Source organism: Oncorhynchus mykiss, chromosome 13 (assembly GCF_057628025.1).
Source record: "Oncorhynchus mykiss isolate SJ-2025 chromosome 13, ASM5762802v1, whole genome shotgun sequence".
NCBI lineage: Eukaryota > Metazoa > Chordata > Actinopteri > Salmoniformes > Salmonidae > Oncorhynchus > Oncorhynchus mykiss.
The window spans coordinates 79643353-79715441 of record NC_143034.1 but is presented as its reverse complement, the minus strand read 5'-3'; the positions used below and the strand labels follow the sequence as shown (position 1 = coordinate 79715441).

At 41.3% G+C, this 72089-nt stretch overlaps 1 protein-coding gene across 2 annotated transcripts; it reads left to right on the top strand.

Moving 5' to 3' along the window:
• Positions 1 to 20921: 20921 nt before the first annotated feature.
• LOC149979030 (NLR family CARD domain-containing protein 3-like) lies at positions 20922 to 63959 on the top strand. Of its 2 annotated transcripts, XM_090197919.1 has the most exons (12): positions 20922 to 21059; positions 22032 to 22130; positions 29923 to 30039; positions 30688 to 30777; positions 42412 to 42528; positions 42806 to 42890; positions 43020 to 43248; positions 47196 to 48954; positions 49961 to 50134; positions 53035 to 53208; positions 62842 to 62888; positions 63249 to 63959. In XM_090197919.1, exons 2-12 carry the CDS (start codon positions 22048 to 22050, stop codon positions 63776 to 63778), a joined length of 3405 nt encoding a protein of 1134 aa, XP_090054045.1. In that variant the 5' UTR covers positions 20922 to 21059; positions 22032 to 22047; the 3' UTR covers positions 63779 to 63959. The 2 variants fall into 2 exon arrangements, with proteins under 2 accessions (XP_090054045.1, XP_090054046.1); XM_090197920.1 differs by lacking the exons at positions 20922 to 21059; positions 22032 to 22130; positions 29923 to 30039; positions 30688 to 30777 and adding an exon at positions 39895 to 40079 and having other exon boundaries at positions 43020 to 43247; positions 47189 to 48954.
• The last annotated feature ends 8130 nt before the right edge of the window (positions 63960 to 72089 follow it).

Sequence of the window (72089 nt, the reverse complement as noted above, 5' to 3'; positions counted from 1 at the left end):
ATTTTGAGACTGGTTTCTGTCCATTTCATGCAAATAAGAGTCTTACAAATTCTTAGGAATTGACCGTGTTTAATTTTAATTGGGTATTAAAACATAGAGGAATATAATTCCTGTAACAATTGGTCCTTCGAGCCGGATCTAAATACCCGTCTCTGCCATCTGAAGGTCGTACGTCGAAAATCGTGCACGAGCGGGCCGGGTCCCGTTATTTAAGACCTGGCCTCTGAATTGAGGGCAAAGACCAGGCCGGTGTACACCCCAGACCGACAGGGACGGTGACAAGATCCAACCTACAGTGCTTTTCCCAGTCGGCGGCAATGTCAGTAGCCTTTATTCTCGATTCTGGGGGGAATGATTTAAGTTCTTTGATTTGATGTTCTAAAATTTTTAGAATTGTTCAATAATGGGAGCTTTACTATTCCCACAGGGTTTTATATGACCAACATGCCCTGGGTTTTGTATAACCGATATACACTGGGCAAGTTTAAAAAAACTCTGGTAATGTGCACTACCGTAAATAAACTAAACTTAATCATGAGAGGCATGTTTTCGCCCGAGATTAAGAAGGGATATTAAATAGGTGCTGGGGGACAGGACGGTGATCTTGTACAAATATCATATTAACTAAGCGTGGGGAGACAGGAAGGGAATTCTATGCGGACAGGATAACTTGAATGGTCAATTGAATTGTGGGAGTATTGACCATCGTTCCGATTCAACAAATAGTGCTGAAATGAAGTCCAAATGAGGAGGAGAGGGAAACCAAAATCTAGAGGAATGGGATAAAAGCCAAATCTATAGACAAGAGGTTCCAGGCGAGAGGGAAGCCTAAAATAGTGGCGTGAGATTAACGATATTATTGTCTTTAAAAGCCCTCTGACACAACCGGAAAATAAGATGTTATCTAGGGATTTACGACCCCTGGGCTTATAGTTGTAAGGTAAGACCTAATATCTGATTCAAAAATCAAAGCTATTGACAATGTTTACACAAAGGAGAAAACAAAGGAGAGAATACACACCATAAAAAAAACTAGCTTGATAGATCCGGGTGCCTTGGAAGCCAAAGGGGTTATTAACTTCTTGATTCTACTTGAGACGCATATGTCTCAACTAGGCACCTGGAAATGCAAATGCGCTACGCTAAATGCTAAATGTACTCGTTAAAACTCAAACCTTGATCAAAATTCACAAGCAGGGTATTGAATTAAAGCTACACTCGAACCTAGCCAACAAGTCAGATTTTTAAAATGCTTTTCGGCGAAAGCATGAGAAGCTATTATCTGATAGCATGCAACACCTCAAAATGCCTGAATGCGACGTAAACAAAGACTTTGCTTATCCGGCGCTGTACAAAACGCAGAAATAAAATATAAAACATTCATTACCTTTGACGAGCTTCTTTCTTGGCACTCCTATATGCCCCATAAACATCACTATTGGGTCTTTTTTTCGTTTAAATCGGTCCATATATACCCAAAATAGCTTTCTATGGAAGCTGTGTCATTCAGAAAAAAACATCGTTTTTAAACGCTGCGTCATTTTTTAAAATTAAAAAAGTTGACGATAAACTTTCACAAAACACTTCGAAATCCTTTTGTAATCCAACTTTAGGTATTAGTAAACGTTTATAATCTATCAAAATGATTACAGGGCGATGTATATTCAATAGCTCCTCGTCTGCAAATCAATGGCTGCCAATGTCCACATTGAAAAGATCCTAGTGGAGACCGGAAGAAACGGAATCCAGATAGTTGGATTTTCCAACAAAAAATTCAATTGAAAATGACGACAATGGCGACATCGTGTGGAATTTGTATGAATTGCATGCAGGTCGATATTAAATTCTGTCCCCTTTTAACAACCCATGAAAGTGACTTATGGAAATTATTTTTAGCTTTCAGAGAGCAGTTTTTCTTGCGTTTTTCAATGAAACACACGATCTGTTATAGTCACAGCCGTGATTTAACCAGTTTTAGAGACTTCAGAGTGTTTTCTATCCACACATACTAATCATATGCATATACTATATTCCTGGCATGAGTAGCAGGACGCTGAAAAGTTGCGCGATTTTTAACAGAATTTTCGAAAAAGGAGGGGGTAGAAGTAAGAGGATTTATTAATCAATGATTAAACAAATAAATAGGGTTAGTGGAGAAAAGACAGATAAACAACGGGCAGAGGGGCTAAATACAGCTAGGATATGGTTAGCCGAGGCGAGGAAGGGAGCTGAGAACAAAGGGAATGGAAGGGAGGCGTCCAAAATCTGACCCAGATAAAGACCCTGAATAGAAGCTGATACTACTAAAATAGTCCGGAAGGGTTTAAATTAAGAATATTTTCTGGGAATTCTCGGTGCCGGAGTTTGCGACTACAGACAATTATAATCATTTAATTATTGGCGGGGAAACTCAATCATTTCAATAGCGGGACACTAAGGTTCGTATCTCAGCTTTGAAACCGATAGACTAAAAATTGATTTTAGATTGTAATTCATCTATTTGTATGTTTTGCCTGAAAAAATACGGTCGCTAGTGTTTGTATAAGATATGAACTGAACGTTTAATATGTTGTTTAGGTTGAATTGAAAGAAGAATTCATTCAAAATAATGGCGAGACAATTTCGATGTAATACGCTATTTTGCCCAAAATTATCTGCTAGAATAATGTATTGAGAGTCATATTTAAATAAAAGTATCATAGAAGAGAAAGTCACCTAAACCTGATTAATTTTAGGGAATAACGGAGAGATATGATACAGTTTTGTGCCACCAGGATGATATATTTTTTTATGTATCGACTGACATACGATAAATTTAGCACAGAACATGGTACGTTTAAATGTTAGGGTATAGAAAGTTGAGAAGTTTGGTTGGTTTTACTTTGTCGATAGAATTTAAAGCAGAACTCAATCTGAATAGGGAATATATATTTTACAGAGGCAGGCTGACTTGAAGGTAAAACTGCGTCATTTTACGTTGACTACACAACAACGTTCCTCAAATAATGACAGAGAAAATGGGTTGTGGCATTTAGAGGGAAAATGCATGCATTATAGCTTGAGTTACTTTTCAAAAGTGGCTAAAAGTTCTATTTTTTTTATTTTAAAGGAGCTGAATATCGTCTGAAAAGATGGTACAGCTAGCAACAGAATTGCTAGGCCTTCCATTGAGCTATATTTGGCTATTTTTCTACTTTTTTTATTTATTTTACTTTACTTTATTTAACTAGGCAAGTCAGTTAAGAACAAATTCTTATTTTCAATTATGGCCTAGGAACAGAGGGTTTAACTGCCTGTTCAGGTGCAGAACGACAGACTTGTACCATGTCAGCTCAGGGATTTGAACTTGCAACTAGTCCAACGCTCTAACCACTAGGCTTCCCTGCCTCCCCTATAATATAGGTAGGTAAGAATAGTTTAATCGTAAAAAGTTGTGGTTATTTCCCGAGTATTGATTTTTGGTTAGGTAACGCCAGTGAAATCGAACAAGAAGTTAACGTGTTCTAAACATTACGGGGAACAATGAAATGTCTACAATAGGGTATGGCTGGCTAGGAATGTCTTATTTAAAGGGACAGTGCACGTTTATCACAGTGGTTTGAGTGTATTGCTGGGTATATGTTACGGATACAGGTATCCTGTGTCTGTGTGTATATGTATCCAGGGTATAAAATATTTTGGGGCGACAATTTGGAGATAGACTGAATGAGTTACATGAAACATCGAGGGAATTTAAAACGTATGGTTTGAGGGTATTATCATAATTATTGTTGTTGTAGTAAACATTTGGGTTAAGGGGATTTCCCTGTTCCCAGAGATAAGATACCTTAAAGGGGTACACTCACATATGGAACATTAGGAGTTTTATTTTCTGAGTTTTAATTAGACAAGTAAATAAAAATGGTTAAAGATAAAGGGTTCTTTAATATCTCTAATATGGTGATGAACACGAATGTAAAGGGGTGGTGTGACCTTTGACTTTACCTATCTCTTGGGGTCTGATCAGCCTCAGGGGAGAGCCATTTGTATAATGAATTTGTGGTCATTTGGGTTACTAGTTATAAGGTAAATTAATTATAATGAAGTTATAGTTTTGGGTTAGAATTTAAGTTTGAACTGCAGATGAGAATGTGGTTCAGGATATTTTACAATATTAGCTGTAAAGTTTTTGAATGGGCTATTATTGATTTGTTATTACAACAGAAAAAATATCCTATTTATCATTGAGAATAAATAGGGGGAGATGAGATTAATTGAGGTTTGGATAGGATATATATTAAGCCAATAGGGCAGGAAATTACTTAGAAAAATAACTTTCAGTTCTTAGGGGTGATTAATTAAGGTAGATAAGGTATCTCAAACTATGAAACATACAGTGCCTTGCGAAAGTATTTGGCCCCCTTGAACTTTGCGACCTTTTGCCACATTTCAGGCTTCAAACATAAAGATATAAAACTGTATTTTTTTGTGAAGAATCAACAACAAGTGGGACACAATCATGAAGTGGAACGACATTTATTGGATATTTCAAACTTTTTTAACAAATAAAAAACAGAAAAATTGGGCGTGCAAAATTATTCAGCCCCCTTAAATAAGTTAATACTTTGTAGCGCCACCTTTTGCTTTGATTACAGCTGTAAGTCGCTTGGGGTATGTCTCTATCAGTTTTGCACATCGAGAGACTGAATTTTTTTCCCATTCCTCCTTGCAAAACAGCTCGAGCTCAGTGAGGTTGGATGGAGAGCATTTGTGAACAGCAGTTTTCAGTTCTTTCCCCAGATTCTCGACTGGATTCAGGTCTGGACTTTGACTTGGCCATTCTAACACCTAGATATGTTTATTTTTGAACCATTCCATTGTATATTTTGCTTTATGTTTTGGATCATTGTCTTGTTGGAAGACAAATCTCCGTCCCAGTCTCAGGTCTTTTGCAGACTCCATCAGGTTTTCTTCCAGAATGGTCCTGTATTTGGCTACATCCATCTTCCCATCAATTTTAACCATCTTCCCTGTCCCTGCTGAAGAAAAGCAGGCCCAAACCATGATGCTGCCACCACCATGTTTGACAGTGGAGATGGTGTGTTCAGGGTGATGAGCTGTGTTGCTTTTACGCCAAACATAACGTTTTGCATTGTTGCCAAAAAGTTCAATATTGGTTTCATCTGACCAGAGCACCTTCTTCCACATGTTTGGTGTGTCTCCCAGGTGGCTTGTGGCAAACTTTAAACAACACTTTTTATGGATATCTTTAAGAAATGGCTTTCTTCTTGCCACTCTTCCATAAAGGCCAGATTTGTGCAATATACGACTGATTGTTGTCCTATGGACAGAGTCTCCCACCTCAGCTGTAGATCTCTGCAGTTCATCCAGAGTGATCATGGGTGTCACGTTCTGACCTCTATTTCTGTTGTTTTGTATTTATTTAGTATGGTCAGGGCGTGAGTTGGGTGGGCAGTCTATGTTTGTTTTTCTGTGTTTTGGGGCATTTCTATGTTTTCGGCCTAGTATGGTTCTCAATCAGAGGCAGGTGTCATTAGTTGTCTCTGATTGAGAATCATACTTAGGTAGCCTGGGTTTCACTGTGTGTTTGTGGGTGATTGTTCCTGTCACTGTGTTTGTTGTCACAGGATAGGACTGTTTTGCGTTTTCACATTTCTTGTTAGTTTGTTCATGTGTAGTGATTTATTAAAACATGAATAACCACCACGCTGCGCTTTGGTCCGCTTCTCTTCCTCCTACAGACGAACGCCCTTACAGAATCACCCACCACAACAGGACCAAGCAGCGTGTCAACAGGCAGGAGCAGCAGGAGAAGCAACAGCGGCAGCAGGAGATACGTAGTAAGGAATTCTGGACATGGGAGGAAATCCTCGACGGGAGAGGACCCTGGGCTAAGCCAGGAGAATATTGCCGCCCCAAGGCCGAGCTGGAGGCAGCAAAAGCAGAGAGGCGGCATTCTGAGAAGCAAGCACGGCGGCGCGGACGGAAGCCCGAGAGTCAGCCCCAAAAATTTCTTGGGGGGGGGCAACAGGGGGAGTGTGGCAGAGTCAGGAGTCAGACCTGAGCCAACTCCCCCCGTTTATCGTGAGGAGCCAAGGAGGAGCTCAGAACCAGAGCTGGTGTTGGAGGTGAGCGAAGCAGAGACTGTGAAGGAGTTAATGGGGAAATTGGAGGAGAGTGATATGAGGGACTTGCTGGTTTGGTGCATGAGGCACGACATTCGCCCGACGGAGCGTGTCAGGGATTTAATGGCACCGGGGTCAGCTCTCCATACTCATCCTGAGGTACGAGCGAGGGGTCTGGTGAAGACTGTGCCAGCCTCACGCACCAGGCCTCCTGTGCATCTCCCTAGCCTTGCACGTCCTGTGCCATCTCAGCACTACAGTGCTCCTAGCAGTGCTAACTGTGGCGGGCGTGGTGCTGGTCAGGCACCGTGTTATGCAGTTGTGCGCACGGTGTCCCCAGTACGCGTGCTTAGCCCGGTGCGCTACATCCCAGCTCCCCACATCTGCCGGGCTAGGGTGAAGATCCAGCCAGGGCGGTTGGTGCCAGCCCTGCTCTCAAGATCTCCAGTACGCCTTCACGGTCCGGTCTATCCGTCACCACCTCCACGCACAGGCCCTCCGGTGGCAGCCCCCCGTACCAGGCTGTCTCTCCGGCCCATCCTTACAGGGGCTTCCTCCTGTCCAGCGCTGCCGGAGTCTCCCGCCTGTCCGGCGCCCCTGCCGGAGTCTCCCGCCTGTCCGGCGCCCCTGCCGGAGTCTCCCGCCTGTCCGGCGCCCCTGCCGGAGTCTCCCGCCTGTCCGGCGCCCCTGCCGGAGTCTCCTGCCTGTCCGGCGCCCCTGCCGGAGCCTCCCGCCTGTCCGGCGCCCCTGCCGGAGCCTCCCGCCTGTCCGGCGCCCCTGCCGGAGCCTCCCGCCTGTCCGGCGCCTCTGCCGGAGCCTCCCGCCTGTCCGGCGCCTCTGCCGGAGCCTCCCGCCTGTCCGGCGCCTCTGCCGGAGCCTCCCGCCTGTCCGGCGCCGCTGCCGGAGCCTCCCGCCTGTCCGGCGCCTCTGCCGGAGCCTCCCGCCTGTCCGGCGCCTCTGCCGGAGCCTCCCGCCTGTCCGGCGCCGCTGCCGGAGCCTCCCGCCTGTCCGGCGCCGCTGCCGGAGCCTCCCGCCTGTCCGGCGCCGCTGCCGGAGCCTCCCGCCTGTCCGGCGCCGCTGCCGGAGTCTCCCGCCTGTCCGGCGCTACCAGGGCCTTCCTCTTCTCCAGTGTTGCCGGAGCTTCCCGTCTGCCCAGCGCCAGCTGAGCTTCCCGTCTGCCCAGCGCCAGCTGAGCTTCCCGTCTGCCCAGCACCAGCTGAGCCTCCCGTCTGCCCAGCGCCGCCAACGCCGCCCGTCTGCCCAGCGGCGCCAGCGCCGTCCGTCTGCCCAGCGGCGCCAGCGCCGTCCGTCTGCCCAGCGCCGCCAGCGCCGTCCGTCTGCCCAGCGCCGTCCGTCTGCCCAGCGCCGCCAGCGCCGCCCGTCTGACCAGCGCCGCCAGTGCCGCCCGTCTGCCCAGCGCCGCCCGTCTGCCAGGAGCCGCCAGTGCCGCCCGTCTGCCAGGAGCCGCCAGTGCCGCCCGTCAGCCAGGGGCCGCCAGTGCCGCCAGTCAGCCAGGGGCCGCCAGTGCCGCCCGTCAGCCAGGGGCCGCCAGTGCCGCCAGTCAGCCAGGGGCCGCCAGTGCCGCCAGTCAGCCAGGGGCCGCCAGTGCCGCCAGTCAGCCAGGTGCCGCCAGTCAGCCAGGGGCCGCCAGTGCCGCCAGTCAGCCAGGGGCCGCCAGTGCCGCCAGTCAGCCAGGGGCCGCCAGTGCCGCCAGTCAGCCAGGGGCCGCCAGTGCCGCCAGTAAGCCAGGGGCCGCCAGTAAGCCAGGGGCCGCCAGTGCCGCCAGTCAGCCAGGGGCCGCCAGTAAGCCAGGGGCCGCCAGTGCCGTCAGTCAGCCAGGGGCCGCCCGAGCAGCTGCCCCTCTGTCCAGAGCAGCTGTCACCCCTCTGTCCCAAGCTACTGCCGCCCCTCTGTCCCGAGCAGCTATCGCCCCTCTGTCCCGAGCTGCTATCGCCCCTCTGTCCCGAGCTGCTATCGCCCCTCTGTCCCGAGCAGCTGCCCCTCTGTCCCGAGCAGTTGTCCCTCTGTCCCGAGCAGCTGCTTCACCTCTGTCCCGAGCTGCCCCTCTGTCCCGAGCAGCCCCTCTGGCCAGTGGGGTCATTGAGAGGGGTGGCCATGGTGAGTAAGCCAGGGAGGCGGACAATAAGGCGGACTAAGACAATGGTGAAGTGGGGTCCGCGTCCCGCGCCAGAGCCGCCACCGCGGACAGACGCCCACCCAGACCCTCCCCTATAGGTCAAGGTTTTGCGGCCGGAGTCCGCACCTTTGGGGGGGGGGTACTGTCACGTTCTGACCTCTATTTCTGTTGTTTTGTATTTATTTAGTATGGTCAGGGCGTGAGTTGGGTGGGCAGTCTATGTTTGTTTTTCTGTGTTTTGGGGCATTTCTATGTTTTCGGCCTAGTATGGTTCTCAATCAGAGGCAGGTGTCATTAGTTGTCTCTGATTGAGAATCATACTTAGGTAGCCTGGGTTTCACTGTGTGTTTGTGGGTGATTGTTCCTGTCACTGTGTTTGTTGTCACAGGATAGGACTGTTTTGCGTTTTCACATTTCTTGTTTTTGTTAGTTTGTTCATGTGTAGTGATTTATTAAAACATGAATAACCACCACGCTGCGCTTTGGTCCGCTTCTCTTCCTCCTACAGACGAACGCCCTTACAATGGGCCTCTTGGCTGCATCTCTGATCAGTCTTCTCCTTGTATGAGCTGAAAGTTTAGAGGGACGGCCAGGTCTTGGTAGATTTGCAGTGGTCTGATACTCCTTCCATTTCAATATTATCGCTTGCACAGTGCTCCTTGGGATGTTTAAAGCTTGGGAAATCTTTTTGTATCCAAATCCGGCTTTAAACTTCTTCACAACAGTATCTCGGACCTGCCTGGTGTGTTCCTTGTTCTTCATGATGCTCTCTGCGCTTTTAACGGACCTCTGAGACTATCACAGTGCAAGTGCATTTATACGGAGACTTGATTACACACAGGTGGATTGTATTTATCATCATTAGTCATTTAGGTCAACATTGGATCATTCAGAGATCCTCACTGAACTTCTGGAGAGAGTTTGCTGCACTGAAAGTAAAGGGGCTGAATAATTTTGCACAGTCCCTGAGGCTTGTTGGGGGACCATACCAAGGACTCCTGGTGACAGCTAGCTGAAAGAGCTACCCGGATTCTTATCACACGGCGGGAGGGTAAGACACAATGACACTGTCGAACAATAACAGTGTTTGAGAGGAGAACTGGAATTAACAGAATTCCGGGGGGCCATCTCTCGAATGAGGATCTCTCCTCCGTCATTTCATCCCTGTTTTTGTTCATAGAAGTGAAAGTGTGTCTGGCTCTTGCTAATGATGTGTTCTCGGGGAGAGGGTGGGGCTTCACATGTGCGCTGACCGCCCTGAGCTGTTTAATTGTAGGGGCCATAGTCCTGATCCACCATGATACCCCGGAGAAGGCCAAAAGGGGGTAACTTGACTCATGTGCTAGACGAGGGAACTTTGACATTACTAAAGCATCTCAAAAGATCACTGAAACAAAACAGTAAGGAAATGAGAGTGGGATTGGGAAGGATGTCTCAGTGGAGTTCTAGGTAGACCAAATGGGGCCTCTGACTCCTTGGCAGTTCAGGACTAAGAGCAGCTATTATGGAAGACATCTATGCAAGTCCCTGTGTAGTTCATGGAAACAGTTTATAGCTCACATCATGTGAGAGGGCTACATAAATCTACATACCCAGCATGGAAGAAGATGGAGTGTAGTGAAAGTAAGGGTTTCAGTTAGTGCATTCCAGGTAGAAAAAGTTAGAGCAGCTAATTGCTCTATAGTCAGCAGAATACAAGCAGAGTCTCCCTGACAAAGCAGATACTGACTGTGGAGTTGTCCAGAGCCAAGAGCCGGTGTGGATAGTTCAGATGAAAGATCTTAAGGAAAGGGAAACTGGTTACCCAAGGGAATGGCCTGTATGGTAAAGCTATTCATGGAAGCAGGAAAGCCAGATAATAACAGTTTTATGGATTTACACTATTTATATCTACATGTTCCTCTGAAATCTAGGCTTCCTCCTTTCACAGAGGCAAGGGGAGACTGTTTACGGTTTGATTCGTTATAGTACTTCTGGGAAAAAGGTGGGGGAAATCAGTACCTGCAATTGGACAGATAATGTTACTAATGAGTGATTTGGCAGGCTGGTGGAGATGTGGGGATTTCAGTAAGATAAGGAGGCCCAGGGCTCACATCTGGTGGTGGTTGTGTGGGGGAATGCAGGGCTCACATCTGGTGGTGGTTGTGTGGGGGAATGACGTTATGGCCGAGTATTATCGACAGATTGGACAGGATTATGCTCCCTTGTACATTTGGGAATGCCTTTCACACTCCTTCAACACCAAGACATGAAGTTAGCCAAACGGGAGAAAAGAGGTACTCCATCTGGGTCTTTTGATGACAAAGTATATATTGATAACTTTGGGGTTCCACGGGGGGGAGGGGGGGGGGCAGATGAGTTCAAAGCAAGAAATCAGATCCTTGCAGGATTAGAGTCGAGCATTTTCTGGAGGTCTACTCTCAAGAGGAACTTGGACTGGATTAATTATATTTATTATAATCAACAGCGCTTTATCAAATATACCAGAGATGCTATTAAAGGTTTGGCAGAACAGACTGAAGCAACCAGCCTGATGGCTTGGCAGAATAGAATTGCATTAGATATGTTATTGGCTGAAAAGGGAGGAGTATGCGTGATTTTCGGGACCATGTGTTGTATTTACATCCTGAATAACACAGCTCCGGACGAATCAGTGACCGAAGCCTCAGCTGGTTTGACCACCCTGGCTCACGGTTTGGCAGAAAACTCTGGGGTGGATATCTCTTTGACTAATTGGTGTGATAGTATGTTTGGAAAATGGAAAAATGTTATGATCACTGTATTATGGGTTACCTTCATCTGTGTAACTGTTTTAGTTTTATGTGGCTGTTGTCTAATTCCCTGTGTACGAGGCCTTATTTCCAGGACTCTGGGGGAAATCGATGACACAACAGATGGTGAGGTACGAGCCGATTCCAAGTTCTGACCCGTGGAGTGCTGAATGCATGTCTACAGAACAAGTGGACGAATCTGGATCCTTCATTTGCGGGGAACTTATGTTTGGTGAAACCATTTTTGATATTTAGGGAGGTTAGGTTGTACCTTGTTTCAATGAAGATTGTAACGAAAATTCTGATGAGAAGAGTGATGATTCTGATGTTGGCCTAAAAACAGTCAGTGTGAATGCAAGTAGTGGGTTATGTTTAGGTGATGTTTTGATAACAAGTAGTGGGTTATGTTTAGGTGATGTTTTGATAACAAGTAGTGGGTTATGTTTAGGTGATGTGTTGATAACAAGTAGTGGGTTATGTTTAGGTGATGGTTTGATAACAAGTAGTGGGTTATGTTTAGGTGATGTGTTGATAACAAGTAGTGGGTTATGTTTAGGTGATGTTTTGATAACAAGTAGTGGGTTATGTTTAGGTGATGTGTTGATAACAAGTAGTGGGTTATGTTTAGGTGATGTTTTGATAACAAGTAGTGGGTTATGTTTAGGTGATGTTTTGATAACAAGTAGTGGGTTATGTTTAGGTGATGTGTTGATAACAAGTAGTGGGTTATGTTTAGGTGATGTTTTGATAACAAGTAGTGGGTTATGTTTAGGTGATGTTTTGATAACAAGTAGTGGGTTATGTTTAGGTGATGTGTTGATAACAAGTAGTGGGTTATGTTTAGGTGATGTTTTGATAACAAGTAGTGGGTTATGTTTAGGTGATGTGTTGATAACAAGTAGTGGGTTATGTTTAGGTGATGTGTTGATAACAAGTAGTAGGTTATGTTTAGGTGATGTGTTGATAACAAGTAGTGGGTTATGTTTAGGTGATGTGTTGATAACAAGTAGTGGGTTATGTTTAGGTGATGTTTTGTAAACAAGTAGTGGGTTATGTTTAGGTGATGTTTTGATAACATGTAGTGGGTTATGTTTAGGTGATGTGTTGATAACAAGTAGTGGGTTATGTTTAGGTGATGTTTTGATAACAAGTAGTGGGTTATGTTTAGGTGATGTTTTGATAACAAGTAGTGGGTTATGTTTAGGTGATGTGTTGATAACAAGTAGTGGGTTATGTTTAGGTGATGTTTTGATAACAAGTAGTGGGTTATGTTTAGGTGATGTGTTGATAACAAGTAGTGGGTTATGTTTAGGTGATGTTTTGATAACAAGTAGTGGGTTATGTTTAGGTGATGTTTTGATAACAAGTAGTGGGTTATGTTTAGGTGATGTGTTGATAACAAGTAGTGGGTTATGTTTAGGTGATGTTTTGATAACAAGTAGTGGGTTATGTTTAGGTGATGTGTTGATAACAAGTAGTGGGTTATGTTTAGGTGATGTTTTGATAACAAGTAGTGGGTTATGTTTAGGTGATGTTTTGATAACAAGTAGTGGGTTATGTTTAGGTGATGTTTTGATAACAAGTAGTGGGTTATGTTTAGGTGATGTGTTGATAACAAGTAGTGGGTTATGTTTAGGTGATGTTTTGATAACAAGTAGTGGGTTATGTTTAGGTGATGTGTTGATAACAAGTAGTGGGTTATGTTTAGGTGATGTTTTGATAACAAGTAGTGGGTTATGTTTAGGTGATGTTTTGATAACAAGTAGTGGGTTATGTTTAGGTGATGTTTTGATAACAAGTAGTGGGTTATGTTTAGGTGATGTGTTGATAACAAGTAGTGGGTTATGTTAAGGTGATGTTTTGATAACAAGTAGTGGGTTATGTTTAGGTGATGTGTTGATAACAAGTAGTGTGTTATGTTTAGGTGATGTGTTGATAACAAGTAGTGGGTTATGTTTAGGTGATGTTTTGATAACAAGTAGTGGGTTATGTTTAGGTGATGTGTTGATAACAAGTAGTGGGTTATGTTTAGGTGATGTTTTGATAACAAGTAGTGGGTTATGTTTAGGTGATGTTTTGATAACAAGTAGTGGGTTATGTTTAGGTGATGTGTTGATAACAAGTAGTGGGTTATGTTTAGGTGATGTTTTGATAACAAGTAGTGGGTTATGTTTAGGTGATGTTTTGATAACAAGTAGTGGGTTATGTTTAGGTGATGTGTTGATAACAAGTAGTGGGTTATGTTTAGGTGATGTTTTGATAACAAGTAGTGGGTTATGTTTAGGTGATGTGTTGATAACAAGTAGTGGGTTATGTTTAGGTGATGTGTTGATAACAAGTAGTAGGTTATGTTTAGGTGATGTGTTGATAACAAGTAGTGGGTTATGTTTAGGTGATGTGTTGATAACAAGTAGTGGGTTATGTTTAGGTGATGTTTTGATAACAAGTAGTGGGTTATGTTTAGGTGATGTTTTGATAACAAGTAGTGGGTTATGTTTAGGTGATGTGTTGATAACAAGTAGTGGGTTATGTTTAGGTGATGTTTTGATAACAAGTAGTGGGTTATGTTTAGGTGATGTTTTGATAACAAGTAGTGGGTTATGTTTAGGTGATGTGTTGATAACAAGTAGTGGGTTATGTTTAGGTGATGTTTTGATAACAAGTAGTGGGTTATGTTTAGGTGATGTTTTGATAACAAGTAGTGGGTTATGTTTAGGTGATGTGTTGATAACAAGTAGTGGGTTATGTTTAGGTGATGTTTTGATAACAAGTAGTGGGTTATGTTTAGGTGATGTGTTGATAACAAGTAGTGGGTTATGTTTAGGTGATGTGTTGATAACAAGTAGTGGGTTATGTTTAGGTGATGTTTTGATAACAAGTAGTGGGTTATGTTTAGGTGATGTTTTGATAACAAGTAGTGGGTTATGTTTAGGTGATGTGTTGATAACAAGTAGTGGGTTATGTTTAGTTGATGTTTTGATAACAAGTAGTGGGTTATGTTTAGGTGATGTTTTGATAACAAGTAGTGGGTTATGTTTAGGTGATGTTTTGATAACAAGTAGTGGGTTATGTTTAGGTGATGTGTTGATAACAAGTAGTGGGTTATGTTTAGGTGATGTTTTGATAACAAGTAGTGGGTTATGTTTAGGTGATGTGTTGATAACAAGTAGTGGGTTATGTTTAGGTGATGTTTTGATAACAAGTAGTGGGTTATGTTTAGGTGATGTTTTGATAACAAGTAGTGGGTTATGTTTAGGTGATGTTTTGATAACAAGTAGTGGGTTATGTTTAGGTGATGTGTTGATAACAAGTAGTGGGTTATGTTAAGGTGATGTTTTGATAACAAGTAGTGGGTTATGTTTAGGTGATGTGTTGATAACAAGTAGTGTGTTATGTTTAGGTGATGTGTTGATAACAAGTAGTGGGTTATGTTTAGGTGATGTTTTGATAACAAGTAGTGGGTTATGTTTAGGTGATGTGTTGATAACAAGTAGTGGGTTATGTTTAGGTGATGTTTTGATAACAAGTAGTGGGTTATGTTTAGGTGATGTTTTGATAACAAGTAGTGGGTTATGTTTAGGTGATGTGTTGATAACAAGTAGTGGGTTATGTTTAGGTGATGTTTTGATAACAAGTAGTGGGTTATGTTTAGGTGATGTTTTGATAACAAGTAGTGGGTTATGTTTAGGTGATGTGTTGATAACAAGTAGTGGGTTATGTTTAGGTGATGTTTTGATAACAAGTAGTGGGTTATGTTTAGGTGATGTGTTGATAACAAGTAGTGGGTTATGTTTAGGTGATGTGTTGATAACAAGTAGTAGGTTATGTTTAGGTGATGTGTTGATAACAAGTAGTGGGTTATGTTTAGGTGATGTGTTGATAACAAGTAGTGGGTTATGTTTAGGTGATGTTTTGATAACAAGTAGTGGGTTATGTTTAGGTGATGTTTTGATAACAAGTAGTGGGTTATGTTTAGGTGATGTGTTGATAACAAGTAGTGGGTTATGTTTAGGTGATGTTTTGATAACAAGTAGTGGGTTATGTTTAGGTGATGTTTTGATAACAAGTAGTGGGTTATGTTTAGGTGATGTGTTGATAACAAGTAGTGGGTTATGTTTAGGTGATGTTTTGATAACAAGTAGTGGGTTATGTTTAGGTGATGTTTTGATAACAAGTAGTGGGTTATGTTTAGGTGATGTGTTGATAACAAGTAGTGGGTTATGTTTAGGTGATGTTTTGATAACAAGTAGTGGGTTATGTTTAGGTGATGTGTTGATAACAAGTAGTGGGTTATGTTTAGGTGATGTGTTGATAACAAGTAGTGGGTTATGTTTAGGTGATGTTTTGATAACAAGTAGTGGGTTATGTTTAGGTGATGTTTTGATAACAAGTAGTGGGTTATGTTTAGGTGATGTGTTGATAACAAGTAGTGGGTTATGTTTAGTTGATGTTTTGATAACAAGTAGTGGGTTATGTTTAGGTGATGTTTTGATAACAAGTAGTGGGTTATGTTTAGGTGATGTTTTGATAACAAGTAGTGGGTTATGTTTAGGTGATGTGTTGATAACAAGTAGTGGGTTATGTTTAGGTGATGTTTTGATAACAAGTAGTGGGTTATGTTTAGGTGATGTGTTGATAACAAGTAGTGGGTTATGTTTAGGTGATGTTTTGATAACAAGTAGTGGGTTATGTTTAGGTGATGTGTTGATAACAAGTAGTGGGTTATGTTTAGGTGATGTTTTGATAACAAGTAGTGGGTTATGTTTAGGTGATGTTTTGATAACAAGTAGTGGGTTATGTTTAGGTGATGTTTTGATAACAAGTAGTGGGTTATGTTTAGGTGATGTGTTGATAACAAGTAGTGGGTTATGTTAAGGTGATGTTTTGATAACAAGTAGTGGGTTATGTTTAGGTGATGTGTTGATAACAAGTAGTGGGTTATGTTTAGGTGATGTGTTGATAACAAGTAGTGGGTTATGTTTAGGTGATGTTTTGATAACAAGTAGTGGGTTATGTTTAGGTGATGTGTTGATAACAAGTAGTGGGTTATGTTTAGGTGATGTTTTGATAACAAGTAGTGGGTTATGTTTAGGTGATGTTTTGATAACAAGTAGTGGGTTATGTTTAGGTGATGTGTTGATAACAAGTAGTGGGTTATGTTTAGGTGATGTTTTGATAACAAGTAGTGGGTTATGTTTAGGTGATGTTTTGATAACAAGTAGTGGGTTATGTTTAGGTGATGTGTTGATAACAAGTAGTGGGTTATGTTTAGGTGATGTTTTGATAACAAGTAGTGGGTTATGTTTAGGTGATGTGTTGATAACAAGTAGTGGGTTATGTTTAGGTGATGTGTTGATAACAAGTAGTAGGTTATGTTTAGGTGATGTGTTGATAACAAGTAGTGGGTTATGTTTAGGTGATGTGTTGATAACAAGTAGTGGGTTATGTTTAGGTGATGTTTTGATAACAAGTAGTGGGTTATGTTTAGGTGATGTTTTGATAACAAGTAGTGGGTTATGTTTAGGTGATGTGTTGATAACAAGTAGTGGGTTATGTTTAGGTGATGTTTTGATAACAAGTAGTGGGTTAAGTTTAGGTGATGTTTTGATAACAAGTAGTGGGTTATGTTTAAGTGATGTGTTGATAACAAGTAGTGGGTTATGTTTAGGTGATGTTTTGATAACAAGTAGTGGGTTATGTTTAGGTGATGTTTTGATAACAAGTAGTGGGTTATGTTTAGGTGATGTGTTGATAACAAGTAGTGGGTTATGTTTAGGTGATGTTTTGATAACAAGTAGTGGGTTATGTTTAGGTGATGTGTTGATAACAAGTAGTGGGTTATGTTTAGGTGATATGTTGATAACAAGTAGTAGGTTATGTTTAGGTGATGTGTTGATAACAAGTAGTGGGTTATGTTTAGGTGATATTTTGATAACAAGTAGTGGGTTATTTTTAGGTGATGTGTTGATAACAAGTAGTGGGTTATGTTTAGGTGATGTTTTGATAACAAGTAGTGGGTTATGTTTAGGTGATGTGTTAATAACAAGTAGTGGGTTATGTTTAGGTGATGTTTTGATAACAAGTAGTGGGTTATGTTTAGGTGATGTTTTGATAACAAGTAGTGGGTTATGTTTAGGTGATGTTTTGATAACAAGTAGTGGGTTATGTTTAGGTGATGTGTTGATAACAAGTAGTGGGTTATGTTTAGGTGATGTGTTGATAACAAGTAGTGGGTTATGTTTAGGTGATGTGTTGATAACAAGTAGTAGGTTATGTTTAGGTGATGTGTTGATAACAAGTAGTGGGTTATGTTTAGGTGATGTGTTGATAACAAGTAGTGGGTTATGTTTAGGTGATGTTTTGATAACAAGTAGTGGGTTATGTTTAGGTGATGTTTTGATAACAAGTAGTGGGTTATGTTTAGGTGATGTGTTGATAACAAGTAGTGGGTTATGTTTAGGTGATGTTTTGATAACAAGTAGTGGGTTTAGTTTAGGTGATGTTTTGATAACAAGTAGTGGGTTATGTTTAAGTGATGTGTTGATAACAAGTAGTGGGTTATGTTTAGGTGATGTTTTGATAACAAGTAGTGGGTTATGTTTAGGTGATGTTTTGATAACAAGTAGTGGGTTATGTTTAGGTGATGTGTTGATAACAAGTAGTGGGTTATGTTTAGGTGATGTTTTGATAACAAGTAGTGGGTTATGTTTAGGTGATGTGTTGATAACAAGTAGTGGGTTATGTTTAGGTGATATGTTGATAACAAGTAGTAGGTTATGTTTAGGTGATGTGTTGATAACAAGTAGTGGGTTATGTTTAGGTGATATTTTGATAACAAGTAGTGGGTTATTTTTAGGTGATGTGTTGATAACAAGTAGTGGGTTATGTTTAGGTGATGTTTTGATAACAAGTAGTGGGTTATGTTTAGGTGATGTGTTAATAACAAGTAGTGGGTTATGTTTAGGTGATGTTTTGATAACAAGTAGTGGGTTATGTTTAGGTGATGTTTTGATAACAAGTAGTGGGTTATGTTTAGGTGATGTTTTGATAACAAGTAGTGGGTTATGTTTAGGTGATGTGTTGATAACAAGTAGTGGGTTATGTTTAGGTGATGTTTTGATAACAAGTAGTGGGTTATGTTTAGGTGATGTTTTGATAACAAGTAGTGGGTTATGTTTAGGTGATGTGTTGATAACAAGTAGTGGGTTATGTTTAGGTGATGTTTTGATAACAAGTAGTGGGTTATGTTTAGGTGATGTGTTGATAACAAGTAGTGGGTTATGTTTAGGTGATGTGTTGATAACAAGTAGTGGGTTATGTTTAGGTGATGTTTTGATAACAAGTAGTGGGTTATGTTTAGGTGATGTTTTGATAACAAGTAGTGGGTTATGTTTAGGTGATGTGTTGATAACAAGTAGTGGGTTATGTTTAGGTGATGTGTTGATAACAAGTAGTGGGTTATGTTTAGGTGATGTGTTGATAACAAGTAGTGGGTTATGTTTAGGTGATGTGTTGATAACAAGTAGTGGGTTATGTTTAGGTGATGTGTTGATAACAAGTAGTGGGTTATGTTTAGGTGATGTTTTGATAACAATAAATATTTCTAATAAAAATAGAAGTATGCTTTTTAATATTGTAATATAACTAGATGTGTGATTGGATGTATAATATTTAATCATAGGGTAGATATGTTAAGGGAATTTTTATCAATAATGACTAATTATGTATACATTGCAATCAGGACTGACTAATCAGAATACTATTATGATACTGTATAGATGTATGAATTTTCTTTTAACCTTAGTACTGAATATAATGTGTGTAAATATAATCAAGACTTAGAGCAATGACTGTCTGTTCCTTGGTAGAAATGAATGAACTTATAGCCAGACTGGCTAGAATGCTTATCTACACAGGCAGACCTTGGCTCGGATCATAAATTATCTTAAGTCTTGAGAACCATACAGCCATTGTACTGGAGCGGGGTAGTACGAAAACCAATGACGTCATTTTCAGTTTATAATCTGTGGTAAACTGTATCATGTTCAGTACTCTCGAGAATAAACGCTGCTGATAGATTTTGAGACTGGTCTCTGTCCATTTCATGCTAATAAGAGTCTTACAAATTCTTAGGAATTGACAGAGTGTTTCATTTTAATTGGGTATTAAAACATATAGGAATTTAATTCCTGTAACAGATGATAACTATGTTTGTGGAGTAAAATATGTGCATCTGTTGGTTTGAAATAAACTTTAGTGAATATTGTTTTTTGAGATTTATGTGATTAAAGAAAACTGTAGTATCCAATACGTGTACTTCACATGGATCTATTATGTATTTAACCTTAATGGATGGGTGGTGACTGTTGAGAAGGATAATGAATTCAGTGAATAGTTGGATATCATGAGGCCAGGCTCCTATAATGTCGTCTAGAAGTCTGTAATAGAATGTACGTTGATGTGGGCACTTGGCCAATGCCTCTCTCTCCCATTCAGCCATGTAAATGTTTGCATATGCCGGGGCAAATTTCTTGCCCATAGCTGTTCCCTCCACCTGTAAGTAGTGCTTATCATTGAATATAAAGTAATTGTGTGTGAGGCTGATTTCTAATAATTGTAGTATTTCATTGTCTGGTCTATTGATATCTGGGTGTGCATGGAAAATATTTCTGACTGTCTGTACTCCTGTTGCTGTATTCATGTTAGTGTATAAGCTATCAATGTCTATAGTGAATATATATGGTTGGGAGGAAACAACTATGGGCTTGATCTTCTCAAGAAAGTGATAAGTGTCTCTGAGGTAGCTGGGGTGTCTAGTGGAGAGAGGGTTGATATAATGATCTATATAGTGGGCTATGTTGTATAATTCGCTATTACAGTCTGATACGATTGGGAAAAGAAGGGTGTGGTGTGGCTAGGTGGGTCCAAATTGTGGGTAGAGCCTATTCTAAATTTAGCTCCTCACACAAATTCACAAATTCTTAAAAATGAGGTCTGTTGTGGTTGTTGTCCAGTGTATCAGGTCTGTTGTTGTGTGGAATTCATCATGGGGTATCTCCAAGAGAAATGGGCCATGTGTGGTGATCTAACCGTTAATGACTGAGGTTTCGTTTTCGAACTAGTGAAAGGAGGTGTGAGTGGTTAATAATGGGGATGTAAATAATTGCATTAGGGAAAGTGACTATTGCTTCCTTGTGCATTGATGCAATATGTTTGATTGATGCTTTGTATGGGTCATTATCCATATTGTTTATGCCCACCGAGAGAACCACTATGCTGGTGTCTAAATGAACCTCTGTTTTCTCCAGAACCTTTGTGAAATGGTAAAATGTTGCTCCAGGGTAACTGTCCACTTGTATGTTTGGGTTATGAAATGGAGGGATTATATTAACATTTGAGTCTCACAGGACTAGTATTGGTTTATTTCCCTTCAAATTCCAATCCGCCACCTTGCCTTTTGGTCTGTCTTTATGGTACGATTTTTTCTGAAGGGTTGCTGGGGTTGGGGTTGATGCTGGGGCTGAGGCTGGGGTTGGGGATTGATGCTGGGGCTGAGGCTGGGGTTGGGATTGATGCTGGGGCTGAGGCTGGGGTTGGGGTTGATGCTGGGGCTGGGGTTGGTAAAATCATAATAATTCTACATTTATAGTATGAACCTGGATCATCATAATGATTCTACATGTTATAATATGAACCTGGATCATCATAATGATTCTACATGTTATAGTATGAACCTGGATCATCATAATGATTCTACATGTTATAGTATGAACCTGGATCATCATAATGATTCTACATGTTATAATATACCATGGCCTTTACTGGCCAAAGGTTAAACTGCTGTTATGGTTATGATATACTATGGTGTTGTGTCACTAGACTTTGACCAGATATTATTGCATCCAAAGATCAACTGAACCTAGAACATAGATACAGAGACACTTGTCATCAGGAAGGTTCTCTCTCAGCACAACGGAAAATATCTCAATGACTTGACATGTTCTGGTTGTGAATTCAGGCTACAAGGTAAGACTCTTTCCAGGGATTATTGTAAAGTGTGTAGAGACATTAAATGTCTGGTGTTATTTTAGTATAGTGAATGACAGTAAAACACTCAGATCTAACAGTCCATTTCACCTGGGACAGCTACGTGACAGTTCAATCATACAAAATGGAGCTAACTGGGTTAGGGTTAGGGAACATGTTGTTCATATATTCCTGTATCGTGGTTATTTTACAATTTGTATATTTTTTATGTATAAATTGTAAATCTTCTTTCAGAATATCAGAACATTTGTTGTTTTCTAAATTCCAATGAGCTCCTGCTTCCTGTGTAATTTGGTATGAAACCACTGAACAGACTTTTCTTAACATTAATATTATGAACTGAATTCAGTAACAGCATCATAATATCATACCTGTTGAACAAAGCAACACACTAGAATGAGAGAAATTATTAAAAGAGAAAGTGAGACATTATTATTAATATTATTTTATATTATATTATTATTATTATTATTATTATTATATATTATATTGTTATTATTATTAATATTATTATATATTATATTGTTATTATTATTATTATTATTATTATTAATATTATTATATATTATTATTATTTATTATTATTATATATTATATTGTTATTATTATTATTATTATTATTATTATATTATTATTAATATTATTATAATGTTATTATTATATTATGTTATTATTATTATGGACGAAAGGTGAAAAATATAAATCACGACTACATATTCATGTGATGCATTAAATCACCTGACTGTTTGGATGTGTCTGTTAGTAAATGTTTTATTTCTAAGAGATAATGAATAAAAGAGAACATATGACCTTCAAGAATTACTGTGTCAACCACAACCAACATGTTGGATCTCTGTTTAGTTGTCACTGTGTTAACCACAACCAACATGTTGGATCTCCGTTTAGTTGTCACTGTGTTAACCACAACCAACATGTTGGATCTCTGTTTAGGGGACAGTTCTCTAAAATGAGTCTCTCTGGGGAGAGAGAGGAGGGGGGCCCTGCCTCTAAAATGAGACTCTCTGGGGAACATGACACCAAAGCTAAGAGGTGAGATTACAATGTTGTTTGTTTCTAAAACGTGTTTCCACAATTTATTTACATTTGTTATTTATCAGACAGTATTGCTCAGGGGAACCTTGTCTGTAAAATATTGTTGTTCTAAGATTTTAATTCATAGTTTTTTGTGGATGAATTTTTGTTTTTCAAAACGCTATTTAGCTGGAATGGAATGTTTGTATCCTGTATATTAGACTGTGATATGTGGTTGTCTCACCAACACACACACACACACACACACACACACACACACACACACCTCTATAACATTTTAGCATGACAATCATTTAGTCTCTTAATTATTATCTAATATGTTGGCAGGCATAACTTTATAGTTTTTATTCTGATCATTGTTACAAGCTGAATTCTGACAATATATCCGTTATATCAACACACTCTTCACTCCTGTTGAAACCAAAAAGGATTCTATCTTCCTACAATATACAGAACCACTAAAGTTCTATATAGAACCCTTTATAGGAGGTTAGGAAGTGTCTGAGTATACAGTATATATAGAATATATATAGAACCCTTTATAGGAGGTTAGGAAGTGTCTGAGTATACAGTATATATAGAATATATATAGAATCCTTTATAGGAGGTTAACCTGTCTGAGTATACAGTATATATTTAACCCTTTATAGGAGGTTAGGAAGTGTCTAACGGTTTTCTTGATGAGAAGGAGAGTCGGACCAAAATGCGGCGTGTCTATTGCAATCCATGTTTAATGAAGTAACACACTAAACACAAACACTACCAAAACAATAAACTTAACGAAAACCGAAACAGCCTATACTTGTGTAACCTAACACAGAACAATGACATCAGGACACTAAGGACAATCACCCACGACAAACTCAAAGAATATGGCTGCCTAAATATGGTTCCCAATCAGAGACAACGATAAACACCTGCCTCTGATTGAGAACCACTTCAGACAGCCATAGACTTAGCTAGAACACCCCACTAGCTACAATCCCCATACATACACACCACATACAAAAACCCATGCCACACCCTGGCCTGACCAAATAAATAAAGATAAACACAAAATACTTTGACCAGGGTGTGACAGAACCCCCCCCCCTAAGGTGCGGACTCCCGAACGCACCTCAAAACAATAGGGAGGGTCCGGGTGGGCGTCTGTCCATGGTGGCGGCTCCGGCGCGGGACGTGGACCCCACTCAATCAATGTCTTAGTCCCTTCTCCTCACGTCCCTGGATAGTCCACCCTCGCCGCCGACCATGGCCTAGTAGTCCTCACCCAGAACCCCACTGGACTGAGGAGCAGATCGGGACTGAGGGGCAGCTCGGGACTGAGGGGCAGCTCGGGACTGAGGGAAAGCTCAGGAGTGAGAGGAAGCTCAGGCAGGTTGATGAATCTACCAGATCCTGGCTGACTGGCAGATCCTGGTCGACTGGCAGATCTGGAAGAGTCTGGTCGACTGGCAGATCTGGAAGAGTCTGGTCGACTGGCAGATCTGGAAGAGTCTGGTCGACTGGCAGATCTGGAAGAGTCTGGTCGACTGGCAGATCTGGAAGAGTCTGGTCGACTGGCAGATCTGGAAGAGTCTGGTCGACTGGCAGATCTGGAAGAGTCTGGTCGACTGGCAGATCTGGAAGAGTCTGGTCGACTGGCAGATCTGGAAGAGTCTGGTCGACTGGCAGATCTGGAAGAGTCTGGTCGACTGGCAGATCTGGAAGAGTCTGGTCGACTGGCAGATCTGGAAGAGTCTGGTCGACTGGCAGATCTGGAAGAGTCTGGTCGACTGGCAGCTCTGGCTGCTCCATGCTGACTGGCTGCTCCATGCTGACTGACAGCTCTGGCTGCTCCATGCTGACTGGCAGCTCTGGCTGCTCCATGCTGACTGGCTGCTCCATGCTGACTGGCAGCTCTGGCTGCTCCATGCTGACTGGCTGCTCTGGCTGCTCCATGCTGACTGGCTGCTCCATGCTGACTGGCTGCTCCATGCTGACTGGCGGCCCTGGCTGCTCCATGCTGGCTGGCGGCCCTGGCTGCTCCATGCTGGCTGGCGGCCCTGGCTGCTCCATGCTGGCTGGCGGCCCTGGCTGCTCCATGCTGGCTGGCGGCCCTGGCTGCTCCATGCTGGCTGGCGGCCCTGGCTGCTCCTTGCAGATTGGCAGCTCTGGCGGCTCCTTGCAGACTGGCAGCTCTGGCGGCTCCTTGCAGACTGGCAGCTTTGGCGGCATCCTGCAGACAGGCAGCTCTGGCGGCTCCTTGCAGACTGGCAGCTCCTTGCAGACTGGCAGCTCTATGCAGACTGGCAGCTCTATGCAGACTGGCAGCTCCATGCAGACTGGCAGCTCCTTGCTAACTGGCAGCTCTATGCTAACTGGCAGCTCTATGCTAACTGGCAGTTCTGAACAGGCGGGAGACTCCGGCAGCGCTGTAGAGAAGGAAGGCTCTAACAGCGCTAAACAGGCGGGAGACTCCGACAGCGCTGGAGAGGAGGGCTCCGACAGCGCTGGACAGGCGAGGCGCACTGTAGGCCTGATGCGTGGTGCTGGCACTGGTGGTACTGGGCCGAGGACACGCACAGGAAGCCTGGTGCGGGGAGCTGCTACCGGAGGGCTGGGGTGTGGAGGTGGCACAGGATGGGTTAGACCGTGAAGGCGTACTGGAGATCTTGAGAGCGGTGCTGGCACAGGACGTGCAAGGCTAGGGAGGTGCACAGGAGGCCTGGTACGTGAGACTGGCACCATCTTCACCAGCCGACTAACACGCACCTCAGGACGAGTATGGAGCGCTGACCCAGGTGCCATCAAATCCCCGACACGCTCCGTCGGGCAAATTCCATGTTTAAAACACCAACACAGCAACTCCCTCATTTCTCTCTCCTCCAATTTCCCCATTAACTCCTTCACAGTCTCTGTTTCGCTCACCTCCAATTTCCCCATGAACTCCTTCACAGTCTCTATTTCGCTCACCTCCAACACCGGCTCTGGTCTCCTCCTTGGCTCCTCACGATAAACAGGGAGAGTTGGCTCAGGTCTGGCTCCTGACTCTGCCACACTCTCCCTGAGCCCCTCCCCAAGAAATTTTTGGGGCTGACTATGGGGCCTCCGTCCGCGCCGCCTTGCTTGCTTCGCAAACTCCATTCTCCTATATCCTTCCGCGCACTGCTCCATCGAATCCCAGGCGGGCTCCGGCACTCTCCCTGGGTCGACCGCCCACCTGTCTATCTCCTCCCAAGAAGTATAGTCCATACTGTACTCCACTTTGGGCTGTTCTTGCCTGTTGACACGCTGCTTGGTCCCTTTGTGGTGGGTGATTCTGTAACGGTTTTCTTGATGAGAAGGAGAGTCGGACCAAAATGCGGCGTGTCTATTGCAATCCATGTTTAATGAAGTAACACACTAAACACAAACACTACCAAAACAATAAACTTAACGAAAACCGAAACAGCCTATACTTGTGTAACCTAACACAGAACAATGACATCAGGACACTAAGGACAATCACCCACGACAAACTCAAAGAATATGGCTGCCTAAATATGGTTCCCAATCAGAGACAACGATAAACACCTGCCTCTGATTGAGAACCACTTCAGACAGCCATAGACTTAGCTAGAACACCCCACTAGCTACAATCCCCATACATACACACCACATACAAAAACCCATGCCACACCCTGGCCTGACCAAATAAATAAAGATAAACACAAAATACTTTGACCAGGGTGTGACAGTGTCTGAGTATACAGTATATAGGTAACCCTTTATAGGAGGTTAGGAAGTGTCTGAGTATACAGTATATATAGAATATATATATAATCCTTTATAGGAGGTTAGGAAGTGTCTGAGTATACAGTATATATATAATATATATAGAACCCTTTATAGGAGGTTAACCTGTCTGAGTATACAGTATATATAGAATATATATAGAACCCTTTATAGGAGGTTAACCTGTCTGAGTATACAGTATATATTTAACCCTTTATAGGAGGTTAGGAAGTGTCTGAGTATACAGTAGAATATATATAGAACCCTTTATAGGAGGTTAGGAAGTGTCTGACTATACAGTATATATTTAACCCTTTATAGGAGGTTAGCCTGTCTGAGTATACAGTATATATAGAACCCTTTATAGGGCTCTTTGGTCAGAACTCTAGAGGTTCTTCTTCACTGAATTGATCTTCATTATATCCAAACACACTGGTGGTCAGGGAGGCATCTCTTTGTTTGAACGATGGCCCACGTCAACTCTGGCATTACAATACATACATTAAAATACAACGTTGACCATTAGTTACAGCAAACAACAAACATGTCTCTTCTGCTCCGTTCTTAACCCCTCCTCTCTTCACTAGATGGATGGTAACTTTAGTGTTTAACCCCTCCTCTCTTCACTAGATGGACGGTAACTTTAGTGTTTAACCCCTCCTCTCTTCACTAGATGGATGGTAACTTTAGTGTTTAACCCCTCTGTGTCCAAGGACCAAACTTTTGAATATTATTTTCGGTGTGCCTCAAGTAGGCTGGAAACATGACATTTACAACAACGTTTTTTTCTGATAACTAGTTCCTTGCATCCGCCATGGAGCTCAGTTTCATAATATTACGTTATGTTATATAGTAATCGCTACAAAACAGGCCTTATTTTAGGTCATTCTTCTCCCTGCCAGCTCCTATTAGTTCTATTGAGCTCCGTGGAATCAACTCACCTTCTGAACGTTCTATTCCCAGCCCATTGTTCTGCGTCACAATGCCAGCTCCTATTAGTTCTATTGAGCTCCGTGGAACCAACTCACCTTCTGAACGTCCTATTCCCAGCTCATTGTTCTGCGTCACAATGGCAGCTCCTATTAGTTCTATTGAGCTCCGTGGAACCAACTCACCTTCTGAACGTTCTATTCCCAGCTCATTGTTCTGCGTCACAATGGCAGCTTCACTATTGCATCATTGACACCTGCCGGCATTAAGCTTGAACGCTGACGTCAGGTTACTAATTATTAACAGGGTTACAGCTGCTAGATGACCGTGATCACTGTTCGCATGGATACACGTTGTGGTGACCCACAGTGCTAAACCTTAAACCTTTTCTGGTCATGGTTAACCATATTTTTTTTCAGAAAAAGGTATACCACCTAACTAAAACGAATGTCCCTGTTCTCTTTTTCAAGATAAGGCCAATTTAAACAGGCAGAAGACATTTTTTAAATTAATAAACAAATATTTTTTTTTTGATGGTTTGTTGTTTCTAAATGGCTGCTGGGTAATTTGATATGCATCGAAATGTTCGTTCGTAGTCATCGGATTGAGTGAAAGCTGCGCAGTTTCACTGAGTTAGAAAACAAATGGACAGGTCTAGCTCATTGATTTGTAGATCCGACGCAGTTGCTACTTCAGATTATGAGCCAAGCAGGTGTCGTGAATGAGTTATATAGTACCCACAGAAGGCCACAGGGAGGAGCAAGAGATCTATAAACCCATACTGTTTTTTACCTTTAAATCCCTAAACCTAACAATCAATCAAATGTATTTATAAAGCCCTTTTTACATCAGCATCTAACCCTACGTATTACCTATTTTAGCATTAACCTGAACCCTAATTATTTTAGAAACTGTTTTAGTAATAATATTATGTTAGTAAATACCATTATAGTACTAAATAGCATTTAGATTATTTTGTTCATCTAAACCTGTCTCAGCATTTTGCTGTTTTTGTTTTGTTATTTTATTATGTTTATTATTGCAAGGCAGAACACTTGATCAACAAGCCACGTGTTTTATTTTTCATATGTGGTTTGAACTGGGTGACCAAGTAACCTTGTGATAGGTGGGGCAGGTTAGAGATCTAAGGAATTAACCAGAAAAATACATTTCATTTCTCAGCTGCCCCACCAATGTCTGTACATTTCTCTTACATTAATTAATAACTTTAAATTGCTAAATATTTCCAATAGATGGCAGCATATGAACGAAGCATCAGTTATAGTCTACAAGCAGCAATATGATGGACCATGAAGCATCAGTTATAGTCTACAAGCAGCAATATGATGGACCATGAAGCATCAGTTATAGTCTACAAGCAGCAATATGATGGACCATGAAGCATCAGTTATAGTCTACAAGCAGCAATATGATAGACCATGAAGCATCAGTTATAGTCTACAAGCAGCAATATGATGGACCATGAAGCATCAGTTATAGTCTACAAGCAGCAATATGATGGACCATGAAGCATCAGTTATAGTCTACAAGCAGCAATATGATGGACCATGAAGCATCAGTTATAGTATATATATTATTATATATATTATATATATTATATATTAATATGATTGACATGCAACCACAGAATTTTATATGTCTCATAATTTTCTAAAATGGTCACTCATTTCTTTACTTAGCTATATATCTCGTATTAGGGCTGTGTTGCTTTTGGGAGAGCAAAAAAAAAGACCATAGCGGGTCTTGAACCCCTAAGAAAAGAAAAAAATGAAAATTCAGTCTCTACAACGCCAAACTTTTTTCCAAATTAACTCCATAATATCGACAGAAACATGGCAAACGTTGTTTAGAATCAATCCTCAAGGTTTTTTTCACATATCTATTCGATGATAAGTCATTCGTGCCAGTTGGGTTTCTCCTCTGAAACAAATGGAAAAATACACGCAGGTGGAGATTACGCAATAATTGCAACGGAGGACAACAAGCGAGCACCTGGTAAATGTAGTCTCTTATGGTCAATCTACCAATGATATGCCTACAAATACTTCACAATGCTGCAGACACCTTGGGGAAACGATACAGCGTCTTCAAAATCTGGGGCATTTCCGGTTTGAAATTTCATCTTGGTTTCGCCTGTAGCATCAGTTCTTTGGCACTCACAGATAATATCTTTGCAGATTTGGAAACCTCAGAGTGTTTTCTTTCCAAAGCTGTCAATTATATGCATAGTCGAGCATCTTTTCATGACAAAATATCGCGCTTAATACGGGAACGTTTTTTATCCAAAAATTAAAAGAGCGCCCCCAATATCAAAGAAGTTAATATCTGATATTGTGAGTAAACAACCTCGGAATAGAAAAGATGAGTGCATCTTCCAGCCCGTCAATAAATTACATCATTCAACCCTCCTGGTTAGTAAATTTACCTCAACATGCCCTTCGCGTTCACATAATAACAGGTGATAATAAACATGAATCATCATTATATTACTTCACAGTATTCTGTTAAATGCTTTTTCAGTACTTCCTCTTGTGTTAGCAGTGTGGAAAGGGACAGAAAGAAGCCCTCGTGTGTTGGCAGTGTGGAAAGGGACAGGAAGAAGCACACAGGAGTTTTCCTGTGAGGGGAGTGGTGGTGTATCCAGGGAGAAATGTCATTTGTGGTCTTATGCTGCCATCTATTGGAATTATGTAGCAACTGCAGTAGTACTGAATAATGTGTAATTCCTTACTAAAGTAGTAATTACATAAAATGTTCTAGTTCATTTTCCCATTTACAACCATAAAATAACTATTTATAGCATAACAAACAATGAAACTCGCTTAACTCAATAACACCAAACACCAGTTAATTGTATTAAAAACGATTTATTTGGATGGGTGCCAAAGTAACAGTCCTGTAGTCAAATGAGAGCTCTACAGTAGGTACCAAAACATTTTCTCAAAAGTTACAAGTTTATCAACGTTCAAAGCAGAACGACTTTCCCATTGTTCCTCAACTGTCTCATTTTCCAGCTCTGACTGAAACTCTGCTTATGTTTTCCCATCTGAGAGATGTAATGTTTGTCTCTGTTGTGTTGAAGACCAATCACGCAGGAGAGACCAGCCTCCCCTGTTCCCAGCTGTGTGTCCATGAAGAGTGACTGGTCTATGAATCCTCCTATGAAGTTTAGAGAGGGAGACTTTTCTACTGAACAAAGGTAAGAAGAACTCATGGGTCCTGGTCAGTGAGTTAAACAACACTGTCTCTAGTCATTTCTCCTCTCCCATTTTCCCATTTATTTTATTGTTTTCATAATCCATAGGCTCATCCTTTTTTCAATTTTCATAGTCCTAAAACAATATTAAACAAACACAACATTCCCTCCCTGTGTGTGTGTGTGTGTGTGTGTGTGTGTGTGTGTGTGTGTGTGTGTGTGTGTGTGTGTGTGTGTGTGTGTGTGTGTGTCTGAACTCCCTGGATGAGGAGATGTAATCTCTATCCTGATTGCCTAGTCACTTTTACCCCTACCGACATGTACATATTATCTCAATTATAGTCAGTAATGGTTCTCCTTATAGTCTCATTATTACCTCAACTACCTGGTACCCTGCATATTGACTCAGTACTGGTACTCCTTATAGTCTCATTATTACCTCAGCTACCTGGTACCCTGCACATTGACTCAGTAATGGTTCTCCTTATAGTCTCATTATTACCTCAACTACCTGGTACCCTGCACATTGACTCAGTACTGGTACTCCTTATAGTCTCACTATTACCTCAACTACCTGGTACCCTGCACATTGACTCAGTACTGGTTCTCCTTATAGTCTCATTATTTTTATTTTGTGTTACTATTTCCAAGGTTTAAGGGCAACGTAGCACGTCTGGTGAACAGGGCAGAGTCCCATATCCTCAGTCAGACCAGTAGAAACTGGATCAGCAGCACTACAAGGTATCACGTCTGCTGAACAGGTCAGAGTTCATATCCTCAGTCAGACCAGTAGAAACTGGATCAGCAGCACTACAAGGTATCACGTCTGGTGAACAGGTCAGAGTTCATATCCTCAGTCAGACCAGTAGAAACTGGATCAGCAGCACTACAAGGTATCACGTCCGGATCATGTATCAATACTGATAGGATGGAAAGAAAGGGTGCGCTGCTTTCAGATCTGTTTTCTCCATTTAAATATTTCCTTAACATTATAATTATGTCACAGTACTGACCACAGATCAGCTTATATTATCACATATGGCTTCAAGTATTGAGTATCTATGTAATTGAACAAGCCCATGTCATGATTAGATAGTGATAAAACACAAATCTCTTTCATAAATTCTTTAAACAATAAAAGCTCATTTACGAACATTTCTGAAAAGTGATTTATTGCGTTTTGGAATGAAACTCTTCTTATGTTTCCCCATCTGAGCCCAGAGTAGATGAGAGATGTAATGTTTGTCTCTGTTGTGTTGAAGCCCAATCAAGCAGGAGAGACCAGCCTCCCCTGTTCCCAGCTGTGTGTCCATGAAGAGTGACCGGTCCATGGATTGTCCTATATCCTTTAGAGATGGAGACCTTTCTACTGAACAAAGGTAAGAAGAACTCATGGGTCATGGTCAGTGAGTTAAACAACACTGTCTCTGTCCCATTTTCCCATTTATTGTTGTTGTTTTCATAATCCATAGGCTAATCATTTGCATAGTCCTAAAACAATATTAAACAAACACAACATTCCCTCCCTGTGTGTGTGTGTGTGTGTGTGTGTGTGTGTGTGTGTGTGTGTGTGTGTGTGTGTGTGTGTGTGTGTGTGTGTGTGTGTGTGTGTGTGTGTGTGTGTGTGTGTACTCCCTGGATAAGGAGATGTAATTACTATCCTGATTGCCTAGTCACTTTTACCCCTACCTACATGTACACTACCGTTCAAAGGTTTAGAGTCACCTAGAAATGTCCCTATTTTTGAAAAAAAAGCTATTTTGTTTCCATTAAAATAACATCAAATGGATCAGAAATACAGTGTAGACATTATTCATGTTGTAAATTGCTATTGTAGCTGTAAACGGCAGATTTTTTCATGGACTATCTACATAGAGTTCCTCTCTCCAGTGTCTCTGTTATTTTTCCAATGTTTTAATTTTTATTGGCCAGTCTGAGATATGGCTTTTTCTTTGCAACTCTGCCCAGAAGGCCAGCACCCCTGAGTCACCTCTTCAGTGTTGATGTTTAGACTGGTGTTTTGCGGGTGCTATTTAATGAAGCTGCCAGTTGAGGACTTGTGAGGAGTCTGTTTCTCAAACTAGACACTCGAATGTACTTGTCCTTTTGCTTAGGCTTCCCACTCCTCTCTCTATTCTGGTTTGGGCCAGTTTGTGCTGTTCTGTGAAGGGCACAGGTTTTAAAATGTATTTCAGCTTTATTTAACCAGGTAGGCCATTTGAGAACAAGTTCTCATTTACAACTGCGACCTGGCCAAGATAAAGCAAAGCAGTGCGACACGAACAACACCGAGTTACACATGGAATTAACAAATGTACAGTCAATAACACAATAGAAAAGTCTATATACAGTGTGTGCAAATGAAGTAAGTTTAGGGAGGTAAGGCAATAAATAGGCCATAGGGGTGAAATAACTACATTTTAGCAATTCAACACTGGAGTGATAGATGTGCAGATGATGAATGTGCAAGTAGAGATACTGGGGTGGAAAGGAACAAAAAATAAATAACAATATGGGGATGAGGTAGTTGGGTGGGCTATTTACCAATGGGCTATGCAATGATCGGTAAGGTTCTCTTACAGCTGATGCTTAAATTTAGTGAGTGAGATATAAGTCTCCAGCTTCAGTGATTTTTGAAATTCGTTCCAGTCATTGGCAGCAGAGAACTGTAAGGAAAGGCGGCCAAAGTAGGATTTGGTTACTGGGGGTGACCAGTGAAATATACCTGCTGGGGCACGCGCTACAACTGGGTGCTGCTATGGTGACCTTTAAGCTGAGATAAGGCGCGGCTTTACCTAGCAAGGACTTCTAGGTGACCTGGAGCCAGTGGGTTTGGAGACGAATATGAAGCGAGGGTCAGCCAGTGAGAGCGTACAGGTCGCAATGGTGGGTAGCATATGGGGAATTGATGAAAAAAACGGATGGCGCTGTGACATACTGCATCCAATTTGCTGAGTAGATTGTTGGAAGCTATTTTGAAATGACATCGCCGAAGTCAAGGATCGGTAGAATAGTCAGTTTTATGAGGGTATGTTTGGCAGCATGAGCGAAGGATGCTTTGTTGCAAAATAGGAAGCCCATTCTAAATTTCATTTTGGATTGGAGATGCTTAATGTGAGTTTGGAAGGAGAGTTTACAGTCTAACCAGACGCCTAGGTATTAGTAGTTGTCGACATATTCTAAGTCAGAACCATTCAGAGTAGTGATGCTAGTCGGGCGGGCGGGTGTGGGCAGCGATCAGTTGAAGAGAATGCATTCAGTTTTACTTGCATTTAAGAGCAGTTGGAGGCCACGGAAGGAGTGCTGTATGGCATTGAAGCACGTCTGAAAGTTTTTTACAGCTCGCTGTCCCGCTAGCGTTTTACTACGACAACATCCAGAAACAGAGGAGGGAACACCCCCCTATCCACATCGATGGAACAGTAGTGGAGAGGGTAGTAAGTTTTAAGTTCCTCGGCGTACACATCACAGACAAACTGAATTGGTCCACCCACACAGACAGCATCGTGAAGAAGGCGCAGCAGCGCCTCTTTAACCTCAGGAGGCTGAAGAAATTTGGCTTGTCACCAAAAGCACTCACAAACTTCTACAGATGCGCAATCGAGAGCATCCTGTCGGGCTGTATCACCGCCTGGTACGGCAACTGCTCCGCCCACAACTGTAAGGCTCTCCAGAGGGTAGTGAGGTCTGCACAACGCATCACCGGGGGCAAACTACCTGCCCTCCAGGACACCTACACCACCCGATGTCACAGGAAGGCCATAAAGATCATCAAGGACAACAACCACCCGAGCCACTGCCTGTTCACCCCGCTATCATCCAGAAGGCGAGGTCAGTACAGGTGCATCAAAGCTGGGACCGAGAGACTGAAAAACAGCTTCTATCTCAAGGCCATCAGACTGTTAAACAGCCACCACTAACATTGAGTGGCTGCTGCCAACACACATGACTCAACTCCAGCCACTTTAATAATGGGAATTGATGGGAAATGATGTAAAATATATCACTAGCCACTTTAAACAATGCTACCTAATATAATGTTTACATACCCTACATTATTCATCTCATTAGTATACGTATATACTGTACTCTATATCATCTACTGCATCTTTATGTAATACATGTATCACTAGCCACTAACTATGCCACTTTGTTTACATACTCATCTCATATGTATATACTGCACTCAATACCATCAACTGTATCTTGCCAATGCCGCTCTGTACCATCACTCATTCATATATCTTTATGTACATATTCTTTATCCCCTTACACTTGTGTCTATAAGGTAGTAGTTTTGGAATTGTTAGCTAGATTACTTGTTGGTTATTACTGCATTGTCGAAACTAGAAGCACAAGCATTTCGCTACACTCACATTAACATCTGCTAACCATGTGTATGTGACAAATAACATTTGATTTGATTTGATTTGATTTGAAATTGCAGTATGCGAATTTCAAAATACAAAAATCATAATATTAAACATTCTTGAAAATACAGGTGTCATTCATCATTCTTTATCTTAGAATATTGGTAATCGAACAGCTTTGTCCGATTTACAATAGGCTTTACGGAGAAAGCATAGCATTTGATTGTCTGAGGACAGAGTCCCACATACGCCCAGCATACACATATTTTTCAAACCAGCACAGGCATCACAAAAATCAGAAATAGAGATAAAATAACTTACTTACCTTTGAAGATCTTCCTCTGTTTGCAATCCCAAGGGTCCCAGCTACACAACAAATGGTAATTTTGTTCGATAAAGTCCTTCTTTATATCCCAAAAAAGTCAATTTAGTTTGATTCATTAATCCACCCGTTCAACTCGTTCAACATGCAATCCAAAAAGTTACCGGGAAACTTCATCCAAACAAGTCAAACAACATTTCTAATCAATCCTCAGGTATGTAATTAAACAATACAATTTAAGAGTTACCGGGAAACTTCATCCAAACAAGTCAAACAACATTTCTAATCAATCCTCAGGTATGTAATTAAACAATACAATTTAAGAGTTACCGGGAAACTTCATCCAAACAAGTCAAACAACATTTCTAATCAATCCTCAGGTATGTAATTAAACAATACAATTTAAGAGTTACCGGGAAACTTCATCCAAACAAGTCAAACAACATTTCTAATCAATCCTCAGGTATGTAATTAAACAATACAATTTAAGACGGAATGTAGTATGTTCACCAGAGATAAATAACGAAAGGTGCGGACTCATTCACGCGCGCCACAAGACTACAGTTCCTGTGAGGAACACCTTGGATAAGCTACAACTACTTGTTCATTTTTCAAAAAACAAACCTGAAACCTTGTATAAAGACTGTTCACATCCAGTGGAAGCCATAGGTACTGCAAACTGAGCGCTATTTGGTTGGAAATGCAATAGGCCAACATAGGAATGGCCTGGGAGCTCAGAAAAATACAATTCTGGATGGATTTTCCTCGGGTTTTCGCCTGCCATATCAGTTCTGTTAACCTCACAGGCATTAATTTGACAGTTTTAGAAATTTCAAAGTGCTTTCTATCAAATACAACCAATTATATGCATATCCTGGTTTCTGTTTCTGAGTAACAGGCAGTTTACTTTGGGCACGTCAAACTATCCAAAGTTCTGAACACTGCTCCCTAGCCCTATTAACGCAGTGTCCAAAGAAGGGCCAGAACTATACAAAATCTGCGTAGAAGTGGATCAGAGAATCACCAGCAGCAAGAGTGACATCATTGATGTATACAAAGAAAAGAGTCGGCCCGAGAATATAACCCTGTGGCACTCCCATAGAGACTGCCAGAGGTCCAGACAAAAGGCCCTCTAATTTGACACACTGAACTCTATCTGAGAAGTAGTTGGTGAACCAGACAAGGCAGTCATTTGAGAAGACAAGGCTGTTGTAGTACACAGCGTTGTACGAGATCTTCAGTTTCTTAGCAATTTCTTGCTTGGAAAAGCCTTCATTTCTCAAGAGTCGACTGAAGAGTTTCAGAAGAAAGTCTTTGTTTATGGCCATTTTGAGCTTGTAATCGAACCCCCAAATGCTGATGCTCCAGATACTCAAATTGTCTAAAGAAGGCCAGTTTTATTGTTTCATTAATCAGAACAACAGTTTTTAGATGTGTTAACATAATTGCAAAAGGGCTTTGTAATGATCAATTAGCTTTTTAAAATTATAAACTTGGATTAGCTAACACAACGTGCCATTGGAACACGGGAGTGATGGTTGCTGATAATGGGCCTCTGTACGCCTATGTAGATATTCCATAAAAAAATCAGCTGTTTCTATTTACAACATTAACAATGTCTACCCTGTATTTCTGAACAATTTGATGTTATTTTAAAGGACTTTTTTCTTTCAAAAACAACATTACTAAGTGACCCCTAACTTTTGAACGACATATTAACTCAATTGCCTCAACTACCTGGTACCCCTGGACATTGACTCAGTACTGGTACTCCTTATAGTCTCATTATTACCTCAACTACCTGGTACCCTGGACATTGACTCAGTACTGGTACTCCTTATAGTCTCATTATTACCTCAACTACCTGGTACCCTGGACATTGACTCAGTACTGGTACTCCTTATAGTCTCATTATTACCTCAACTACCTGGTACCCTGGACATTGACTCAGTACTGGTTCTCCTTATAGTCTCATTATTACCTCAACTACCTGGTACCCTGGACATTGACTCAGTACTGGTTCTCCTTATAGTCTCATTATTACCTAAACTACCTGGTACCCTGCACATTGACTCAGTACTGGTTCTCCTTATAGTCTCATTATTACCTCAACTACCTGGTACCCTGCACATTGACTCAGTACTGGTACTCCTTATAGTCTCATTATTACCTCAACTACCTGGTACCCTGCACATTGACTCAGTACTGGTACTCCTTATAGTCTCATTATTACCTCAACTACCTGGTACCCTGAACATTGACTCAGTACTGGTACTCCTTATAGTCTCATTATTACCTCAACTACCTGGTAGCCTGAACATTGACTCAGTACTGGTACTCCTTATAGTCTCATTATTACCTCAACTACCTGGTACCCTGCACATTGACTCAGTACTGGTTCTCCTTATAGCCTCATTATTACCTCAACTACCTGGTACCCTGCACATTGACTCAGTACTGGTACTCCTTATAGTCTCATTATTACCTCAACTACCTGGTACCCTGCACATTGACTCAGTACTGGTTCTCCTTATAGTCTCATTATTACATCAACTACCTGGTACCCTGCACATTGACTCAGTACGGGTACTCCTTATAGTCTCATTATTACCTCAACTACCTGGTACCCTGCACATTGACTCAGTACTGGTACTCCTTATAGTCTCATTATTACCTCAACTACCTGGTACCCTGCACATTGACTCAGTAATGGTACTCCTTATAGTCTAATTATTACCTCAACTACCTGGTACCCTGCACATTGACTCAGTACTGGTACTCCTTATAGTCTCATTATTACCTCAACTACCTGGTACCCTGCACATTGACTCAGTACTGGTACTCCTCATAGTCTCATTATTACCTCAACTACCTGGTACCCTGCACATTGACTCAGTACTGGTACTCCTTATAGCCTCATTATTACCTCAACTACCTGGTACCCTGCACATTGACTCAGTACTGGTACTCCTTATAGTCTCATTATTACATCAACTACCTGGTACCCTGCACATTGACTCAGTACTGGTACTCCTTATAGTCTCATTATTACCTCAACTACCTGGTACCCTGCACATTGACTCAGTACTGGTACTCCTCATAGTCTAATTATTACCTCAACTACCTGGTACCCTGCACATTGACTCAGTACTGGTACTCCTTATAGTCTCATTATTACCTCAACTACCTGGTACCCTGCACATTGACTCAGTACTGGTACTCCTTATAGTCTCATTATTACCTCAACTACCTGGTACCCTGCACATTGACTCAGTACTGGTACTCCTTATAGTCTCATTATTACCTCAACTACCTGGTACCCTGCACATTGACTCAGTACTGGTACTCCTTATAGTCTCATTATTACCTCAACTACCTGGTACCCTGCACATTGACTCAGTACTGGTACTCCTTATAGCCTCATTATTACCTCAACTACCTGGTACCCTGCACATTGACTCGGTACTGGTTCTCCTTATAGCCTCATTCTTACCTCAACTACCTGGTACCCTGCGCATTGACTCAGTACTGGTTCTCCTTATAGTCTCATTATTACCTCAACTACCTAGTACCCTGCACATTGACTCAGTACTGGTTCTCCTTATAGTCTCATTATTACCTCAACTACCTAGTACCCTGCACATTGACTCAGTACTGGTTCTCCTTATAGTCTCATTATTACCTCAACTACCTAGTACCCTGCACATTGACTCAGTACTGGTTCTCCTTATAGTCTCATTATTACCTCAACTACCTAGTACCCTGCACATTGACTCAGTACTGGTTCTCCTTATAGTCTCATTATTACCTCGACTACCTGGTACCCTGCACATTGACTCAGTACTGGTACTCCTTATAGTCTCATTATTACCTCAACTACCTAGTACCCTGCACATTGACTCAGTACTGGTTCTCCTGCAGGTACCCCTGCACATTGACTCAGTACTGGTACTCCTTATAGTCTCATTATTACCTCAACTACCTGGTACCCTGCACATTGACTCAGTACTGGTACTCCTTATAGTCTCATTATTACCTCAACTACCTGGTACCCTGCACATTGACTCAGTACTGGTACTCCTTATAGTCTCATTATTACCTCAACTACCTGGTACCCCTGCACATTGACTCAGTACTGGTTCTCCTTATAGTCTCATTATTACCTCAACTACATGGTACCCTGCACATTGACTCAGTACTGGTACTCCTTATAGTCTCATTATTACCTCAACTACCTGGTACCCTGCACAATGACTCAGTACTGGTACTCCTTATAGTCTCATTATTACCTCAACTACCTGGTACCCCTGGACATTGACTCAGTGCTGGTACTCCTTATAGTCTCATTATTACCTCAACTACCTGGTACCCTGCACATTGACTCAGTACTGGTACTCCTTATAGTCTCATTATTACCTCAACTACCTGGTACCCCTGCACATTATTTCTATTTTGTGTTCCTATTTCCAAGGTACAAGGGCAATATAACATCTACATATCACTAACAACCCACTAATATACATTATAACCTAGTCTATTTTACATAATATAACATCTACATATCACTAACAAACCACTACTATACATTATAACCTAGTCTATTTTACATAATATAACATCTACACATCACTACCAACCCACTATTATACATTATAACCTAGTCTACTTTACATAATGTAACATATCACTAACAACCCACTACTATACATAACCTAGTCTACTTTACATAATATAACATCTACATATCACTAACAACCCACTACTATACATTATAACCTAGTATGAATGGATCAATGATTTCCCCCTCAGATCAATCATGTCCGTTTTAGCCCTTCTGTCTACATTCTCAGATACGTTTAGAAAATAACAGATTGAAAGACAATAAATAGCCACTTTTGATTAATACAAATAAGTTTTAGACATGACCTTGTGTTGCTGCACTGTCTAGAACTACCTTAACAGACAGTGACTTATTATTATTATTGACAGTTACCATGGAGATTAAATGTCACAACTACATGTTCATGTGATGCATTAAATCACCTGGCTGTTTCTATGTCTGTTAGTAAATGTTTTATTTCTCAAAGAGATAATGAATACATGAGAACAAGAATTAGTTGTCACTGTGTTAATCACAACCAACATGCTGGATCTCTGTTTAGGGGACAGTGGTCTAAAATGAGTCTCTCCGGGAAGAGAGAGGAGGGGGGTCCTGCCTCTAAAATGAGTCTCTCTGGAGAGAGAGAGGAGGGGGGCCCTGCCTCTAAAATGAGTCTCTCTGGGGAGAGAGAGGAGGGGGGTCCTGCCTCTAAAATTAGTCTCTCTGGGAAACATGACACCAAAGCTAAGAGGTAAGATGGTAATTTTATGAATAATTTATTAAGTTTATTTCCAAAATAAATAGCTATCTTAAGATGAATGCACTTACTGTAAATCACTCTGGATAAGAGCATCTGCTAAATCAGAGGTTCTCAATCCGGGGTCTGTGGAGGTACTGCAGGGGTTCTCAATCCGGGGTCTGTGGAGGTACTGCAGGGGTTCTCAATCCGGGGTCTGTGGAGGTACTGCAGGGGTTCTCAATCCGGGGTCTGTGGAGGTACTGCAGGGGCTCTCAATCCGGGGTCTGTGGAGGTACTGCAGGGGTTCCACGGCACCCTGACTGTACTCGTTGCAATGTTAGACATTTGATAGGATTTTCACGACACGACCACTTTGCCTACTCTTAATTATTGCCTAATATAATGGAATGCACATTTTTTTAACCAATTGTGATGGTTGTTACCAGCAGAATATTGACAATATTACCGTTATATCAACACACTCTTCACACCCGTTTAACAACTCTAAATATCTTTGGCATAGTAGGCATCAAGTCCCTTGCCAATAATGTTGCCTACAATGTTGCACACAATGTTCATATTCATTGAACACATATTACACCCTAGATGCCTTCAACTTCCCAATTTATATCCATGCACAATTTAGGATTATTATTTAACAACATGATGTTGTGCTCCAAAGGGAGAACTGGAAATAACATGATGTAGATAATTAAATAATCAGAAGAACAACGTGTTTATTATTATACACTCTTAGAACAGAAGGTTCCTTCTAGAACCAAAAAGGCTTCTCTCACTTCCTTAAAATATGAAATCAATAAAAGTGATATATATTTTGGTTCAGTGAAGAAGAACCTCTAGAGTTCTGATCAACAGAAGGTTAATGTTTAGAGGATGTGAACCCAGCAGCCTTCCAGTCATCAGATCACTTCTGGTGTATTGGTGTAGACATACTGTTGCATGTAGGTCTATATTATTAATGGATTGATCATATAGAAATATAAAACATTATTTTAACTACTACACAGCAATTGCAAGTGGAACAGGAACCACTGACTAACTGCATTATTCTATAGTATTATCAAGACACCTGCTGTTAACTCTTAACTACTTAGGACAGCTGCTGTTAACTCTTAACTACTTAGGACACCTGCTGTTAACTCTTAACTACTTAGGACACCTGCTGTTAACTCTTAACTACTTAGGACACCTGCTGTTAACTCTTAACTACTTAGGACACCTGCTGTTAACTCTTAACTACTTAGGACAGCTCACGAGGTGTCCTAAATATCTGCCGACTAGGTGGGACGAGAGACTTCATGCATAGTTACCCACCCACTTATACCAATAAGTGTAAAATGTCTTCATTCTCAGCACTTATACGATAAATTTTCTCCTGTGAGACACTTTGTGTGTATGGACCCAGATCTCAACATATTGTTATAAAAAGACATAGAATGTTTGTTTTACAAAATAATAAAAAATGAATATTACTAATGTAACCCACTGTAAAGACTGGGTTTAGTTGATTGTGTTGCACTGATCATGTCTGCGTTCTGGAACTGTCTGCGTCCCCGTACAGAACTGTCCGCGTCCCCGTACAGAACTGTCTGCGTCCCCGTACAGAACTGTCCGCGTCCCCGTACAGAACTGTCCTCGTCCCCGTACAGAACTGTCCGCATCCCCGTACAGAACTCTCCGCGTCCACATGCGGTGTGGCACCAAGTGTAATAGTATAACACTTGGCGACTCTGCGCGTAACCGTCCCCTCTACCGGGCGTGATCAACAACAGACCCACTTAGCATCGAATAATTTTGCACGCCCAATTTTTCAGTTTTTGATTTGTTAAAAAAGTTTGAAATATCCAATAAATGTCGTTCCACTTCATGATTGTGTCCCACTTGTTGTTGATTCTTCACAAAAAAATACAGTTTTATATCTTTATGTTTGAAGCCTGAAATGTTTTATTTATTTTACCTTTATTTATTAACCAGGCAAGTCAGTTAAGAACAAATTCTTATTTTCAATGACGGCCTGGGAACAGTGGGTTAACTGCCTGTTCAGGGGCAGAACGAACATCAGCTCGGGGGTTTGAACTCGCAACCTTCCGGTTACTAGTCCATCGCTCTAACCACTAGGCTACCCTGCCTAATGTGGCAAAAGGTCGCAAAGTTCAAGGGGGCCGAATACTTTCGCAAGGCACTGTAACTTCTTTAAACAATAAAAGCAAATTTATGAACATTTCTGAAAATGGATGAATAGCTTTTTGGAATGAAACTCTTGTTTCCCCATCTGAGCTCAGAGTAGATGAGAGATGTAATGTTTGTCTCTGTTGTGTTGAAGACCAATCAAGCAGGAGAGACCAGCCTCCCCTGTTCCCAGCTGTGTGTACATGAAGAGTGACTGGTCTATGATGCAACCTATATCCTTTAGAAAGGGAGACTTTTCTACTGAACAAAGGTAAGAAGAACTCATGGGTCCTGGTCAGTGAGTTAAACAACACTGTCGCTAGTCATTCCTCCTCTCCCATTTTCCCATTTTTTGTTGTTGTTTTCATAATCCATAGGCTTTTCCTTTTGTCCATTTTCATAGTCCTAAAACAATATTAAACAAACACAACATTCCCTCCCTGTGTGTGTGTGTGTGTGTCTGTGTGTGTGTGTGTCTGTGTCTGTGTGTGTGTGTGTGAGAGAGAGCTCCCTGGATGAGGAGATGTAATCTCATGTTTTGTCCACAGAAACCAACAGGAGAGATCAGAGTCAGAGATTCTCAGTGGTCAGTCTTCCCAGAGTCATCAAACAGACCTGGCCTCCATATTCAGTGTATGTGGTCCTGTTATGTACATCTGTTTTTTGTTTACCTAAAGAAAAGTTGATCTGTCAATCATTCATTAATGTGTTAATGAGAAAGCATTTGTCTCTTGCTTAACTCATTTACTTAATTTATTCCAGATGCTTGAAGAGAAAATTATGACATTTGTGAAGAACGAGCTGAAGATGTTCAAGAGGATTCTTAGTGCAGAACTCCCAGAAGGCTTTGCGAGTCAGAAGCAGAAAAAGGAAGTGGTGGATGCTGAAGATGAGAAGCAGGAGAGCAGTGCCAGAGAGGGGGCTCTGAAGATCACACTGCACGTCCTGAGGAAAATGAACCAGAAGGAGCTTGCTGACACACTGGAGAAAAGTAAGGTCTGTCTACCTCATGATGAATGCTGTTTTATAACATTTAAAAGCTGTAGCTAAAGTACAGCTAAAGTAGCTGTGTAACTCAATGATATTGTAGCAGCCTTAACTAGAGGTCGACCGATTATGATTTTTCAACACAGATACCGATACCGATTATTGGACGACCAAAAAAGCCGATGCCGATTAATCGGCCAATTTAAATTTTTTTTAAAAAAAAGACAATTACAACTAAATGAACACTTATTTAACTTAATATAATACATCAATAAAATCAATTTAGCCTGAAATAAATAATGAAACATGTTCAATTTGGTTTAAATAATGCAAAAACAAAGTGTTGGAGAAGAAAGTAAAAGTGCAATATGTGCTATGTAAGAAAGCTAACGTTTCAGTTCCTTGCTCAGAACATGAGAACATATGAAAGCTGGTGGTTCCTTTTAACATGAGTCTTCAATATTCCCAGGTAAGAAGTTTTAGGTTGTAGTTATTATAGGACTATTTCCCTCTATACCACATATGTCAGAGTCAAGGCCCGCGGGCCACATCCGGCCCGCAAGAAGGTTTTTTACGGCCCCTGGGATGATCTTGATTTATTATTAGAACCGGCCCGCAGCAAGCCGGCAGCCCGCAGATCTTTTACACGCACCAATACTACATTTCCCACAATGCAAAGGTGACGCACCGAGCAGTAGGCTGCTTCATTTCAATATTTATTGGCACAGCAGTCGTCAGCATCACAGTAAAATTAACTTTCAGATACCCATCAAAAATGGCAAAACGGAAGGTGGATACTGAGAACCGGGGGTTTCAAACAAGGTGGGAGTCGGAGTATATGTTCACGAAGGTAGCTGGAAAACCTGTGTGTCTTCTGTGTGGAGAAAGTGTGGCGGTACTGAAAGAGTATAATCTGAGACGACATTATGAAACGAAACACGCGGACAAAAACAAGAATATGGACATGGAACAAAGGCTACAAAAGGCAGAGGAATTAAAACGAGGCCTCAAATCTCGACAGGCTCTGTTCAAAAAAGCCAAATCACAAGGCCAGGCTGCTGTCAAGGCCAGTTTTATTTTGGCAGAAGAGATCGCTAAATCAGCCCGGCCATTTACGGAGGGGGATTTCATCAAAAACTGCATGATTAAAGTTTGTGACGAAGTTTGCCCAGAAAAAAGGCAACTCTTTTTAAATGTGAGTCTGAGCAGAAACACCATTGCCGAGAGAGTAGACCAGTTGTCCATCAATCTAAAAGAGCAGCTTGTGAAAAAGGGAAAAGATTTTATTGCATATTCCTTGGCTGTGGATGAGAGCACCGACATTTCTGACATTGCCCAGTTGTCAATTTTCATCCGCGGAGTGGACTCCAACCTAAGCGTGACAGAGGAGTTTTTGGCTTTACGTCCTATGCATGGCACAACTACGGGGCATGATTTGTATGAAGAGGTGTCAAGATGTGTAAATGAGATGGAGCTGCCTTGGGAAAAACTCGTGGGTTTGACAACCGACGGAGCACCTGCGATGTGTGGACACAGGAGCGGACTGGTGGCGAAGATACGGGAAAAGATGCAAGAGGAAAACGCGACAGGTGAGCTGACAGCTTATCATTGTATCATACACCAGGAAGCGTTGTGCGGTAAAGCCTTGAAAATGGAGCATGTAATGAGCATCATCACGCGCACAGTTAACTTTATCAGAGCCAAAGGTTTGAATCACCGCCAGTTCAAGGCATTTCTGACGGAGTTAGAAACGGAGCATGGTGATTTGCCTTATCACACAGAGGTGCGATGGCTAAGCCAGGGAAAGGTGCTTCAAAGATGTTTCGAGCTTCGTGAGGAGATTTGTCTGTTCTTGGACAGCAAAGGGAAAGACACAACACAACTCCGAGACGAAATGTTTCTGTGTGAAATGGCTTTTCTGTGTGACATTACGAGTCATCTGAATGCAATAAACTTGCAGCTGCAGGGTCGGGATCGTGTCATCTCTGATATGTACAGTACAGTGAAGGCATTTAAAACCAAACTGACTCTGTGGGAGACGCAGATGCGGAAAGAAAATTTGAGCCACTTTCCCAGCTGCCAGACCATGAAAGAGAAGCTCTCTACCAGTGCGTTCCCGAGCACACAGTTGGCTGATAAAATAGGTATGCTTGCCGCTGACTTTCGACGCCGATTTGCTGACTTTGAAGCACAAAAAAGCAGGTTGGAACTGCTCGGTAACCCATTTGCTGTTGACGTGGAAAGCTCACCACCAAACCTCCAAATGGAGTTGATTGACCTCCAATGCAATGATGCACTGAGGGCAAAATATGCGGCAGTGGGTGCTGCGGAGTTCGCCCGTTTCCTCCCCGGCACAATGCCCCAGCTGCGCATCCAGGCTGCTCAAACGTTGTCTATGTTTGGCAGCACATACCTGTGTGAACAACTGTTTTCTTTGATGAACCTGAACAAAACATCACACAGAAGTCGACTTACTGCTGAACACCTCCACTCAATTCTGAGGATTTCTTCAGCTCAGAGCCTTACCCCGAACATTGATGAACTTGTGGAAAAGATGGGACACCACCAAGTATCACCCTCAACCTCAAACAAGTGAACATTACTGTGCAATCACATATTTAGAGTTTTTACTCAGTTCAAGTTTAAAAGTTAAAATTTAATATTTGTTTTCACTGCATGTTACTTCTCCTTAAACAAAGTGTTGTTTTTGATTAATAGATTTTTGCACTTTATTTTTTTGTATTTCAATCCAATTATATTTTAAAAATATTTCAGTTGAGTGGATGATAGAAAATTGCTATTATTGTTTTTTCTTTGAAGTAAATTTAGCCCACTTTTGCTAAAATAGAAAATATAGTCTACTGATGGTGCCTTGAATACCGGTTTCTTTCATTTAATGTTCATGTTATGGGGATATTTATATAAAGGAAATTTGTCTTTTGTGTCTGTTGAAAATTAAAGATTACTGACAGAGCCATAAGAAAATATTGCTTTATTTATCTGATCATATTGTAATATATTTGTTAGGTTTTCAGTAGGTTCAATTAGGTTCACTAGACTATATGCGTCATTTAAAAAATTTTCAATGAACATTCGAACAGTCCGGCCCTCGTCTTGTAGCTGATTTTTTTATTTGGCCCTCCGTCCATTTGACTTTGACACCCCTGCTCTATACCATTTGTATTTCATTAATTATTGGATGTTCTTATAGGCACTTTAGTATTGCCAGTGTACAGTATAGCTTCCGTCCCTCTCCTCGCTCCTCCCTGTGCTCGAACCAGGAACACAACGACAACAGCCACCCCCGAAGCAGCATTTCCCATGCAGAGCAAGGGAAACAACCACTCCAAGGCTCAAAGCGAGTTACGTTTGAAACGCTATTAGCGCGCGCTAACTAGCTAGCCATTTCACTTCGGTGACACCAGCCTCATCTCAGGAGTTGATTGACTTGAAGTCATAAACAGCGCAATGCTTGATACTTGTATACTTGTATGCTCAGTCAGATTATATATATTATCTAGCATGACACGCTAGATAATATCTAGTAATATCATCAACCATGTGGAGTTAACTAGTGATTATGATTGATTGATTGTTTTTTATGAGATAAGTTTAATGCTAGCTAGCAATTTACTGCGTTCGCGTAAGAGGGAGCTGTGTAACTCAATGATATTGTAGCAGCCTTAACACAACACCTAGTGACCTCATCAAGTAGCAGCAGGGATGTGTTGTGGTGATTCATTTAGAGAGAGAGAGAGACAACATTAATAATACCATCAATAATATGATCAGTCACACCAGTCTGTAATGCATTATGACAACATTTACACATTTATACAGTCTGTTAACAGAATGAATTATTATAATGTAAAACTTTACAACAGTCCTATTATACAGTAGACATTAAAACATATGTAATATTAATATCCTCTGTGTTATTTCTTCATTCAGATGAGCTAGCTGTCATTTGCCAACGTGAACTCAAATCTAATCTAAAGAAGAAGTTTCAATGTGTATTTGAGGGGATCGCTAAACAAGGAAACCCAACACTTCTCAATAAGATCTACACAGAGCTCTACATCACAGAGGGTGGAACAGGAGAGGTCAATAATGAACATGAGCTGAGACAGATTGAGACAACAACCAGGAAACAAGCAAGACCAGAGACTGCAATCAAATGTAACGACATCTTCAAACCCTCAAATGGACAAGACAAACGTATCAGAACTGTGCTGACAAAGGGAGTCGCTGGCATTGGAAAAACAGTCTCTGTGCAGAAGTTCATTCTGGACTGGGCTGAAGGAAAAGCAAATCAGGATGTCCAATTTGTATTTTCATTCCCTTTTCGGGAGCTGAATTTGATGACAGAGGACAAACACACTTTCATTGAACTTCTTAATCACTTCTCAATGGAAACGAAACAATCAGGAATCTCCATCTACAACAAGTACAAAGTTCTGTTCATCTTTGATGGTCTGGATGAGTGCCGACTGCCCCTAGACTTCCAGAAGAACAAGATCTGTTGGGACGTCACAGAGTCAACCTCAGTGGATGTTCTGCTGACAAATCTCATCAAGGGAAATCTGCTTCCCTCTGCTCTCCTCTGGATAACTACCCGACCTGCAGCAGCCAATAAGATCCCTTCAGCGTGTGTTGACCAGGTAACAGAGGTACGAGGGTTCAATGACCCACAGAAGGAGGAGTACTTCAGGAAGAGATTCAGTGATGACGACCTGGCCAGCAGAATCATCTCACACATAAAGACATCAAGGAGCCTCCACATCATGTGCCACATTCCAGTCTTCTGTTGGATTTCTGCAACAGTCCTTGAACACATGCTGAAACATAAGAGAGAAGAGATGCCCAAGACCCTGACTGAGATGTACACACACCTTGTGGTGTTTCATACCAAACAGAAGAATGAAAAGTATCTTGGGAAAGAAGAGACAGAGGGAAATAAAGAGAGCATTCTGTCACTCGGAAAACTGGCTTTTCAACATCTTGTGAATGGCAATCTGATTTTCTATGAAGAAGACCTGAAAGAGGCTGGCATTGATGTCAATGAAGCCTCAGTGTACTCAGGATTGTGCACACAGCTCTTTAAAGAGGAATGTGGGCTGTACCAGGACAAGGTGTACTGCTTTGTTCATCTGAGCATTCAGGAGTTTCTGGCTGCTGTATATGTGTTCCTCTCTTTCATCAACAACAATGAGAATCTCATGGATGAACTGCAAACAAACGACGAGTCTGAAGTTGCTTTCTACAAGAGTGCTGTGGATAAAGCCTTACAAAGTGAGACAGGAAACCTGGACCTTTTCCTCCGCTTCCTTCTGGGCCTCTCACTGGAGTCCAATCAGAAGCACTTACGAGGTCTACTGACAAAGACAAGAAGCAGCTCACAGAGCCATGAAGAAACAGTCAAGTACATAAAGGAGAAGATCAGGGAGAATCCCTCTCCAGAGAGGAGCATCAATCTGTTCCACTGTCTGAATGAACTGAATGACCATTCTCTAGTGGAGGAGATCCAATGCTACCTGAGATCAGGAAGTCTCTCAGAAGCTAAACTGTCACCTGCACAGTGGTCAGCTCTGGTCTTTGTGTTGCTGACTTCAGAAAAGGATCTGGATGTGTTTGACCTGATGAAATTCTCCAGATCAGAGGAAGGTCTTCTGAGGCTGCTGCCAGTGGTCAAAGCCTCCAGAGTTGTTCTGTGAGTAAATACAATGACATATAAGAACTAATCATCAGGAAGAAATATTCAGTTTAGAGAAATGTTATTTAATATGTATATAATATTATGTTGAAAAACACATTGAATAAATGCTTTGATTTTCACATTAGTATAACATTATGACCATACAATTCTAGGAGATGGAAGATGAATCTATATGTTTGAGAGTGTTAGAGTTGCGTAAATTCGAATCTGGTATCAGGATAAATATAACAATGAGTCACCGATTTTATTCTATGTATTTTTTATTAGCTAAGTAATAAATGGCAAATGCAACTTTCGTATATACGGGCTCACTGTAATACCACGCAGGGCAAAACAGGGAACTGACAAGATTTATGTAAACAGTGTTCTTATAGTGTGATAGACATTGTTCCAACCCATCTGTTGGCCTATCACAGTAGAGGCTGGGCGTGGTTTAAACTTGCTCAGCTTATCGCAGACATTCAGGCGGGTCCCCGTCTCTTGGCGCTTCTTGGAGTCCTCCCTTCGTCGATGTATAGATCCTTACTGTTCTGGTATCGCAGCCTAGTTAGAACAGTTGCTCAGTTCCTGCTATTGTGTTGTTCAGTATTTTTCCATCTCAGTTAAACCTCGTGATGACCACCCCTCCCTGTCACAACTTTGTAAGATACAGCAAGTCACACCATGTGCTCAATATTTTTACATACAAACACAAGGACAAAGCATCTGCTGGGCTGTTATCTACAGTTTTGCAACATGCAGGTCACACCATGTTACTCAGTTCTTGTCACACACACAAACAGGCAAGTAGCAAGCAGTTGTTTAATCTCATAATGATGCTCCAGTGCACAAATGCAGACACCTCACACAGCCAACATCAGAAAATATTTAATCATATATATGGTAATGGCTATAATGTAAAACACAGAATCCCACAAGAGAATAAACCAAATGTATCTGCCATTGTCCTACACTACTGGTGTTAAATAACATCATGAAGTCCTGATGATCTCTTTGTCAGGCTGTCAGACTGTGGAGTCACAGAGGAAGGCTGTGCTTCTCTGGTCTCAGCTCTGGAGTCAAACCCCTCACACCTGAGAGAGCTGGATCTGAGTAACAATGACCTGAAGGATTCAGGAGTGAAGCTGCTCTCTGCTGGACTGGGGAATCCTCACTGTAAACTGGAGACTCTGAGGTCAGTATTTCTGTAGTTGGTCAACAAGTGATAACTGTTCACCAGATCCACATGTGTTTACCAGACACACACAGTCCACACCATATGTGTTTGGACAGTGAAGCTTACAGTTTTAAATGTGGTGCTATGCTCCAGCATTTTGGATTTGAGATAGAATGTTTCATATCAGGCAACATTACAGAATGTCACCTTTTAATTGAGAGGATTTTCATAAATGTTTTACTGTTTAGAAATTAAAGCCCTTCAAGCATGTACAGTGGCTTGGCAAAGTTTCCTTTGTTTTCTTACAACCTGGAATTAAAATAGATGTTTTGGTTTGTATCATTTGATTTACACAACATGGCAACCACTTTGAAAATGCAAAAAAAAAAAATATTACCCCCCCAAAGTCAATACTTTGTAGATCCACCTTTTGCAGCAATTTACAGCTGTAAGTCTCTTGTGGTATGTCTCTATACGCTTTCAAATCTAGCCACTGGGATGTTTGAGCATTTTTCAAGGCAAAACTGCTCCAGCTCTTTCAAGTTGGATGGGTTCCACTGGTGTACAGCAATCTGTAAGTCATTCCACAGATTCTCAATTGGATTGAGGTCTGTGCTTTGACTTGACCATTACAAGACATTTACATTTTTCCCACTCGAGTGTTTCTTTAGCAGTCTCAAATCTCTGGAAGACTGAAACAGGTTTCCCTCAAGAATTTCCCTGTATTTAGCGCCATCCATCATTCCTTCAATTCTGACCAGTTTCCCAGTCCCTGCCGATGAAAAACATCCCCACAGCATGATGCTGCCACCACCATGCTTCTCTGTGGGGATGGGGTTCTCGGGGTGATGAGAGGTGTTGGGTTTGCGCCAGACATAGCATTTTCCTTGATGGCCAAAAAGCTACATTTCTGTCTCATCTGACCAGAGTACCTTATTCAATATGTTTGGGGAGTCTGCCACATGCCTTTGGTTAACACCAAACGTGTTTGCTTATTTTTTTCTTCAAGCAATGGCTTTTTTCTGGCCACTCTTCCTTAAAGCCTAGCTCTGTGGAGTGTACAGCTTAAAGTGGTCCTATGGACAGATACTGCTGTGGAGCTATGCAGCTCCTTCAGGGTTATCGTTGGTCTCTTTGTTGCCTCTGATTAATGCCCTCCTTGCCTGGTCAGGGAGTTTTGGTGGGCGGCCCTCTCTTGGCAGGTTTGTTGTGGTGCCATGTTCTTTCCATTTTTTAATAATAGATTTAATGGTGCTCCGTGGGATTTTCAAAGTTTCAGATATTTTTTTATAACCCTGATCTGAACTTCTCCACAACTCTGTCCCTGACCTGTTTGGAGAGCTCCTTGGTCTTCATGGTGTCCCTTGCATAGTGGTGTTGTAGACTCTGGGGCCTTGCAGAACAGTGAGATCATGTGACAGATCATGCCAGATTATGTGACACTTAGATTGCACACAGGTGGACTTTATTTAACTAATTATGTGACTTCTGGAGGTAATTGGTTGGACCAGATCTTATTTAGGGGCTTCATAGTAAAGGGGGTGAATACATATGTACATACCAGTTTTCTGTTTAATTTTTTTAAACAAGTCTTTTTTTAATTTCTCTTGACCAATTTGGACTATTTTGTGTTTGTCCATGAATTCCACATGTAAATTTAAATGACATGTAACAAAATAGGAACACCACCAAGGGGGATGATTGACATTCGCAAGGCACTGTAGTTCTCCCATTTGAAGAGGTCTTCATTATTTGGACAAATTCAATTATATTGTATTAAAGTAGTCATACATTTAGTATTTGGTCCCATATTCCATGCCTGCAGTGATTACATCAAGCTTGTGATTCTACTAACTTGTTGAATTCATTTGCAGTTTGTCTTGGTTGTGTTTTGGATGTTTTTCCTAATAGAAACTGAATGGTGAATAATGTCCTGTCATTTTGGAGTCACTTCACTTGTATTGTCAGTAAGAATAGAATATGTTTCTGAACACTTCTACATTCATCATGTGGATGCTACTAATATTATGAATAATCAGGAATGAATCGTGAATAATGATGAATGAGAAAGTTACAGAGGCACAAAGATCAGACCCCCTCTGTTATTGGTAATGGTGAGAGGTTAGCATGTTTTGTTGTAGCCTCTGTTATTGGTAATGGTGAGAGGTTAGCGTGTTTTGTTGTAGCCTCTGTTATTGGTAATGGTGAGAGGTTAGCATGTTTTGTTGTAGCCTCTGTTATTGGTAATGGTGAGAGGTTAGCATGTTTTGTTGTATCCTCTGTTATTGGTAATGGTGAGAGGTTAGTATGTTTTGTTGTAGCCTCTGTATCTTTCTCACTCAATATTATTCATGATTCATTCATGATCTTTCTCAATCATGACAGTCACATACAGTGCTTTCATTTCTAAACAGTGAAACAGATATGTATTAAAATATCCTAAAATTAAAGGTGAAATTATATACTGTCACCTCATATGAAACATTTGATCTCAAATCCAAAATGTTGGAGTATAGAGACACATTTCAAATGTTAGCTTCACTGTCTAAATAGATATGGTGTGGACTGTTTACTCAATACAATCTAAATCTGATACCTCACTGTCTAAATAGATATGGTGTGGACTGTATACTCAATACAATCTAAATCTGATACCTCACTGTCTGTCTTCTGACTGATACTGCTTTTTAAATTGGTCTGGTCAGTCTACTCAAATATTTGTACAATACATTTTTCTATCTGCAGGCAATATTTTGATCATTTGTCATTTCTAATAATGATATATTCATTTATTCATGAATAGATATGGGAGGTTTCAGGACACTGATGTATCTGAAAATGTTGAAAAAAATAAACTGCCACTATTTTCACCACCAAAGAATAGCAGTGTGATTTTAATATGATTTGACTCTTTGCAGGCTGTCAGGCTGTCTAGTCACAGAGGAAGGCTGTGCTTCTCTGGTCTCAGCTCTGAGGTCAAACCCCTCACACCTGAGAGAGCTGGACCTGAGCTACAATCACCCAGGAGACTCAGGAGTCAGACTGCTCTCTGCTGGACTGGAGGATCCACACTGCAGACTGGAGAAACTCAAGTATGTAGAGGGTTTATGTCAATGTTCATATCAGACATGTTGGACTTATCAGGCTAGTTAAGACAAACATTCTTACCACCACTTGGACAAAGTTACATGCTGACTGTTTGTGTGTCCTGTGTGTGTGTAACATAACTTATGCAAATCATATTAGTGAAAAAGTACCAGTGAGAAAAAAAAACCATAGACAACTAAATGACTGTCAAACATCAGGGTTTATTTTTGAACACACGGTAAAGGGGGAGGGAAAAGGGTCTGAGCTGGACCCAGGAAATAAACAATTATCCCAGAACACCCCCAAACTAGACTAGCCTACTACAATACAGCTAACTAACTAACCAAAAACACCCCTAAACTAGACTAGCCTACTTCAATACAGCTAACTAACTAACCAAAAACACCCCTAAACTAGACTAGCCTACTTCAATACAGCTAACTAACCAACCAAAAACACCCCCAAACTAGACTAGCCTACTTCAATACAGCTAACTAACTAACCAAAAACACCCCTAAACTAGACTAGCCTACTTCAATACAGCTAACTAACTAACCAAAAACACCCCTAAACTAGACTAGCCTACTTCAATACAGCTAACTAACTAACCAAAAACACCCCTAAACTAGACTAGCCTACTTCAATACAGCTAACTAACTAACCAAAAACACCCCTAAACTAGACTAGCCTACTTCAATACAGCTAACTAACCAACCAAAAACACCCCTAAACTAGACTAGCCTACTTCAATACAGCTAACTAACTAACCAAAAACACCCCTAAACTAGACTAGCCTACTTCAATACAGCTAACTAACTAACTAAAAACACCCCTAAACTAGACTAGCCTACTTCAATACAGCTAACTAACTAACCAAAAACACCCCTAAACTAGACTAGCCTACTTCAATACAGCTAACTAACTAACCAAAAACACCCCTAAACTAGACTAGCCTACTTCAATACAGCTAACTAACTAACCAAAAACACCCCTAAACTAGACTGGCCTACTTCAATACAGCTAACTAACCAACCAAAAACACCCCTAAACTAGACTAGCCTACTTCAATACAGCTAACTAACTAACCAAAAACACCCCTAAACTAGACTAGCCTACTTCAATACAGCTAACTAACTAACTAAAAACACCCCTAAACTAGACTAGCCTACTTCAATACAGCTAACTAACTAACCAAAAACACCCCTAAACTAGACTAGCCTACTTCAATACAGCTAACTAACTAACCAAAAACACCCCTAAACTAGACTAGCCTACTTCAATACAGCTAACTAACTAACCAAAAACACCCCTAAACTAGACTAGCCTACTTCAATACAGCTAACTAACTAACCAAAAACACCCCTAAACTAGACTAGCCTACTTCAATACAGCTAACTAACTAACCAAAAACACCCCTAAGCTAGACTAGCCTACTTCAATACAGCTAACTAACTAACCAAAAACACCCCTAAACTAGACTAGCCTACTTCAATACAGCTAACTAACTAACCAAAAACACCCCTAAACTAGACTAGCCTACTTCAATACAGCTAACTAACTAACCAAAAACACCCCTAAACTAGACTAGCCTACTTCAATACAGCTAACTAACTAACTAAAAACACCCCTAAACTAGACTAGCCTACTTCAATACAGCTAACTAACTAACCAAAAACACCCCTAAACTAGACTGGCCTACTTCAATACAGCTAACTAACCAACCAAAAACACCCCTAAACTAGACTAGCCTACTTCAATACAGCTAACTAACTAACCAAAAACACCCCTAAACTAGACTAGCCTACTTCAATACAGCTAACTAACTAACCAAAAACACCTCTAAACTAGACTAGCCTACTTCAATACAGCTAACTAACTAACCAAAAACACCCCTAAACTAGACTAGCCTACTTCAATACAGCTAACTAACCAACCAAAAACACCCCTAAACTAGACTAGGCTACTTCAATACAGCTAACTAACTAACCAAAAACACCCCTAAACTAGACTAGCCTACTTCAATACAGCTAACTAACTAACCAAAAACACCCCTAAACTAGACTAGCCTACTTCAATACAGCTAACTAACTAACCAAAAACACCCCTAAACTAGACTAGCCTACTTCAATACAGCTAACTAACCAACCAAAAACACCCCTAAACTAGACTAGCCTACTTCAATACAGCTAACTAACTAACCAAAAACACCCCTAAACTAGACTAGCCTACTTCAATACAGCTAACTAACTAACCAAAACACCACTAAACTAGACTGGCCTACTTCAATACAGCTAACTAACCAACCAAAAACACCCCTAAACTAGACTAGCCTACTTCAATACAGCTAACTAACTAACCAAAAACACCCCTAAACTAGACTAGCCTACTTCAATACAGCTAACTAACTAACTAAAAACACCCCTAAACTAGACTAGCCTACTTCAATACAGCTAACTAACTAACCAAAAACACCCCTAAACTAGACTAGCCTACTTCAATACAGCTAACTAACTAACCAAAAACACCCCTAAACTAGACTAGCCTACTTCAATACAGCTAACTAACTAACCAAAAACACCCCTAAACTAGACTAGCCTACTTCAATACAGCTAACTAACTAACCAAAAACACCCCTAAACTAGACTAGCCTACTTCAATACAGCTAACTAACTAACCAAAAACACCCCTAAACTAGACTAGGTTACTTCAATACAGCTAACTAACTAACTAAAAACACCCCTAAACTAGACTAGCCTACTTCAATACAGCTAACTAACTAACCAAAAACACCCCTAAACTAGACTAGCCTACTTCAATACAGCTAACTAACTAACCAAAAACACCCCTAAACTAGACTAGCCTACTTCAATACAGCTAACTAACCAACCAAAAACACCCCTAAACTAGACTAGCCTACTTCAATACAGCTAACTAACTAACCAAAAACACCCCTAAACTAGACTAGCCTACTTCAATACAGCTAACTAACTAACTAAAAACACCCCTAAACTAGACTAGCCTACTTCAATACAGCTAACTAACTAACCAAAAACACCCCTAAACTAGACTAGCGTACTTCAATACAGCTAACTAACTAACCAAAAAAAAACCTAAACTAGACTAGCCTACTTCAATACAGCTAACTAACCAACCAAAAACACCCCTAAACTAGACTAGCCTACTTCAATACAGCTAACTAACTAACCAAAAACACCCCTAAACTAGACTAGCCTACTTCAATACAGCTAACTAACTAACCCAAAACACCCCTAAACTAGACTAGTCTACTGCTATACAGCTAACTAACTACCCAAAAACACCCCTAAACTAGACTAGTCTGCTACTATACAGCTAACTAACTAACCAAAAACACCCCTAAACTAGACTAGTCTACTACTATACAGCTAACTAACTAACTAAAAACACCCCTAAACTAGACTAGCCTACTTCAATACAGCTAACTAACTAACCAAAAACACCCCTAAACTAGACTAGTCTACTACTATACAGCTAACTAACTAACTAAAAACACCCCTAAACTAGACTAGCCTACTTCAATACAGCTAACTAACTAACCAAAAACACCCCTAAACTAGACTAGTCTACTACTATACAGCTAACTAACTAACTAAAAACACCCCTAAACTAGACTAGCCTACTTCAATACAGCTAACTAACTAACCAAAAACACCCCTAAACTAGACTAGCCTACTTCAATACAGCTAACTAACTAACCAAAAACACCCCTAAACTAGACTAGCCTACTTCAATACAGCTAACTAACTAACCAAAAACACCCCTAAACTAGACTAGCCTACTTCAATACAGCTAACTAACTAACCAAAAACACCCCTAAACTAGACTGGCCTACTTCAATACAGCTAACTAACCAACCAAAAACACCCCTAAACTAGACTAGCCTACTTCAATACAGCTAACTAACTAACCAAAAACACCCCTAAACTAGACTAGCCTACTTCAATACAGCTAACTAACTAACTAAAAACACCCCTAAACTAGACTAGCCTACTTCAATACAGCTAACTAACTAACCAAAAACACCCCTAAACTAGACTGGCCTACTTCAATACAGCTAACTAACTAACCAAAAACACCCCTAAACTAGACTAGCCTACTTCAATACAGCTAACTAACTAACTTAAAACACCCCTAAACTAGACTGGCCTACTTCAATACAGCTAACTAACCAACCAAAAACACCCCTAAACTAGACTAGCCTACTTCAATACAGCTAACTAACTAACCAAAAACACCCCTAAACTAGACTAGCCTACTTAAATACAGCTAACTAACTAACTAAAAACACCCCTAAACTAGACTAGCCTACTTCAATACAGCTAACTAACTAACCAAAAACACCCCTAAACTAGACTAGCCTACTTCAATACAGCTAACTAACTAACCAAAAACACCCCTAAACTAGACTAGCCTACTTCAATACAGCTAACTACCTAACCAAAAACACCCCTAAACTAGACTAGCCTACTTCAATACAGCTAACTAACTAACCAAAAACACCCCTAAACTAGACTAGCCTACTTCAATACAGCTAACTAACTAACCAAAAACACCCCTAAACTAGACTAGCCTACTTCAATACAGCTAACTAACTAACTAAAAACACCCCTAAACTAGACTAGCCTACTTCAATACAGCTAACTAACTAACCAAAAACACCCCTAAACTAGACTAGCCTACTTCAATACAGCTAACTAACTAACCAAAAACACCCCTAAACTAGACTAGCCTACTTCAATACAGCTAACTAACTAACCAAAAACACCCCTAAACTAGACTACCCTACTTCAATACAGCTAACTAACTAACCAAAAACACCCCTAAACTAGACTAGCCTACTTCAATACAGCTAACTAACTAACCAAAAACACCCCTAAACTAGACTGGCCTACTTCAATACAGCTAACTAACCAACCAAAAACACCCCTAAACTAGACTAGCCTACTTCAATACAGCTAACTAACTAACCAAAAAAACACCCCTAAACTAGACTAGCCTACTTCAATACAGCTAACTAACTAACTAAAACCACCCCTAAACTAGACTAGCCTACTTCAATACAGCTAACTAACTAACCAAAAACACCCCTAAACTAGACTAGCCTACTTCAATACAGCTAACTAACTAACCAAAAACACCCCTAAACTAGACTAGCCTACTTCAATACAGCTAACTAACTAACCAAAAACACCCCTAAACTAGACTAGCCTACTTCAATACAGCTAACTAACTAACCAAAAACACCCCTAAACTAGACTAGCCTACTTCAATACAGCTAACTAACTAACCAAAAACACCCCTAAACTAGACTAGCCTACTTCAATACAGCTAACTAACTAACTAAAAACACCCCTAAACTAGACTAGCCTACTTCAATACAGCTAACTAACTAACCAAAAACACCCCTAAACTAGACTAGCCTACTTCAATACAGCTAACTAACTAACCAAAAACACCCCTAAACTAGACTAGCCTACTTCAATACAGCTAACTAACTAACCAAAAACACCCCTAAACTAGACTAGCCTACTTCAATACAGCTAACTAACTAACCAAAAACACCCCTAAACTAGACTAGCCTACTTCAATACAGCTAACTAACTAACTAAAAACACCCCTAAACTAGACTAGCCTACTTCAATACAGCTAACTAACTAACCAAAAACACCCCTAAACTAGACTAGCCTACTTCAATACAGCTAACTAACTAACCAAAAACACCCCTAAACTAGACTAGCCTACTTCAATACAGCTAACTAACTAACCAAAAACACCCCTAAACTAGACTACCCTACTTCAATACAGCTAACTAACTAACCAAAAACACCCCTAAACTAGACTAGCCTACTTCAATACAGCTAACTAACTAACCAAAAACACCCCTAAACTAGACTGGCCTACTTCAATACAGCTAACTAACCAACCAAAAACACCCCTAAACTAGACTAGCCTACTTCAATACAGCTAACTAACTAACCAAAAAAACACCCCTAAACTAGACTAGCCTACTTCAATACAGCTAACTAACTAACTAAAACCACCCCTAAACTAGACTAGCCTACTTCAATACAGCTAACTAACTAACCAAAAACACCCCTAAACTAGACTAGCCTACTTCAATACAGCTAACTAACTAACCAAAAACACCCCTAAACTAGACTAGCCTACTTCAATACAGCTAACTAACTAACCAAAAACACCCCTAAACTAGACTAGCCTACTTCAATACAGCTAACTAACTAACCAAAAACACCCCTAAACTAGACTAGCCTACTTCAATACAGCTAACTAACTAACCAAAAACACCCCTAAACTAGACTAGCCTACTTCAATACAGCTAACTAACTAACCAAAAACACCCCTAAACTAGACTAGCCTACTTCAATACAGCTAACTAACTAACCAAAAACACCCCTAAACTAGACTAGCCTACTTCAATACAGCTAACTAACTAACCAAAAACACCCCTAAACTAGACTAGCCTACTTCAATACAGCTAACTAACTAACCAAAAACACCCCTAAACTAGACTAGCCTACTTCAATACAGCTAACTAACTAACCAAAAACACCCCTAAACTAGACTAGCCTACTTCAATACAGCTAACTAACTAACTAACTAAAAACACCCCTAAACTAGACTAGCCTACTTCAATACAGCTAACTAACTAACCAAAAACACCCCTAAACTAGACTAGCCTACTTCAATACAGCTAACTAACTAACCAAAAAAAACCCTAAACTAGACTAGCCTACTTCAATACAGCTAACTAACCAACCAAAAACACCCCTAAACTAGACTAGCCTACTTCAATACAGCTAACTAACTAACCAAAAACACCCCTAAACTAGACTAGCCTACTTCAATACAGCTAACTAACTAACCAAAAACACCCCTAAAATAGACTAGTCTGCTACTATACAGCTAACTAACTAACCAAAAACACCCCTAAACTAGTCTAGCCTACTTCAATACAGCTAACTAACTAACCCAAAACACCCCTAAACTAGACTAGTCTACTGCTATACAGCTAACTAACTACCCAAAAACACCCCTAAACTAGACTAGTCTACTACTATACAGCTAACTAACTAACTAAAAACACCCCTAAACTAGACTAGTCTGCTACTATACAGCTAACTAACTAACCAAAAACACCCCTAAACTAGACTAGTCTACTACTATACAGCTAACTAACTAACTAAAAACACCCCTAAACTAGACTAGCCTACTTCAATACAGCTAACTAACTAACCAAAAACACCCCTAAACTAGACTAGTCTACTACTATACAGCTAACTAACTAACTAAAAACACCCCTAAACTAGACTAGCCTACTTCAATACAGCTAACTAACTAACCAAAAACACCCCTAAACTAGACTAGTCTACTACTATACAGCTAACTAACTAACTAAAAACACCCCTAAACTAGACTAGCCTACTTCAATACAGCTAACTAACTAACCAAAAACACCCCTAAACTAGACTAGCCTACTTCAATACAGCTAACTAACTAACCAAAAACACCCCTAAACTAGACTAGCCTACTTCAATACAGCTAACTAACTAACCAAAAACATAGTGGGTGGTCCGCCCAGTTCTAACTAGGGTATTTAGACAAAGTAGTCCTACGTGTAATTTAGGCCCATGGGTGACTTGTCTTGGTACCTACCCCCTTTTCCCACCATCAAACAAACAGTCATGAAGCACAACAATACTCACATAATTCCAGACAAATGTGACAAAAACCAAAAGAGAGCTTAATCCATAGAGAGAGAGAGAGATATAGAGAGATTGAGACACAGAGAGATTGAGACACAGAGAGATTGAGACACAGAGAGATTGAGACAGAGAGATTGAGACACAGAGAGATTGAGACACAGAGAGATCGAGAAACAGAGAGATCGAGACACTGAGAGATCGAGACACTGAGAGATCGAGACACAGAGAGATTGAGACAGAGAGATTGAGACATAGAGATTGAGACACAGAGAGATTGAGACACAGAGAGATCGAGACACAGAGAGATCGAGACACTGAGAGATCGAGACACAGAGAGATTGAGACACAGAGAGATTGAGACACAGAGAGATTGAGACACAGAGAGATTGAGACACAGAGAGATTGAGAGAGGTCGAGCTCCAGAGAAAACAACTGACTGGCAAAAGGGATGTGATTGGGTAATGGAAACAGGAGGAGGTGTGTCTTCTGGGAGAGGGGATGTGATTGGGTAATGGAAACAGGAGGAGGTGTGTCTTCTGGGAGAGGGGATGTGATTGGGTAATGGAAACAGGAGGAGGTGTGTCTTCTGGGAGAGGGGATGTGATTGGGTAATGGAAAGAGGAGGAGGTGTGTCTTCTGGCAAAGGGGATGTGATTGGGTAATGGAAACAGGAGGAGGTGTGTCTTCTGGCAAAGGGGATGTGATTGGGTAATGGAAACAGGAGGAGGTGTGTCTTCTGGGAGAGGGGATGTGATTGGGTAATGGAAACAGGAGGAGGTGTGTCTTCTGGGAAAGGGGATGTGATTGGGTAATGGAATCAGGAGGAGGTGTGTCTTCTGGAAAAGGGAATGTAATTGGGTAATGGAAACGGGAGGAGGTGTGTCTTCTGGGAAAGGGGATGTGATTGGGTAATGGAAACAGGAGGAGGTGTGTCTTCTGGGAAAGGGGATGTGATTGGGTAATGGAAAAAGGAGGAGGTGTGTCTTCTGGGAAAGGGGATGTGATTGGGTAATGGAAACAGGAGGAGGTGTGTCTTCTGGGAAAGGGGATGTCATTGGCTAATGGAAACAGGAGGAGGTGTGTCTTCTGGGAAAGGGGATGTGATTGGGTAATGGAAACAGGAGGAGGTGTGTCTTCTGGGAAAGGGGATGTGATTGGGTAATGGAAAAAGGAGGAGGTGTGTCTTCTGGGAAAGGGGATGTGATTGGGTAATCGAAACAGGAGGAGGTGTGTCTTCTGGGAAAGGGGATGTGATTGGGTAATGGAAACAGGAGGAGGTGTGTCTTCTGGGAAAGGGGATGTGATTGGGGAATGGAAACAGGAGGAGGTGTGTCTTCTGGGAAAGGGGATGTGATTGGGTAATGGAAACAGGAGGAGGTGTGTCTTCTGGGAAAGGGGATGTGATTGGGTAATGGAAAAAGGAGGAGGTGTGTCTTCTGGGAAAGGGGATGTGATTGGGTAATTGAAACAGGAGGAGGTGTGTCTTCTGGGAAAGGGGATGTGATTGGGTAATGGAAACAGGAGGAGGTGTGTCTTCTGGGAAAGGGGATGTGATTTCTTTGTCCACACACAATGGACACACACGACACACACACACACACACACACTGGATAAACTGGACACAGACACTGAACACACTGGACACACGTGTGTGTGTTTGTACTGTGTGTGTGTGTGTGTGTGTGTGTGTGTGTGTGTGTGTGTGTGTGTGTGTGTGTGTGTGTGTGTGTGTGTGTGTGTGTGTGTGTGTGTGTGTGTATGTGTGTGTGTGTTTGTACTGTGTGTGTGTGTGTGTGTTTGTACTGTGTGTGTGTTTGTACTGTGTGTGTGTGTTTATCCCTCAATGACTGTCTGTTCTTCTGCTTACCACTACAGTGTGGAACATGGTGGAGAGAACAGAATGAAACCTGGGCTTAGAAAATGTGAGTGTTGACTGCTGTGAAGAATATGACTAAGAAAAGTCAAGTCAAAGACCAACATCATTACTTACTTGGTCATATTAAATATCAGCTGTAGTTCTACAGAAGCAGAAATCAGGGACACCAAAGTTTACAAAGAGTTGATTTGTGTGTGTGTGTGTGTGTGTGTGTAATTAATGAGAATAAGTGTGTTTTATATTACCATACAGTATAACATATGATCATTCAACAAGTCTCAAGTTACCTTCACTTCTCCTTTTGATACCTAGAAACATCTACATTAAATTAATTATTGAAAAGTGAGTTAACATTCTAATGTGAATGATGATGATTTCTAATATTGTGTCTGGTTTCATCCATCAGATGTCTGTGATCTCACACTGGACCCAAACACAGTAAACAGACGCCTCTCTCTGTCTGAGGAGAACAGAAAGGTGACATGTAGGAGAGAGGAGCAGCCGTATCCTGATCACCCAGAGAGATTTGAGGACTGTAGACAGGTGCTGTGTATAGAGGGTCTGACTGGGCGCTGTTACTGGGAGGTAGAGTGGAGTGGGATACTGGGGGCTGTAATAGGAGTGACATATAAAGGAATCAGCAGGAGAGGAAGGGGTAGGGACTGTTGGCTTGGATACAATGACAAGTCCTGGTGTCTGTTCTGCTCTGACAACAGTTACTCTGCCTGGAACAATAATAATCGGACTCTCATAGACGTCCCCTCCTCCAGCTCCCACAGAGTAGGAGTGTATCTGGACTGGCCAGCCGGCATTCTGTCCTTCTATAGAGCCTCCTCTGACACACTGACCCACCTGATCACATTCACCTCAACATTCACTGAGCCCCTCTATCCAGGGTTTAGGGTTTATGATGACTCCTCAGTGTCCCTGAAATAATAACCATGGTAACACACACACACACACACACACACACACACACACACACACACACACACACACACACACACACTAGACCAACACACACACACACACTAGAGGAACACACACACACACTGGGCAAACAAACACACACACTCACACACTGGACATACTCACACACACACTGGAAAAAAACAAACACACAAACACACACACAGGACACACACTGGACACCCACTCACACACACTGGACACACACACACACACACTCACACTGGACACACACACACTCACACTGGACACACACACACACTCACACTGGACACACACACACACACTGGACACACACACGCACACTCACACACACACACTAGACACACACTGGACACACACACACACACACTGGACACACACACACACACACACACACACTGGACACACACACACACACAATGGACACACACAGAGACACACACTCACACACACTGGACACACACACACACACACACACACTGGACTGGACACACACTGGACACACACACAAATACACTGGACACAAACACACACACACACTGGACAGACACACGCACACACACACATACACTGGACACACACTGGACACCCACACACACACACACTGGACACACACACACACACACACACTGGACACACACACACGCACACACTGGACACACACACACACACACACACTGGACACACACACACACTAGACACACACTGGACATACACACACACACACTGGACACACACACACACACACACACACTGTACACACACACACACACACAATGGACACACACAGAGACACACACACACTGGACACACACACACACACACACACACACACTGGACTGGACACACACTGGACACACACACACATACACTGGACACAAACACACACACACACTGGACACACACGCACACACACACACACACTGGACACACAGACACACACTGGACACACACACACACACACACAATGGACACACACACACACACTGGACACACACAAACACACACACTGGACACACACTCACACTGGAGACACACACACACACACTGGACACACACACAGACACACGTCTTCCTATAATTGATAGGACACAGGACCTTCAAATGAGGATGATTTCTGATGGGATTGAGAACAAACAGACTCCTTATTCTGTCACTAAGTCCTATAAACACAGAAAACAAAACATGAAAAACTCCAATGAAGACATAGCCATTCAGGGCACCAGTCTAGTGAGAACCAGTGGTTGCTAGGCAGTTTCTGGATCACAGGTTCTAGAACAGCTTCTATCCCAGTTCTATCTGCCTGTTAAATCAGTTTCTGGACCACCGGTTCTAGAACAGCTTCTATCCCAGTTCTATCTGCCTGTTAAATCAGTTTCTGGACCACAGGTTCTAGAACAGCTTCTATCCCAGTTCTATCTGCCTGTTAAATCAGTTTCTGGACCACCGGTTCTAGAACAGCTTCTATCCCAGCTCTATCTGCCTGTTAAATCAGTTTCTGGACCACAGGTTCTAGAACAGCTTCTATCCTAGTTCTATCTGCCTGTTAAATCAGTTTCTGCACCACAGGTTCTAGAACAGCTTCTATCCCAGTTCTATCTGCCTGTTAAATCAGTTTCTGGACCACAGGTTCTAGAACAGCTTCTATCCCAGTTCTATCTGCCTGTTAAATCAGTTTCTGGACCACAGGTTCTAGAACAGCTTCTATCCCAGTTCTATCTGCCTGTTAAATCAGTTTCTGGATAACAGGTTCTAGAACAGCTTCTATCCCAGTTCTATCTGCCTGTTAAATCAGTTTCTGGACCACCGGTTCTAGAACAGCTTCTATCCCAGTTCTATCTGCCTGTTAAATCAGTTTCTGGACCACAGGTTCTAGAACAGCTTCTATCCCAGTTCTATCTGCCTGTTAAATCAGTTTCTGGACCACCGGTTCTAGAACAGCTTCTATCCCAGCTCTATCTGCCTGTTAAATCCGTTTCTGGACCACAGGTTCTAGAACAGCTTCTATCCTAGTTCTATCTGCCTGTTAAATCAGTTTCTGCACCACAGGTTCTAGAACAGCTTCTATCCCAGTTCTATCTGCCTGTTAAATCAGTTTCTGGACCACAGGTTCTAGAACATCTTCTATCCCAGTTCTATCTGCCTGTTAAATCAGTTTCTGGACCACAGGTTCTAGAACAGCTTCTATCCCAGTTCTATCTGCCTGTTAAATCAGTTTCTGGACCACAGGTTCTAGAACAGCTTCTATCCCAGCTCTATCTGCCTGTTAAATCAGTTTCTGGACCACATGTTCTAGAACAGCTTCTATCCTAGTTCTATCTGGCTGTTAAATCAGTTTCTGGACCACAGGTTCTAGAACAGCTTCTATCCCAGTTCTATCTGCCTGTTAAATCAGTTTCTGGACCACAGGTTCTAGAACAGCTTCTATCCCAGTTCTATCTGCCTGTTAAATCAGTTTCTGGACCACAGGTTCTAGAACAGCTTCTATCCCAGTTCTATCTGCCTGTTAAATCAGTTTCTGGATAACAGGTTCTAGAACAGCTTCTATCCCAGTTCTATCTGCCTGTTAAATCAGTTTCTGGACCACCGGTTCTAGAACAGCTTCTATCCCAGTTCTATCTGCCTGTTAAATCAGTTTCTGGACCACAGGTTCTAGAACAGCTTCTATCCTAGTTCTATCTGCCTGTTAAATCAGTTTCTGCACCACAGGTTCTAGAACAGCTTCTATCCCAGTTCTATCTGCCTGTTAAATCAGTTTCTGGACCACAGGTTCTAGAACATCTTCTATCCCAGTTCTATCTGCCTGTTAAATCAGTTTCTGGACCACAGGTTCTAGAACAGCTTCTATCCCAGTTCTATCTGCCTGTTAAATCAGTTTCTGGACCACAGGTTCTAGAACAGCTTCTATCCCAGCTCTATCTGCCTGTTAAATCAGTTTCTGGACCACATGTTCTAGAACAGCTTCTATCCTAGTTCTATCTGGCTGTTAAATCAGTTTCTGGACCACAGGTTCTAGAACAGCTTCTATCCCAGTTCTATCTGCCTGTTAAATCAGTTTCTGGATAACAGGTTCTAGAACAGCTTCTATCCCAGTTCTTTCTGCCTGTTAAATCAGTTTCTGGACCACAGGTTCTAGAACATCTTCTATCCCAGTTCTATCTGCCTGTTAAATCAGTTTCTGTACCACAGGTTCTAGAACAGCTTCTATCCCAGTTCTATCTGTCTGTTAAATCAGTTTCTGGACCACAGGTTCTAGAACAGCTTCTATCCCAGTTCTATCTGCCTGTTAAATCATCAACCTAAACTGTTTCCATCAGACTATTAGAACATGACTGAACCTTTTGCTTCCTTTTCTGATCTTTTACCACTTTGCATTTTTATGATATATTTTACTGTTTGTGTTTGTACCACAGGAGGTTGGTGGGACCTTAATTGGGGAGGACAGGCTTGTAATGGCTGGAGGGGAATAAGTGGAATGGTATCAAACACGTGGTTTCCATGTGTTCCATTTCATTCACTCTGTTCCAGACATTATTATGAGCCGTCCTCCCCTCACCAGCCTCCACTGGTATGTACTGTCCTATATGTGAGAGAGCTCCAACAAGGAATTACAATGTATGTATTACTTTTAATACCTGCAAATGGCAAATAAACTACTTGAGCTCCTTATGAATGTCTGCAGCCGACTAGACTGTTGGCGTCTGACAAGAGGTGAAAATATTACAGGAATATTCTGCAAATGTTGATGAAGACGTCACTCAATCCACCCAAAACAACATGCAGTCTTTCCACAAGACTCCCATGAAGTTATAGTGTGACGTTATGAGTTGACGTTAAAGTAACATTCTCAGAACATACTGCACTTGTTTTATACTGTTTTAGATGGATCCTCTGTTTATCATCTTGTTTTATACTGTTTTAGATGGATCCTCTGTTTATCATCTTGTTTTATACTGTTTTAGATGGATCCTCTGTTTATCATTGTCATGACATTGGCCTGGGGGGCAGGTTTATGACAGTCATAAATACCTCTTCCACCTATTTCCTCTCTCTATCCTACTGATGTTACATTTGCAAAACCCTTGGTTAACATAGAGATTCTGGGAACATCAGAAGGTGGGGGGAAATTAACTATATTCTGGTAATCCGACCAATTGAACATGGTACTTAATGAATATGATGTCAGTTCGGTTGTCATCTGAGACATTCGCATCAATGATAAGATGACATAAACTCTACAGTGGAAGGTCTACACATCAGGGTTATCGGATTCACATGGAATTATTGTTCAATTTAAATGTTTGAATATGAAATTATTCGTGATGGGATAAAATGTTAGCTTCTAAAATGTGAGATTTGGGTTTTCAAAAGATAGAGCTCTGCTCAATCAGTGGTCCGCCCCTGTGAAGGGACATGGGCTATAAAACTTTTCAAACACGCCCTCCTCTCCCTTCCTATATAAGCCCTTGACGACAATATAACCTCCTGTTCCGAGGATGTGAGGACGACGGTCTGATGTCAGAATGATTCAGATAATAACTACAGAACGAAGCCAACATCAGCGTGAGCTTTGGTTGCGAATGGTATGAACTCTGAACACTTATTCCCCAGAGAAGTGATACCTCCTAGCCGTTGAGTCAGCAACAGCAGATGCAAACGCAGGCTAGGAAGGAACAGACAGAGTATTCCGTCTATCACACAAGGACGTTACTACAACGTATCCAATTTACCAGCAGAGACATTCTTCAAAGGACTCAGTTGGGCAACACGGCCTTCCATCTACCACCAACCTACCGAAGCGCAGCTCAGAATAAATATTTATTGCATTTTCCTTTTCCAAATGGCCGGTAATTTAGAATGCATAAGATGCTGTATTTACGATAGCACAGCTTCGCCTTTGTTCCTCAGTCTTCCCGCTCCTTCACTCAAACCCAGCCCCTTTTCTTTTGTTTAACAAGCTGTCATATCTGTTCTGCTCGCTAGGGACATTTTCCTTTATGAGCTAATTTGTAATCAAGTTATGATTTAATTATGTGTATGTGTAATTCTGTGTGATTAGTTAGGTATTGAGTAAATAAATAATTAAACCCAATTTTATATTGCTGGTTTGACTTGTTAGCCAGGGTTTGTGCAGATAACCAAGAATCTACAACTTTCAGATGAGACTGAATTAAGTTGACGATTAAAACTGCCTGCTATTGATGTAAAATATTACTAGTTCTTTAAGAGTTTATTCGGAAGATAATAGCTCTATAAATATTATTTTGTGGTGCCCGACTCTCTAGTTAATTACATTTACATGATTAGCTCAATCAGGTGATATTAATTACAGAGAAATTATTTCATAGAATAGCATGTCATATCACTTAATCCGGCATAGTCAAAGACACAACATAAGCCTGCATAAACGCAGGCAGATATCATTGATAACAATAGCGAAGCTGACATTGTGACACCAAAGACACAACATCCTTTGTTTATCATCTTGTTTTATACTTTTTTAGATGAATCCTCTGTTTATCATCTTGTTTTATACTTTTTTAGATGAATCCTCTGTTTATCATCTTGTTTTTTATCTGTCTTGTTTTTCCTACTCAGAGAAATTGACATTTTAGCTTGACCTAAAATAAAATGTAACATTTGACATTGTATTTTCTGTATCTTACTATATTGAAACCCTGAAATAAAAACAGTGTTATTGAAAATCTCCCCTACAGCTGTAAACAAAGACTCTAGTATCTCAAAGAGAGGCTTTATCCTCTCACACTCCACAAAACAGTGAAACATTGTTTCTCTTATATTACAAAAAGGACATCCATCTCCAACATCTGAGTTAATGACAGAAAGGAAAGCATTAACTGCAATGATGCCATGTATCACCCCCCATTACATATCACCAGTCCCCTTTAGTAACGGTGGCTTGTACAGTGTTCTCCATGCTGGCTTTACCTTGTCATCAAGGCCCAGTTTTACCCTCCAATGAGTGTCTTTTATATTTTTCAATATATCTTTATATAAAACCTTGACACATCCCCTGTATGACTCCTCCCCATTCACCTCATCCAAACCCACCTCTTCCAACCCTCTCAAATCCACTAATAAAGCCTTTCTGTCTGACTCTGGGATATTGGGTGGAATCCTTAGTCTGTCTGACTCTGGGATATTGGGTGGAATCCTTAGTGTTGGAAACGGGGCGTCTTCATCTTGTCTCTTGAGCATAATCCACTCTTCTCCTGACAGAGCCTTCCTGCAACTTTCCAGCAGTTGTCCGACAATCCTTTACAACCTCCCCCCAAATGTTCAGCCACCTGTCCTCCATCCATTAATGTGGGCCCAGCCATGTCCATTAACTTCCTTAAACCTCTTAAGTCTACCCCTTCCTTTTTCGAACATTCTGTTAAAAATCGCGCAACTTTTCAGCGTCCTGCTACTCATGCTAGGAATATAGTATATGCATATGATTAGTATGTGTGGATAGAAAACACTCTGAAGTTTCTAAAACTGGTTAAATCACGGCTGTGACTATAACAGATCGTGTGTTTCATCGAAAACGCAAGAAAAACTGCTCTCTGAAAGCAAGAAGTTAAGGTGATGATGTTGCCCTTCACCAACATCTTGGAGAAATGTGGAACAGCTTCAGTTGTACAATCCAGTCTTGCCCCAAACACCAGAGGTTCCTCCAGCAGCCAATGCACTGACTCAGCCTTAGTGTGTCTGGACACCTTCATTATACTCCAAACCCTAAGAAGGCCTCTGTAAAATGGAGGTACTTCATCCCTAGAAATCTGGCTGCTATCAACCAAAAATAAAGCCTTCTTTAAACTTAATCCCCCGACCTTCTGTAATACCAGACCTGCCACCTCTCTCCACACCACATTTTCCAGTCGACAAAGCAATAAACTGGAACAAACTGGAACCGGAAATCAGCAACATGTACAAGACCTTGCCCTCCTCTTGGTGGAACCCAATGATATTTATCCCCCGAAAATCTACAGTAATTGCCTGTATCTTGGCCAGAGGGCCAGATAGTGGCTATAAACATGAAAAACGATGCCGTAGTGCAGAGGCAACCATATTATTAACAATAATAGATTGCCTCCTATATGACATATGCGATAGCAGCCAATGCCATCTCCTCATCCTCCCTTCCACCATATCAACCACACCATTCCATTTTTTTCCAATGTCCCCTCATCCACTAGGAGCACTCCAAGATACCCTTATACCATTCCAACCCCCCCTGGCAAAGCCATGATCCCTCATCCCCTAGGAACACTCCAAGATACCCTTACACCATTCCAACCCTCCTGGCAAAGCCATGATCCCTCATCCCCTAGGAACACTCCAAGATACCCTTACACCATTCTAACCCCCCTGGCAAAGCCATGATCCCTCATCCCCTAGGAACACTCCAATATACCCTTACACCATTCTAACCCCCCTGGCAAAGCCACGAACCCTCCTCCCCTAGGAACACTCCAAGATACCCTTACACCATTCCAACCCCCCCTGGCAAAGCCATGATCCCTCCAGACCATTTCCCAATCTGTAAAGCACAACTTTTTTCCAGATTTACCTTTACAGGATATTCCCTTAAACCGATCAACTATGAGACTCAAACTATCCACCTCCACTTGATGTTTCACCGTAGTAACGTCATCATCATGCTGAGAGGCCAGTAGGAGGAATATCCTCTGAAAGGTTCACCCCATGCTGAGAGACCAGTAGGAGGAATATCCTCTGAAAGGTTCACCCCATGCTGAGAGACCAGTAGGAGGAATATCCTCTGAAAGGTTCACCCCATGCTGAGAGACCAGTAGGAGGAATATCCTCTGAAAGGTTCACCCCATGCTCAGAGACCAGTAGGAGGAATATCCTCTGAAAGGTTCACCCCTTCAATGGGACTTCTAATGCTATTTAGTAGTGGCTCTATGGCGATGGCATTTAACATTCCTGACAAAGAACACCCCTGTCTAGTTCCTCTACACGCTTTTTTTGAGGAGCACTCAAGCCACCGTTAACTTTCAATACACTTTCAATGTCACCATATATCACCCTGATCATGGCAATAAAACCAGAGCTGAAACCAAAAGCCTCCAAAGTGGACATAGAGGTATTGATGTTCAACTTGGTCAAATGCCTTTTCCTCATCAATTGAAATTAGACCAGCATCCAACCCAACAGCCCTCGAGAAGTCCAGAACATCCAGAATCAGGGAAATGTTATCCCCTATCTGCCTGCCGGGAACACAGTAGGACTGGTCTGTATGATGTGAAATGTTATCCCCTATCTGCCT

What these genes read in the sequence shown, in the direction of transcription:
- LOC149979030 (XM_090197919.1), top strand. Translation starts at nt 22,048, where the DNA reads ATGAGTCTCTCTGGGGAGAGAGAGGAGGGGGGCCCTGCCTCTAAAATG. An exon ending in GACTTTTCTACTGAACAAAG is followed by an intron (nt 30,040 to 30,687) that starts GTAAGAAGAACT and finishes ACTATTTCCAAG; the next exon opens with GTTTAAGGGCAACGTAGCAC. An exon ending in GACTTTTCTACTGAACAAAG is followed by an intron (nt 42,529 to 42,805) that starts GTAAGAAGAACT and finishes TTTTGTCCACAG; the next exon opens with AAACCAACAGGAGAGATCAG.